Source organism: Hesperophylax consimilis, chromosome 25 (assembly GCF_061612785.1).
Source record: "Hesperophylax consimilis isolate HC1 chromosome 25, BYU_Hcon_1.0, whole genome shotgun sequence".
Taxonomy (NCBI): domain Eukaryota; kingdom Metazoa; phylum Arthropoda; class Insecta; order Trichoptera; family Limnephilidae; genus Hesperophylax; species Hesperophylax consimilis.
In genome coordinates, this window is record NC_142860.1 from 18,943,664 (window position 1) to 18,998,708 (window position 55,045).

General features: G+C 33.6%; 1 protein-coding gene across 1 annotated transcript; it reads left to right on the plus strand.

Annotated features, from left to right (window-relative positions):
* Positions 1-16,497: 16,497 nt before the first annotated feature.
* Positions 16,498-46,569, plus strand: Gyc88E (Guanylyl cyclase at 88E). The gene is made up of 15 exons (XM_089646612.1): positions 16,498-16,665; positions 20,047-20,328; positions 24,088-24,293; positions 24,924-25,047; positions 26,126-26,270; positions 32,867-32,993; positions 33,527-33,731; positions 34,665-34,811; positions 36,689-36,821; positions 37,334-37,409; positions 39,609-39,760; positions 42,118-42,366; positions 42,986-43,209; positions 44,222-44,321; positions 45,957-46,569. The coding sequence occupies exons 1-15, from the start codon at positions 16,498-16,500 to the stop codon at positions 46,241-46,243; spliced, it is 2,625 nt and encodes an 874-aa protein (XP_089502738.1). The 3' UTR covers positions 46,244-46,569.
* Positions 46,570-55,045: the final 8,476 nt, after the last annotated feature.

Sequence of the window (55,045 nt, forward strand, 5' to 3'; positions counted from 1 at the left end):
CACAAACCGTACATTGCCAGCGATCAAACATTATGTAATGCAAAACGGTAAAAGAGAATTTGAACACACTCGCGGAGTAAGAATTTGTTTTTTTTTAAGTAATGGGAATCGGTGGGAAAGTTATATCGTCAGAATTGGATTGATATCTTAAAATTGGCAACTCGATATTTTTTTACCGAATACTTTCCAAGAACAGCCTAAATAATAAAATATATGTTTTAAAAACAGCTTACGTATCGCACAAAACTCTCTTTTGGGGGAAGTTTATTAACCCCTCTCCGGTGCGGGACGGTTTTTAAAAAATGGTTTTATCAAAAAACTGTTTTAACAAATTGCGGAAATTTGTTATAAAGATCTTATAATCATTGATGGATTACGACCACGAATTCTCAGTTTCAAAATTAGAAATAAATTTACAATGTTCGATTCAATTTACCAATGTAAGGAAAAATTGCGCTTACTTTAGACACAAAAGCACGCCCACAACGGTTTTTCAGTGTTTCTAAATAAATTTACTTACATTACATTGTGATCATTTTTAACATTTTCAAAATTCGAACTGATGACGTAGGTACCAATGTGTTAAGAAATTTATCAATTTATAAAAGTATTTTTTCAAATCCGGACGAGCGATAAAGTACCTACCTATAATATATATCACAAGAAGATTATTTTTATTCTGTATTTGAAATGTGTAAAATGACTTCCCTTTGTTTATCTCTACAAATCAAGTTACAGTGTATCAAAATAAAGTAGACAAAAATGGAGGGCGCTGCGATCGTTTAAATGATTTTAAATGGCGAAATGGCATTGGCCCTGAGGGAAATTTTATGCTTTAGGGTCTCCTGTGTGGTGCTTGCAAAAAAATTCGAGATGCCTGAAGGGAAAAAAGGGTTACTTTAAAAAAGCACTAAGGTTCAAGTGAATATTTTTCATGTCAATATTAAACGGTGTTCAATTTCGCATGGTATTCAAGGGAAATTTAGTATTCGAACTTTTTATTATTTTATAATATTTTTTTTTTAAATGTACGTAGAAAATTAGGCGTTAGATAAAAATAAAAATTACGTGGAAGATGCACGCACTTACACATAAAAAATTAACTTCATAACATGTATTTTTTACTTTGAAAAAAAAAAGTTTGACCTCCAATTCCTCATCCTCAATTGAACCTTCCTACCGAGGAACTGGAGTCGAGAACTTTACCAACCTTGCCAAATGCCGATAGGGTAGGACCGACACTTATTTCGTATATTAACTGCTGTCGGAGTTTGGGTATGTGATTTCCACCAAAATTTGATAGAATGCATTGTCACCGACATCGAATCTATCTGTTATCGGGAAGTGGGTTAATTTTCACTTCCAAATTTGCATTAATTTATAACCAAAAACTAAAATGAAAATCAAATGGATGTATTTAAAAAATGTCCTTTGTGTCTTTTTCTGCCAGTCACATGTCAAACATAACCTCAAATGTATCCCATCTACAATAATTTTATGTTCTAAAATGGTGTTGACGTGTTGAAAAAAATTAATTCCATTTTTAAATTTCTATATTTTGTTGATCCACTGTAAACAACGAGTAGATACTATACATATTTATTAAGAGTATTTCTCTAGAATTTCTCAATTCGCTCTAAATTATGATGCCAGCTATAATATTATAGTTATTTACTTTGAAGACGATACAGAAACGGAATTCTGAGTATGAGGTAATGTTCTATTTGATATCATCTTTAGATCGTGTATCGAGGATGTACTTGCTCGAGTAAATATTGACTGGAACTACATGAAAAGCTTTTGGTGTGATTATGATAAATGGATATCGCTTCTTGGGTATCTAGTATGTACGAAACCCAAAATTGAGAATTATTATTTTTATTAATAGTTTCAATAATAATTTGTATTTTGATTCAAAGAAGAAGATACTCTTAGTTTAACCATGAGGAATCAATTTGAATGATTAATGCCCCGGTTTTGATATTTTAGATTTATTTAGCGTAGTATTAAAATACAGACTGAAACTGAAACCTCTCAACTGACCAAAAAACACCATGTAATATATTTATATATACTATCTGACGTGTGCTAGACTTTTTTCAACTTTCAATGAATTTAATATCCATGAATTATACATATATATATAAACCTTCCGAAATAAAATCTCTAAATGATAGTGAAAATACTATCAAACTCCGTTGCATAGTTTATAAGAACTAAGCGCACAAACAGACAGACGCGGATAGTGACTTTGTTTGATACTATTTAGAGATATCAATGTATCGTCACCATTACGAATTTACTAAAATTTTATCAGGAAACGGCCTGTAATCCTATAATTTTAGTTCATTATGATCTGGGATGTTATGGGATGTTCACAAATATTCCTAACTATTCCCGAACATTCCACACTATTCCAGAATGTTCTGGAACGTTGTGGAATGCTCTCGAATGTTATGGACTGCTCTAGAAATTTCTAGAGGGCGAAACTTCCAGCCCTTTATATCTTCAAAAGCACGCCCTTCAGTTAAAAATGGGAACCTTCAATGAGATGAAAATCTTAAATGAAAGATTCATATTATAATAAAATATAATTTACTGTATAATAATACAGCATGAAAACCAATAATATAATTTAAATAGAAATAACCCAAGGTGTGACTAACCTCGATGAAACGTTAGTAGGTTGGTCTTATTTTACTTTAAAATAATTAACATGGTGGTTTGATGTTCTGTTAAAAAAAATTGTTGATAGGAACACAATTAATTCTTGAAATTACAATTCATTACACAATTAATAAATAGGGCGCCAGTTTCATCTAATGTAGATGAAACAAAAATGTATCATTTAGATTGTAATAAAACCAATTTAAAATAAAAGATAAACTGAAGGAATTAATGTGGGAATGCATGTTGAAAAACCTCTCTAATTCCGACCGCCAATCCCGCGGAACTCTTTCTCTCGTACGTCAACCTCAAAGCATTGTCAATAGAAAACTGCTGAATCATCTTACCTCTTCTAATCAGCCAAGCTTGGAACCGCTCTCTATCAGTATTGCCATATTATATAAGGCGTCTGCCCCGATAATAAAAAAATAACGCGGTACTTGATTATTCCGTTACAAATTCTTTAAATTTATTTTGTTCTTGTTTTTAAATTTCTGCCATCTCGGAACAAGCTCAGCCTAGTGAGGTGACTTATACAAAAAGTTGTATCTATGTATAAAAATTTCTGAACAACCAAGTAGTTCCTGACCTTCCTATTAACCTTTCTACCATCTCCTTTCTTTCTCATGCCTTACCACATTAAATAACATTAAATCGCATCAAAAAAAGAATTTTTAGGCTTTAAATGTTTCAAATGAAAGTTAATTCTTTATAAAGTAAATGTGAGATTGTTTTAATATTGAAGATGTATTTTAAATATTTTCATTTGTTAAAGAAGAGAACGGAATTAACATTTGAGTTGACAAAGATATCCAACTCATTAATTATCCCACGAAATCCCAAAAAATCCCAAGGAAAGCGGAAAAACCCCACATTTACAAAATTATTGTTGAGACTTCTTTCTACTTAATTAAATGTTATTCAACAGATAAAAAAATTGTGGAAATAATTTCTTTTGTTATTATCGTTCTTATTTGAATGTGTTCTGTTTTTTTAAATTACTTAACAAAAGCAAAAGTGTTTAAAAAAGAAAATCTCCCAACGAGAAATAAAAACAGTGTAGATACTTTATAATAATAAGAGGAGTTTTCTTAAAATTATGTTTTAATATTTTCAAAATGACAGAATAGAACAAATTTCAAAACCTCCCTTAATTGAAATTAGTATACAAGGAATTTCTTAACTCCACTGACTTTCATAGTAATTTTCTGTAAATCTTATTTTTTTGTAAACTTCGATTCCCAACTGTCCGAACTCAATGGAACTACGGCACCCTAATTGGGAGAATGTTGTGAGGTTGGTATGGGAGATGATGGAGAAGTAAAGGAGAAGGTTTGGAAGTACCTACCTGTTTATTTCGTCTTGATCACTGAATAAAAATAACACCATTCCTAGAACTTCGTACGCCTTTCCCTAGTTTATATTCTGAACTAGCTAAAGTCACCGAGGTTTATTTGTGAATTTGATTTAAAAAACAACGTCACGCGCTACAGACAGATTTCTTTATATATAACATGTAGATTGTGATAAATCACTACTATCGCATTATTGTAATTCACACTTTTTATCGCATGTGTTATTTTTCATCGCGTTTAATTTTAAATAAATTTCATCAATTTTTCGTGACCCTCGACAGAATTTGAACCATAAACTTCTGGATCCAATGGCAAGAAACTAATTGATCTGCCACAGAAGTCTTCCTTGTAACTGACTTACACGATGCCAGTGTTAAGACGAAAAATAAAGACTTGCTCTGAATCAAATATTTATTCAATTTTCCTTAAACATATATTATTAACTGAGCATATCGCCCTTTTTACATTAATCCCACACAGGAGGCCCTTAGGAAAACAATGTCATCTTTGGGGATACTGTGTGTAGGGTCTTTGTAAGGAAAGGAAGGGTAGGAAGTTCTAGGAAGGAAAAGGGTATGAGGGGCGGGCAGGTTCTGGGGGTAAGTATGTCCAGGAAAAACGTATAAATCTACGCTGGGTCCAACTAAATAAGTCAAAAAGTGTCTCCCCGATCCCACCTGTAACGCAGTTGGTGGGCAGATCCATCTGGACAAACCTCACCCCATGAACCCAAGCACCCCTGCTAAGTCACCAAACACAGCGAACCACTTGGGGCGACCCATGGCAGAGTGTTGGTTATCCAATAAATGGTTCCTGACGCGGCGGGGTGCATACTCGCCTCCTCATTGATATTCCTATGTCATCTTTGGGGATGCTGTGTGGAGGGTCTTTTTGAAGAAAGGAACGAGTCGACTTGGGTCTTGAGAAGATCCATGTTGTAGGATGGAGGAAACACAGAGGCCGGCAAAACGAGTCGTAGAAACAACCCGTTCTCGTGTGAGAAATATCAACCGTATACATTTGTTTGGTGTGTTTCCCGACTATGCACCGTGCCATTGTAATACGGTAGAACAAGGACAACATACCTAACTGACGACTGTACTCTAAAGATTGTAATTGGTTTGTTAAGAGGAACGGCTGCACGGCCTTCTTAATACAAAACTTAAATTTGGATTACAGGCAAATTAAATAATTATTTATTTATTAAAAATGTAAAGCAAATATGTGCTTCTTTATTTATTAGGCAATTAAATAATTCAATATTTCACGATTTTAGAACCAACTTAAAAAATAATCTTCCCTCATCTACTATATAAATACAATAAAATATAAATTAAAAAATAAAACATATTAAAAAAGGCGTTTTTGTGTAGGAATTTAAAATTTATACATAACAAATTAGAGTTGTAACGAAAATCAGTCGTTTGAAAATTAAATTAAAACCCATAAAAATAGTTTCATAATTTTTTATTGTATTTTTTACTGTATATTTTATTATATTTGCATAATAAAAATGTAAGATATTTTTTCTTTAATAACCCATATTTTATAATTTGAAGCACAATATCACATATCCGTACTAGATTATTGTTACCCACTTTGTTTAAAAAATATTATTCAGTTTGTTTAAGTATTTTGGCCTCAAATCTAAATTATAGTTTTGTATGAAGAAAGCCGCGCAGCTGTTGCCCTTAAGATATGGTTTCTCACAAAAACGGTGCTATATAAATTATTAAATCATTTTTATAGATATTATTCGCAGATCTGCGGGACTTTAAAATCTACTCCTCTCCCTTGGCTCCCCGTACTTGCAAACATAACCCCGCCAAACATCAGGCGAGAAATTGCAACACTGAGGGAATACAAGAAGGCGCTGCAAAAAAGCGCAATACCTCTACACGAAGATGTCGTCTCCCACCCGGCATGCCGCTTGAAGTCCCGAAAGCCCTTCTGGGCGGAAGGAAAGAGGCTCCTCCGACTACCTCTCACCCCAGAAGATAGGTGGAAACTTGAGTGGCAAACGGCCAACGTGGGAAATGCACATCTCATACAGGACCCCACCGAGAGACAGCCTGGGTTCTCTCTGCCTCGCAAAACCTGGTCCGCCATCAATAGGTTAAGGTGCTTCCATAGCCGCTGTGCCCACATGATGCACAGATGGGGCCTTAAAGAGTCGGCGATGTGTGAATGTGGTGCGGTGCAGACTACCGAACATGTGGTCAACGAATGCCCGCTCCATTCATTCCCCGGCGGGATTGATGAGGTTCACATGGCGACGCCTGACGCCCTAATATGGCTCGCAGATCTAGATGTCCCCCTCTGACCCCCCACCATACGAAAGAAGAAGCAGATCTGTGAATTTATGGAGAAAATAAATAAATCTATCAAGCATTTGAATAAATAATAAATCAATAATTTCCCCACACATTCTTCTAACCTGTTTCCAATTCCAAAAAAAAATCTAAATATTTGACGGTCTTGGTTGTGAAAATATCGGGAAATTCCTAAGAATTCCAGAAAACTCGTGAAAATCTTCTCGTTCTTGTCTGAAGCAGTCCTTTCTGAGAAATTCACAAACCACTCCGAAGTTTCTAGGAATAAATTCCGAAATATTCTAACTCAAAACTATTGATTCAGAAGAAGAATTTCTGTTCAAAGAAGTAAGGAATGAGCTTAGGAATCGAAGAATAATGTTTGAGTTAAATGTTTAACTTTTAAACACACATAAGTAATAACTAATAATATCACTAGTTGTTATGTGAACAGTAGAAATGTCGTCGAAAAAATATGTACCAAAATTTCCTCTGAAATCATAAGATTTATAAGTAGGTACCTGAATACCTATTTAATTTTAAACGGTATAATAATTTATGTAACATTTTTTTTAAATCTCAAATAAGGAATTACACAATTTTTCCATAGAAACTTCAGATACCATCATAATATTTAGGGGAGTCGAAAAATGGAACCTTGATTATTGTGACGTCATATTATTGCCTAACTATATCCACCAATGAAAAACTCTGAAAGTCTATGGAATAACTGGAGGCCGTATTGGATCGTGCTTATATCATGCAAGGTAGAATTCCATCGTTTTACCTTATTTATGAATGATTCGACCTGTATCCATAATTTATTATCTTGCTGAAATAAAAATTCTTAACGTTGAGCATTTCATTTTCCTGTCGTGAGGTAATATTTTGACATTTCAAATATTTTTATTTATAATGTTTTAGGCTAATAAGCAGGCTCAAAAATGAGAATTGTACTGTCTATAGCATATCTATGGTTAAATAAAGGAACAATTTGTTTAATACAAAAAGTCCGAATATATCGATCTAGTGACTGGTTTATTTATGATAATATTGAAAACATTCGAATAAGATCCAAATAAACACGACCATTTTACAATAATTGGAATTATAATATTTACTAAGCCGTTAAAACGGACACCATATTGAAACCTCAACGGAACATACAAACAGACGATATGCAAAACGGTCGAGTTAAAACATAACTTCGCTGATTAAAAAATGAACAAAAAATGTTCTTTCATCAAGAACTTTTTGGGTATTTTAAAATTGTGTTAAAAATTTTTTTCAAATTCTCGGACTTCAAGACTTCAGTTTTTATTTTTAAAATCTTGATTAATAATACATTATTGATGTTAAAAAAATACTTTTTAAAACTAAATTTATGTCATCGGATAAATCTGTTTTATTTAAAGTTATGGTCGTAAGATAAAATCACTGCTACGTACTTTCAAGAATGAAAACATCCATATCCTGTCCTATAACCAGTTGATATATTAAAAAGGTTTTATTCAAAGAATTCTAGGTTTTGTAAGAAAACAACGAAGGAGAAATGAAGCCTATAAGCTTAGAGTCGGAGCTTTGTTCTGTATTTCAGGGAAATAATCATAAAACTTTAGGATTCTTTTCAAACAGAAACTACTGTTTTATTATTCTGTGAAGTATCTTGCCGTCATTGAAAAACTTAATTAATTCAATTTGTTCTGCAAAGACTTAGGTGCTGTTTTTGTCACAAACACTGTTGCAAAAGATGTTTGTAATACAGAAGTACTTCTATTCTATTTTAAGGTGAAGCAGACAGCGAAATGTCGGGATTGAAAATCTTATTTTTTTAAATTTAATAATTTCCTCAAGACATCCATCATAAATATCCATAGATATTCAACCTTGTATAAATATACCTACTCATAAAGGAAACATAACCTATCCTAACCTATCCTAACCTATCCTAACCTACCCTTACCTATCCTAACCTATCCTAACCTACCTTAACCTATCCTAACCTATACTAACCTTCCTAATCTATCCTAACCTATTCTAACCCACCCTTACCTATCCTAACCTATCCTAACCTACCCTAATCTATCCTAACCTATCCTAACCTACCCTTACCTATCCTTACCTACCCTTACCTATCCTAACCTATCCTAACCTATCCTAACCTTCCTAATCTATCCTAACCTATCCTAAAATATTTTTACCTATCCTTACCTATCCGAACCTATCCTAACCTATATATATATATATATATATATACATTCAAACAAGCAAGTACTATTACAGTAAAAAAAAAAAGTGAAATTTTAGTAAATTGGTTGAATAATGGCTGTCAGTTACAGATGTCATTTGGCTCTTAGCCAAAATGGGGTTATGTTTTTGGCAACAACATTAGCATAAATAATAATAATCGATAATCCGGCTTGAAGGACCAACTAATGTTTTCCTTTTCCCTAAATGATTGAATGGCATAGCTCGGTACCTTAACCGCAAAGATGACAAGAAATCCACCGTGGATTTGCTAGCAGCTCCCAGGACTTTTATGGTATTTTAAATCTTCAGACTAAAATAAATTTTATACACTTGGCAAGGAAATAATACAGCATAATATTATTTTAGCTTGTCGCTTTGTTACTTGCAAACATTATTTTTTTCGTCTGTAAAAAAGAGCGTCCCAAAGTTCGTGTCAAATGTCATAATTTTTCATTTTCGAAAGTCACAGTTATGTATTTATTTACATGATATTCTCGTAGGACCTATTTTTATTGTGAAGAATGTTTGTTTAGCTAAAAAAAATATAATAAAACTCAAGAATGTTCTCGTATTTCTTCATTATTTATTTTTTTACATAAAAATTAACATTCCCTCAATGATAGATAATATATTTTTATAGTAGGGACCTACTGTCAATTTGATAGTGCTCCCTCCCTAAACACGAGAATTTCTCAATTAGGGAGGTATTGTTACCACTAATATTATATATTATATATATTTTTTAATTATGTATTATATGTATATTGGTTAGTAAATAAAAAAAATAAAAAAATATCTAGCAGCATCTAATTCGCCAATTAACCGATCTCTTCATCCTTTAAATAATATTTTTCTTAACTCTAACATTGACATTTTTTCGGATTCACTGCCCAAATTCAAACGTGACATCATGTCAATAATATAAACTGTTCAATGCACATACATTCAGACACACACACACACAAATACTCACACATACATTACACACGTCACACACAGACCTATATACTACACAGTACGTCACCTGGTAATTAAGGAATAAACATACCATTTCGCAGACATTACAAGGAAACATATCATAGGTACCCAACATGAAGTATCTTATTCCTGTATATTGTTTCATCTCTGTAAAGCATGTACTGTTTGTGTCTATAATATAAAATAAAATAAAATAAATAAATAAAAATTTAATATATTATCTATCATTGGGAAACTAAGTAGGATAGGTATACTCGATTTCCATAAATATATAATAACCTTATCTTATACAAAAAATAAGCAAGTTATTTCTAAAGAAATAATGGCGGTCGGCATTTTAGGTGACGCCCTTAGATTTAAGTCAGTTCCTTGAATCTGTTTTTTGTCCAGAATCTCCATATTTATCTTCCCTTCCCCACTACATCCAGTCTCACAATGTACCCCTATTGGGGATGCCGTAGTCCCCCTGGCTCAACGGTTGGGAGCAGTTGCAACTCTTGTGCGATATTCACATAAAAAAAGGAATTGCTAAATTATGTTTCAGGGGTTATTTTATGTTATTACCGCATAAAATACCAGCAAAAATACGTAGAATTATTAGAACAAATTCAAAAAAAAATCTAAGTTATCTTTATATGAGAACGCATGGTAATACCCACGATTTATGCATCACATAGATTTGCTCTACTAAACTCACTACGAAAGTCTCCAATCTAGGAGAAATGGGACCCTTAAAGTAGTAACAGCTTTTAAAATCATGAACTATTACATTTTAACTATTGAAGACAATATTAGCGATTTCTAAACGAAAATCTGAAACAGAAAAATCAGAAAAGGATACGGTCACATCTAGGACTCGAACCCAGGACCCTTGTCTTGCCGGGACACCGCTCTACCACTGAGCTAATGGGACCCTATCCCCCTCGGTCACTTTTAACTGTATCATACTTCAAATAAGAACTACCAACATTGTCTTCATTTTTTACTGCACATTTTTATTGGCAACTATCTTTATGTATGATCGCAAGATTCAACCCGAACTAAAATGTAATCTAGACAGCGTCTTTTTAGATAAACCTATCTTTTTTTTTTTTTTTTTAATGTGCGATTTATTTTTCGGAATAACTTTATTGAGTAAAACCTCAAATTGTAATATTTAATTATTGAAGACAATATTAGCGATTTCTAAACGAAAATCTGAAACACAAATGTTTCAGATTTTCGTTTAGTATTGTCTTCAATAATTAAATATTACAATTTGAGGTTTTACTCAATAAAGTTATTCCGAAAAATAAAAAAAACTATTACATTGACAGCCCATACCTATTGGAATGCTATTAATTGTTTGTACCGAACAACTACCGTCAGGTTCGACGCCACGACTTGCTCTGTATTCCACACGGCAGAACGGACGTTCTGGCCCAGCATAGCATGACAAGAGTTATGGTGCTGCTAAATGATACCTCCAGCTCTCTTGACATTTTCAACATTGGCCTTGAAGATTTCAAAGGTCATTTTAGGCAAGAACTCTAAAATATCGGTTATTGTAAAATGTTTTTCGGTAAAATTTGTATCTGCCCGGAGTCAGTAGATCTATGGAATCCGCAAGTGGGGTACTAGGCTAAACGAGTTTGGAAGTGGAAGGATGGGACGTACCTGGATATTCAGATGTTAAATAAAACACAGCTAAAGGCATTTCAAGCAGCCAAATGTCTCGATGTTGAATGTTGGTCTTTCACGAGGGCGATATTGAACTATAACTACAACTATGGAACTACTATTTCTACGTATAAATTTTTGTTAATACTACTTATATTGCCTGCACGAAATGTCTAATTTGAAATACATCAAATTTATTTGCGTAACAGTGCTTAGGAAACGGACCAAGGATTTTAACCGATTGACCACGGGGTAGTCAAATTTTAGTAGATTGCTCCATAACTTAATATTGAAAACAGAGAGAACTTATACAGGGTGTCCGGGGGTAAAGTGCTCTAACTTCAGGGGATGATACTACAGGATAGATACGTTTTAAGGTAGTTTTTAGGTAAAAAAACGTTGAATTGTTTGTATGGGAAAATAAATATTCTTCTATGGAAAAAGATTTTGCATGGGAAAATAACATGGAGATTCGAAAAAATTTACTTACCTATTTTAGTTCTACCATCACGTAGAATCACCTCCTAAAGTTTACCCCCGGACACTGTATACTACGACTACCTGTGTATATTATTGTGTAAAGTTATAAAATTAATCATTTTAAAATGGTTATAGAGTGATAATTTTTTTTCTTATTAAAAATGTTTTAAAATAGTGATTATTACATGTGTTGGAAGCTGAATGTTTTAAACGATGAACTTTTGTAATTCACCGGATACTGAAATATATGTATTTCTTAATTATTGTCTTATTAGTTAGAGTTGCAAATGTATTATCTGGTTTAAATGGCGTTACAGTGAGACACGTACTGAATAACTGTTTCAACTACATTCGCAAGTTAGTGTCAAACAGGGTGTGAAAACTTGGAAGCAAAAGACAATTCAAAGTTTAATTAAGTCTAAATTTCTCAGGAATACGACTCTCGGCGATTTTGGAAATAGTTAAGTCTACACTAACTCCGCTAGATTATGTTATATTTATTTTGGGCATGCGCATCGTTAAAAATACTTCAATCTGTTTCCATCGCTTTGGGCGAAAAATTCGTCAAATTTTCTTTTACATATTATATAAAATATTAAAATCTTTTTTTTCCATTTTCCCAAAATTACGAAATATACCTACTTTTTAAAAAATTTAATATAAATCTAATTTATTAATATTATTCTTTAGGCCAATTTTTTTAACTGTCTTTTTAAAATTAAATAATGAATATTTATATTACATACAAACATATTGTACGAGTACTATAGCTGCAACAACTAGTTCTCTAGTTGTTTATGTTGTTCCATATTCAGTTTATCATGTTAAAGTTATTTCATGCTGTAAAAACATTGTGTATAATATTCGATAGCTCACTGGATATATTATTTTAAAAACATGTAAAAGCCCGACTATGCGTAAAACTAAATACAATACCAGACATTCTGGCTAAAATAGGATTATACAGGGTTTTCCAATAAGAGGTGTTATTTTGAATAGCCCGCTATTTCGGTAAATGTTACTTTTGAAGATGTCATTTTTTGACATTTGACAAGTAAAAACTACGCCATTAATAAAAATTGAACGATACGCGCTTCAACAACGCATTGAAATTATTAAAATTCACTTGAGTGAATCAAATGTAAATCATCTTAAGTGATGAGGCCCATTTCCACCTCGGTGGCTTCGTCAACAAGCAAAATTGTCGCATCTGGGGCTCGGAAAACCCAAGAGTTATTGTTGAAAAGCCTCTCTATTCTACTCTCGAGTCATTGGACCTTACTTTTTCGAAAATGAGGCTGGAGCAACAGTTACGGTGAATGGATTGCGTTATCGAGAGATGATTAATGATTTTTTTATGGCCGGAATTGGATGGTATTGATCTGGACAACGTTTACTTTCAACAAGACGGCGCTACGTGCCACACAAGCAACGAAAACATTGATCTTTTACGATTGAAAATCAAAATAACACCTCTTATTGGAAAATCCTGTATAATCCCTTCTCCTTTTTTCAATCTCATTTTCAAATAACCAGGTACATATAAATGGTGATACGTAAAGAATCAATGGAGAAAAAAATGTAGGATATGTAATGATATATTACTGCTGTAGCGAACAGAATTCTTTTGAAAAATATCCAATTGAAAAAATCCTACAAAATTCAAGGTTATATCAGAAAAAATAAGGATAAAGGCTTTTTTATTATTTCATATTGGCGGGAAATATAATGGCGTACATTGTTATGAACTTTCCGATTCATTGAAATCTAATATTGAATGTTAAAAAATATATTTTATTTTATCTTATTGTGAAGAAGTATGCTCTAAACCAGTAGGACTATCGCATCCACTTTATTAATTATTGTTATTGGATGTGTTGCGAGGCTGAAGGGAGTACGGAAGTGAAAGGGCGGGAAATATGATTTTGTTTTTAAATTATATAATTATTGAAGTGAAACTTCTTTACGCGCGTCATGCAATTTCTAGGACCGGAGTAAAACCGACTCATGACCGAAACGAAAATGCGGGTACCCCCACCACCGATTAAAGTTCATTTGATCTAGTCAAAGTTTTGAAGTAACATATAAATGCTTCTTAGCTCATCTCGACAACTGGCGTTGGTGGTGTAATGGTCAGCATAGTTGACTTCCAAGCAGTTGATCCGAGTTCGATTCTCGGCCATCGCACATTATTTTTTTGTTTTTAACGCCTTTTTCATTCAATATCTTATTTTTTAGTAGGTCAGAACATTTTTTAAAAGAAAATAATATTGCAAAATAATAAAAACACTTATCTCACTGTGATAAAACATTACTCCGCTAGAGCGCGCTTTGCGTTATTGTGTTGGATTAAAATTATTATCTAATCCGTATATTATGATAATTGTATTACATTTATTTAATTAATTTATTTATTTTGATAATATGTAATAATTTACAGAAAAAAAAATTAAAACTATCTCCCTCTGATAAAATATCCGTTCGCTAGAGCGCACTACGCGATCTTGTGTGGGATTCTATTTCTGTACATTGTACATTATTTTTAAAAATATATTATATTTTGGGTGTGATGTAGGTAACATTATAAAACATAACAAGCTCTCATATTTTCAGAACCTACATAATATAATCAATTTATGCGGCTTTGCTTACAGTTGGTGCTCAGCGTGGTTGGCTTTCAATCAGTTAAGCGAGGTTCGATTCTCGGCTGTGGCATTTTTGAAGTGAAACCTTGTTGAGGTGGGGGAGCCGCTCACGAACGTTCTCTCTCTTCTCTTCTTTCCTCTCTCTCAGACACCAGCGAACTGCGCCACGCCAAGCATCAGCTGAAACTAGAAGTTTCACTTCTGTCTTGCGTAGGCTTGACACACCCACTTTTTTTGGTTATTTCTAGATGTAGTTTTTATCTGTTAATCTAATTATTTTTAAATACTGTCAGCAATTCTTTATACCATCGGGTTTTCTGTAAAGATTCAATCTCCGTATTTTACCGTGTCAAAAATTATCTTTTTTTGAAAAGACCAGATTATAGGTTACACGACACGTGTAAGAAATGTGGATTTGTTGAGGCGTAACTGATAAATCCGGTCGCTTCTCAGATTTACCAAAATAAATCCATTTTGGATCTTAGAATTTGTAACACATTCAGATTTTCAACATTTACTCAAATACAAGAAATTTAAAATTAATATATATGCAGGAAAAATAAATTTCCAACCCCCTTTTAAGAATTGCGTTTCAAACTGAAAATATATCTTGATCTAAAAATTGCATACACAAAAAAAAACAATTTTCACTACGCCAGAGCTCAACAATCAATATTTTTTTGTAACTGCGGACAAACCAACGGAGATTAATTATGATAATTTTTAAAATAAGACACTTTTCATAAGTTTAATATGCCACAACAGTTGCTTGAGCTATTTCGACTTGTAATATTTAAAACTTTATGGTTAAGGTTGTTTTTTTTATTTTTGTTTTACTTAAACAACTGAATCGCAACAAACTTTCCTCATAATTCCATTGCAGATGACTTTCGACTTGATCGACACAGCATTTTCCCTCCTCACAAAGAGATAGCTTCTCAAATGGTTTGAAGTGGCTTATTTCTCTGTCAATTAAATTTATTTCACAAAGATTCGAGGAAAAATATTTAAAAAAAGGAATCACCTGTCGTGAAATTATTAAGAAAGAGGCTGAAGGAGAATTTTCGGAGTATTATGCCATGTTGTACTTCCTCCTTTCGCCGGCATTTCAGACAGCATTGCAGTGAGCATCATCGAGCCAGTTGTATTTGAACTCATCACTCAGTGTTTGAATTCATCAATTCATAATTCATTACTAATTGTGTTTGAACCCGTCAACTGATCATTCATCATTAATAGTGTTTGAACTCATTATTCATCTCTAATAGTGTCAGAACTTCTCAACTCACCACTCAACACTAATAGTGTTTGAACTCCTCAACTCATCACTCGTAGTGTCAGAACTCATCACTCATCACTGATAGTGTTTGAACTCGTCAACTGATCACTCATCACTAATAGTGTTTGAACTCATCATTCATCATTGATAGTGTTTGAACTCATTATTCATCTCTAATAGTGTCAGAACTTCTCAACTCACCACTCATCACTAATAGTGTTTGAACTCATCACTCATCACTAATAGCAAACTCAGAACTCCTCAACTCCCCACTCATCACTAATAGTGTTTGAACTGATCATTCATCACTAATAGTGTCAGAACTCCTCAACTCACCACTCAACACTAATAGTGTTTGAACTCATCAACTCATCACTCATCACTAATAGTGTTTGAACTCCTCAACTCGCCACTCATCACTAATAGTTTTTGAACTCATCATTCATCACTAATAGCAAACTCAGAACTCCTCAACTCCCCACTCATCACTAATAGTGTTTGAACTGATCATTCATCACTAATAGTGTCAGAACTCCTCAACTCCCCACTCAACACTAATAGTGTCAGAACTCCTCAACTCATCACTCATTACTAATAGTGTTTGAACTCATCAAACTAGATAGGTATGTGGTATGTACATTTCAATACCGTATGTGTCATTGCTTGTGGTATATCATATCTCTCCCATAGTATATTTTTTATACGAATACCGCCCAAAAGTCCCATCTGTCCGGAGCCAGTGAGATCACTGCACCTCCAATGCATCATGGAGGTGATCGATGTGTGGAGGGGAAGGAGAAAACATTACATGCATTTGTAAAGTCAAGTGAATTTCTTTTGTAATAGTTTGTAATTTGTTTGCAGGCATCAAGATGTACGGCCTGATCCTGGAAAACATGGCGGAGTTCATCCGGCAGGTGTACGGGGAGGATAGGTGGGAGGATATCCGGCGGCAGGCAGGTGTGGAGCAGCCCTCCTTCTCCGTGCACCAGGTCTTCCCTGAGAATCTCATCCCTCGCCTGGCCAAGAAGGCGCAACAGGTAGGATTACCCACGCACTTCTCCACGACGAAATTAAATACGCTTTTAATTCGCATTTGTATGGGCCTGACAATTTTATCAAATGACTTGTTATTCCGACCGAGTGTTACAAATAATCCCAGCAGAACAGCTTCTTGTAATTCAGAGAAATGATTTATTGATCGTGCCTACACAGAGAAAACTTACTGATCTAAAATAGTGCGAATTTATTAAAAATCTCTTCAAATTTTTCGCTATTCTTAAAAACGGGACTGCAGGCCCTAAAATTTTTTTTTAGGAAAAATGAATGTATTAATGCGATTAAATTTATTTATTATTACACGCCCTAATGGGCTTTTACACACTACAAAGTTTAATAGTAGAGTATCACAGTTATTATAAATTCTACAAAATTAAAACAATAAAGGAAACATAAAACAACGAAAAAAGAAAAAATATTAAATTTTTCAACAAAAGCATATAATAAAATAAGATACATTAGTAAAAATGATAAGAAGTCTCACATAAATATATATTCAAAATAAAAATAAATATATATTGCGGAAATTATAGATGTCTATTTGTGTCTCGATATATAAAAGAATTGAAATAAACAATATTTATATTGATTATTTTTTAAGATGAAATATATCTCCCAGATCAGAGTATTTATTTCCGAGACTGAAGTCTTGGAATTGGGGAATTTTGATGAGAAATAATAATTAAATAATAAATATATTTACCCGGCAAACACAGGTGCATGAACCAGTGTTCCGATATGTTCAGAAATCGAAAGTACTAACATTGTATTAGGACACGGCCTGCTGTCCCGTTTTTAAGAGGATTTTAATAAATCAGCAATACTATTTTTTCTCCATGTATCGGCTACTGCGACACACGACAGGTTAAAATGGTCGCCATCTTGAACTGGAACTGGAACCTAACAAACAAATATTGAGATAAAACAGGACCTTGCTACGCTCATTCAATTATTCAATTCAATTCAATTAGTTTATTACTTTAAAAACATTACAAAATTACATTTTATTTCGTTTTTAAGTGCATTTGTAAAATGGTATTACATAATAAGTAAGCGGTGTATAAACTATACGACGTACTGCTCCTACACAAAATTATACATGCATCAGTTGATACACCAAACATTTTATCCCAAATTAACATCAATAGGTATACCATCAAGAAAATCAACAAGGAGGATGAAAGACATTTACTATATTAAAGCCTACCACACAAATACAGGATATTTTCCCCTGTACCGCGAACATTAAGAAATTATAACATTATACATGGCTCTAATAATGAAATAGACATTTTTAATGACCAATTTAAACACTTCAAAAAAAATGTATTACCTTTAATCATATTAGGCTGATATTGTGATGAAGCCCTTTATTTAAAGAGAAGCAACATTGTACCTACCTAATCAGTGTCTCACCAGTACAGGTGTGACAATAACAAATCGTTTATGAACATATTTGTATTTACCTTTTACCCATTCTTATTTGTTATTTACTTCTGCATATTTAGCTTATTCATTTTGTTACTATTTTTGTTATTATTATGTATTTAAACATCCATGTATGTAAAATTTTGGGCACCATGCCTGTTTTATGTACTTAAATAAAAATAAATAAATACCAGCATCAATAGAGCTTGCCTTAAAGGCAGCTTCACCTTCTGCTAAATATGTCGATATCCGAATTGATTCTGTTCAACAGCAAGACTGCTCTCCCCACCTGCATGACCTGCAGGCAAGTTAGTCCTGCAGGCTGGGAGATAAACCAGTCTATGCTGTCGGTGACGGAGATAACCATCAGGAACATAGAGATTATGTTTATTTATTTTGTAAGAAACAAACAGCTTTTGTATAATATACGAGATAAATATACAAGTTAACTGAAGTCAAGCCACAGAAGTTTATAATGTTAAAGTGCATTAGAAATGAAGTTTTAGTATCTTAAAATTAATTTGGTGTTAAAGGAAGGGGAGAGGAAGAGGATAGGAGATGCTGCCGATACATTCCATACTCTCATATTAATATTCGATCGTACGCATTACTTCATATCGATATTTCTTTAGGTTATTACCAAAAATGTCAATGCTGTAAAATTTTGTATTATATTGTGCACATATACGAGGAATTTTTTCGAATGTTTGTTCTACACGCGGGTAGATAAAATAAATCAGATTGTCGGGTTGATCTAGACGGAATATGAAGATTTATTAAATTGGTACGTTCTGGTGAGTCCAGACCATTATTTAGGATTTTATAATAAGATTTGATCAAAAATTAGACGTCGTGTAATATTTGAGTACGTATAATTTGAGAAGTGTTAGGACGGGTTGTTTCGGAGAATTTGAACAATTCATCAAATTTCAACGTTCATTTACGGGTTCTGTGAAAATCCTATTCAAATTCTGTTATCATATCATTATAGGCTAGTTGCTTGACAGAACTGAAATAAAAACAGAACTTAAAAATATCTTTCACAGAACTTGAAAATTAACTTTGAAATTTGAAGAATTGTTCAAGTTCTCCGAAACAACCCGTCCTAAGTATAGTTTATAATGAATGTATTTAAAAAAAAAAAATTAATTCTTTCTATTCTTTCGATATGGGCAGAGGCGGATTTGCCCTTAGGCCTATGTAGGCCCGGGCCTAGGTCGGCCAGATATAAGGGGCGGCCAATCGTGACAAAAAAGTCACAGATGATAACAAGAAATTATGAACAACATGAATACATCCCTCCAACTGCGGTGCAAGGCGATGGGTCAAGATAGTCCGGCTGGAAAGGTCAAAAGGTCTCCCTCACCCAGTATTTCTCGATCCGGCACGCCACGCAGCAGGTGGGCAGACGTATCCGCCGCCAAGACCTGGACAAATCTCACCCCATGAACCATGAATGATAATGGCAGGAAAATTAAAACGGTTTTGACCCTAGGAACTTACTGAAAAGTTTGGATACTCCTGGTCAATATGATGGGTACTGAGAAAGGGGCGGCTACATGGTCTGGGGCCTAGGGCGGCCAAGACTGCAAATCCGCCTCTGGATATGGGCTTGGTATAAAGGAGTCCAGATCGGTGTACAGTGTTCAGTGAATATATGAGGTGTAAAGGGAATATAGAGTGTTTATGTTGTGGAAGGGTTTTGCTATGCGAATTATAAATCCCAGCATTTTATTGGCTTTGTTAATGATGTCATCAGTGTGTTGGATAAAGTTTAATTTCACACCCAGTGTTACCCCAAGGTCCCTGATATATTTTACTTCATTGATGTGTGTGCCGTTTAGTGTGTATACAAAGGATATTTTATTTTTATTACGTGTAAATGTTAATTTATTGCATTTTGCGATGTTAATAACACATTGTTTACTTTGTAGGTCCTCGGAGTAAGCGAGCGCGAGTTCATGGACCAAATGGGCGTGCACTTTGTGGGATTTGTGAGTCAGTACGGCTACGACCGCGTGCTGAGCGTGCTGGGCAGGCACATGCGCGACTTCCTCAACGGGCTGGACAACCTGCACGAGTACCTCAAGTTCTCCTACCCGAGGATGCGGGCACCGTCCTTCATATGCGAAAACGAGTCGAGGCAGGGACTTACTCTGCACTACAGAAGCAAGAGGAGGGGGTTCGTTTACTATACCATGGGGCAGATCAGGGAGGTGAGTGTGCTTAACTTTTTTCCGAGTCATATTAGGCGGCGTATAAACTGGAGAAGTTTACCGCGAATCGAGCCACGAATTATGGGAAATAACCAGAGATGTGCAAAATGGGTACCCAAAACCATTTGAAATGCAAAATGGAAATGGATCAAAACTTTTCCATTTGAAAATGCAAAATGGTTTTTAGAAAAGCATTTCAAATGCAAAATTCAAAATACCCATTTTCAAAATGCATTGAAAATGCAAAATGGTTTCTCAGGTCAAACAATCAAAATAATTATAGAATTTTTAAACAATTTTGTCATTTAATAATGGACATCAATATAGAACAAACATATTACATGATAGTAATTCCATAAAAACACTGCGACTACAGATTATGAAACCACAAAAAATTTGCGCGGGACTAATGTTGCCAACGTAAAAACATAGAAACTTCTATCTAACATTTAATATTACAGCGTCATGGACCCATGTTCAGTATTAGAATCAGTATTTTTTGTAATGGTATCACTCAATTGCTAGGGCTCCTACCAGGGAGCAACTTGACAAATGTAAATTATCTCTCATGGCGAGGTTGAGGACCAACTGATATTTGGGGCTTATGAAAAAAAGACGAGTGGAGATAGTAGGAAGAATGTTGCAAAAAAGCATTTAAAATGGAAAATGCATTGAGAAAACAATTTAAAATGCAAAATGCAAAATGGTTTTTAGAAAAGCATTTAAAATGTAAAATGGAAAATACCCATTTTGCATTTCCATTTGAAATGGATTTATTTGAAATAAAGCACATCTCTGGAAATAACACAATAGCAACATTTCGCGCTGTTTGCTCGTCTCGGTATTTTTGGCTTGGCTCGCGGTAAATTTCACCTATTTATACACAGCATAATATTTCTGGTGACCACATAACTCATCAAAATGAAATTTCAACACACCTTTAAAAAGTGATAGAAAGTCATAAAAAGGCATGAAACAAAAACTAGATTAAATAAATTACGTTGGTTAGGTTTATATGTTAGTGCTTTCTCGTCGTTTTTAATGTCTATATCACTTTTCACTATAGCCTCTGAGAAAGTCGTATAGTTGGTGTGTATTTCTGCTTCGCAATAAAATCCAAATAAATGGAATATTTTTGAAGGTATCTAAAAACTAAAAACTGTTTTTGAAAAATGATGAAATACGATTTCAAATTTATTTTTCGAAATAATAATATTTTGAAATCAAACAAAAAAAATGGCTCACTAAACTAAAATTAGTGGTAACGAAAAAAAATACACATTTTCTTAGACAAATGTATTATGCACATTATTGCCACCCTTCTTTATTGTTTGATGTAAAAATAATTGACTAAAAATTCACGTGTCAAATTGCGGTCGGAACCTAGTTGGTTTCATATAGGTGTACATTTTAATTATTCTGTGTTTAACTTGTATATTTGAATACAGAGCGCGGTGTTTTTTTGCAACGTCGGGATTTTATCACTAACATTCATTGTTAGCGCTTTTTCCCACCAACATCAGTATTTTGTCTCTTTCATTCATTGTTAGCGCTTTTTCCCACCAACATCAGTATTTTGTCTCTTTCATTCATTGTTAGCGCTTTTTCCCACCAACATCAGTATTTTGTCTCTTTCATTCATTGTTAGCGCTTTTTCCCACCAACATCAGTATTTTGTCTCTTTCATTCATTGTTAGCGCTTTTTCCCACCAACATCAGTATTTTGTCTCTTTCATTCATTGTTAGCGCTTTTTCCCAACAACATCAGTATTTTGTCTCTTTCATTCATTGTTAGCGCTTTTTCCCACCAACATCAATATTTTGTCTCTTTCATTCATTGTTAGCGCTTTTTCCCAACAACATCAGTATTTTGTCTCTTTCATTCATTGTTAGCGCTTTTTCCCACCAACATCAGTATTTTGTCACCTACATTCATTGTTAACGCTTTTTCCCACCAACATCAGTATTTTGTCACCTACATTCATTGTTAACGCTTTTTCCCACCAACATCAGTATTTTGTCACCTACATTCATTGTTAACGCTTTTTCCCACCAATATCAGTATTTTGTCACCTACATTCATTGTTAACGCTTTTTCACACCAACATCAGTATTTTGTCACCTACATTCATTGTTAACGCTTTTTCCCACCAAAATCAGTATTTTGTCACTCACATTCATTGTTAATGTGTTTTCCACGCAACATCAGTATTTTGTCACCTACATTCATTGTTAATGCTTTTTCCCACCAACATCAGTATTTTGTCACCTACATTCATTGTTAACGCTTTTTCCCACCAACATCAGTATTTTGTCACCTACATTCATTGTTAACGCTTTTTCCCACCAACATCAGTATTTTGTCACCTAAATTCATTGTTAACGCTTTTTCCCACCAACATCAGTATTTTGTCACCTACATTCATTGTTAACGCTTTTTACACCAACATCAGTATTTTGTCACCTTCATTCATTGTTAACGCTTTTTCACACCAACATCAGTATTTTTTCACTTAAATTCATTGTTAGCGCTTTTTCACACCAACATCAGTATTTTGTCACCTACATTCATTGTTAACGCTTTTTCCCACCAACATCAGTATTTTGTCACCTACATTCATTGTTAACGCTTTTTCCTAACAACATCAGTATTTTGTCACCTACATTCATTGTTAACGCTTTTTCCCACCAACATCAGTATTTTGTCACCTACATTCATTGTTAACGCTTTTTCCCACCAACATCAGTATTTTGTCACCTACATTCATTGTTAACGCTTTTTCCCACCAACATCAGTATTTTGTCACCTACATTCATTGTTAACGCTTTTTCCCACCAACATCAGTATTTCGTCACCTAAATTCATTGTTAACGCTTTTTCCCACCAACATCAGTATTTCGTCACCTACATTCATTGTTAACGCTTTTTCCCACCAACATCAGTATTTTGTCACCTACATTCATTGTTAACGCTTTTTCCCACCAACATCAGTATTTTGTCACCTACATTCATTGTTAACGCTTTTTCCCACCAAAATCAGTATTTTGTCACTCACATTCATTGTTAATGTGTTTTCCACGCAACATCAGTATTTTGTCACTTACATTCATTGTTAATGTTATTTCCCACCTCCATTAGTATTTTGTCACATACATTAACTGTTAGCGCTTTTTCCCACCAACATCAATATTTTGTCACTTATATTCATTGTTAGCTCTTTTTCCCACCAACATCAGTATTTTGTCACTTAAATTTATTTCTAACGGTTTTTCCCACTTATACAGTATTTTTCATACCCACAGTATTTTTTTATATAAAATGTTCTTTACAAACAATTTTATTTCTTTCTTCTATTTTCTTTGTTTTCCCTACTATAACTTATATCAGTTAACAGCTGTAGTATAATGCTTTTAAAAAAATGTGTAATTTTCGATAGCTCAGTAGGTATATTCTGTTCTTAAAATCCATGTAAAATCCTCATAGGCCATAAAACCAAATAAAATAAAATAAAAAACTTAAACTTTCTTCCTTTCAAAATGTGGTAAATTACTCAAAAAATGTTAAGCCTTTGTTGAACAAAAAGTCTGTTTGCGCTTGGACGCTCATGTCTCTTGCTTTCCATGCATTTTGATTTTAACTGATATTTCTTGTTTTTCCCCTGTGGTCTTTATTCTCGAATCGGTGTCCAGTTCGAGTATTGTAGTAAGGTGTCCAATGTAATGTTAAAATATATTCAACTGAATCATTTCTCTTTGAAGGTGGCGCGACACTTCTACCACAAAGAGATGCACATCGAGCTGGTGCGCGAGGAGCTATTGTTTGACACCACGCATGTCACCTTCCAGCTGACCTTTGACAACCGCGCCTTCACGCTCGCCTCGCTGGCCATGACACGCGAGGAGAAGCACCTGCCCATCAGCGCCTCCGTGCTCTTTGAGATCTTCCCTTTCTGCATTGTGTTCGGGTATGTGCCTACCAATACCGATTAATTCTATGTACGTGACTTAAACACACTATCGAAAATTAGGTACAAATATTTAAGATTAAAAATATAATTTCCATTAGAGAATGGCCGACATACTGACAGAGTAATCTTAAAATTATTCATAAACTGCACATTCATAGAGCCCGCTAATTTTATTATCTTAGGAAAAACACTTTTTAGAAGTTATGCTTCAAAATATCAAGATGAATTGTTTGTCTGCGCCTGTACATACAGAATATGAATATGAATAAATAGTTTGGTGGGTATATTTTTAAGTAAATAAATAAACAATAGAAAATAAAACTGTGACAACAATGACAACATGCTAATGATTGCATCATGCATTAATTTAACTTAACCTAATTTTGGAGTTGGTGTGAGGATTCTCGGCAATGAGGGAACGACTAAAAAACAACAGGAGTGGGCCATAAAATATGAAATAAGTATTGGCTTATAATGAATTTCCTTTCATGGTCATTAATTCATTGACACTTAGGCTTTACGTATGACCCATAAATGTTGGTTGGGGCTAGACAATTGAATGTACATTAGCTAAATAATTTTACAATTAAAAGGTTGTAATAATAAATTGAGTGTTACTATTTTCAGATCGGATATGATAGTACGTAGTATTGGAAACTCACTGATGGTAATCCTGCCCGATCTCCTGGGGAAGAAAATCACCAAGTGGTTCGATCTAGTCAGGCCCTTGATAGCTTTTAAGTTTCAAACTGTAAGTAACCCCTAAATAATTATCTTGTAGGACGGGTCTTCCAGTTGAGTTAAACCATCTTGTAGAATACCATTCTTGTGTTCCGAATGCAATTGTTTGTGTTATCAAATCCAGAGATGTGCTTTATTTCAAATAAATCCATTTCAAATGGAAATGCAAAATGGGTATTTTCCATTTTGCATTTTAAATGCTTTTCTAAAAACCATTTTGCATTTTGCATTTTAAATGCTTTTCTCAATGCATTTTCCATTTTAAATGCTTATTTGCAACATTCTTCCTACTATCTCCATTCATCTTTTTTTCACAAGCCCCAAATATCAGTCGGTCCTCAACCTTGCTATGAGAGATAATTTACATTTGTCAAGTTGCTCCCTAATTATTCCCTAGTAATTGAGTGATACCATTACAAAAAATACTGAACATGGGGCCATGACGCTGTACTATAAAATGTTAGATAGCAGTTTCTATGTTTTTACGTTGGCAACATTAGTCCCGCGCAAGTTTTTTGTGGTTTCATAATCTGTAGTCGTGGTGTTTTTGGATTTACCATCATGTAATATGTTTATTCTACATTGATGTCCATTATTAAATGACAAATTTGTTTAAAAACTCTAAAATTATTTTAATTGTTTGATCTGAGAAACCATTTTGCATTTTCAATGCATTTTGTAAATATGTTTTTTTGCATTTTGCATTTGAAGTGCTTTTCTAAAAACCATTTTGCATTTTGCATTTTCAAATGGAAAAGTTTTGACTCATTTCCATTTTGCATTTCAGATGGTTTTGGGTACCCATTTTGCACATCTCTGGTCAAATCAATGCTTGTAGGCTCATTGAAGTTATACAATTGTATCAATATGTATACTATAATACTGACGTTCCCCAGAGAAAAACTATTTTTGTGTTCCGAATACAATTGAATGTGTTTTTTTTCCTAATACATATTTGTTTTAGGGAAACTGATTCCAAGTAATGTTGGGACACCTTTATCATTGAACTGATATAGCTGGAGGCATGGGGTACCTTTAATTAAAGGATTTTTCAATATTTTATCATGAAACTAAGTGTATTATTTCAGATATTGAATAGGACAAATAATATATTTGAATTGGTGACGGTGGACGCTGTATTGACGGACGGACCAAATACCAGTAATGAAATCAAAAGCCTGACGCCAAGTGAAGGGATGGACGCTTCTCAAGAAAAGAATCTTAGACTTAAAGGTAAAAAACACGAAAATTCTTCTTACTAATTACCTACATAATCTTGAAATGAACATGATTAGTTCCCTAAGTGGATTGCATTTTCCAAGTACATATATAATTTTTTTTTTTTGTGATTTTATTGTCATATTGACTTTTATATATTATGAATTGTGGTTACTTTCTTCCTGTTCAGTTCTTTTAAAGGTGTTTTGCCTGTTTATTTAGATGGCTGAGTTTAACCTTTATTAAAAAGCAGTAAAAGTTAACCATTTAAGATGTCCTTTTGGTAGTGGTATTATGTAATTTTCATAATACATAACAGGTTACCAACTCAAAAGTCTTCCACTTTCTTGTATATGTATTCATATTTTTTGAGAAGGTTCAGGAAAAAAACGACCTTGCAGCTAGCGGCTAGTATCCTGCCAATGTGCCAATAAGAGCTTTTTTGTAACATCTATTTCTGTTACATGCGGCATGAGAAAGAGTGAAATATTAAAACTGAGCTCTCAGCTGTACCGTACTGCTATTTTATACATTACATAAATCATATACATACAAACAAATGTTTATTAATAGTACAAATATTTACAATAACTCTTAGAGCAAGCGGGAAACTGGTGAATCTGAGTATCAGAGTATTTTCAATCTAGATAATAATTTTTTTCCTCTTTTCATTTTTTTCAGCAACCTTAAAACCTTTTGTAGCCGGGTGCATTCGATGCATTTTAAAACACATTACAGCTGATATTTCATTTAATTATTTTAATTTAATACACTTAAAATAGGTCCGCTCATATGGTTTAGTATAAACATAGGTACATTTTGTATTTTAATTTACACTCAAAATTCTTATTTTATTAAATTCATCATTTTTACATTTTTCTTTGAATTTGCTAAATCTGGGTACATTATTGTGTTGTTACTTTTTTTAGCCTGATGTTTTCTTTATTTTTCTGTGTATGGATTGAGGAAGTCAAATTATATTAACCCATTTTTTTTACTTGACATAAAAAGTTACAACTTCCACCTCGAGTTACTTAAAAACGAAAGCAAATCAAAAAAATTATACTCCAAAAATGTGATGGATTTACCAGTTTCACGCTTTGGCTGCGAATGTTCGTACATTGTGTATATCACATAAACGGATTTCCGGAAACCCTCTGGATAACAGCACTGCCTTTTTACATGTGGAAACTGCTAGCATGCCTAAAACGCATGCCTGTCGCAAAGCGTGCCTTAGAAAATCTGGAGCAATCTCATTGGCTTTTTATCGATTCTTTAAAAAAAGACAATTCATAATACTAATGATTACTGCATGTATATATTTAATGAACAATTTGAGCAACAGTTTAAAAGTAGCTGTCAATTGCTCACATTTATTTTTTAAACCTTGAAAACAGATGCCATTTTCCAATGCCTTTCAGGGGAAGATAAAAATATTCATAAACCAACCAGTGAGAGAAAGAAACCGGGAGATGTTCAAATTAGGCTGAAAGGTAAACACGTCAAAAGTGAATTCACAGATGGCGTTTTATTGATGAAATACACTTTTTTTAGTAAATCACAAGTTGGAATTATGTTTTAGTATGAATTAAATGTGCCATTATACATAACCTTTTTGTAATTGTTATTATTGCTTTGTTCATTTTTTGTGGTGTATATTATTTCATGGTTCATCATTCAAACTTCAATAATTGTTTCACAGATGGCGGTAATTTGTGAATTTAATTATTTAGTTAATCGCATCAAATTAACTCCTCGGGTATTATGAGATTTAATCAGAAATATCCCCGGCTTACCTTAATTTTTAAATAGATTAAATTAAATTAAATTAATTAAATTATTTTTAATTGAATGTATATCAAAAATAAATGTTTTTGAAAGCAGATGAAAGTCTATCAAAACATAAAATATTACGAATGGACATATGCAATTAAAAATATTAAAATTGTATTTTCAAAAATGGATGAATGTTTTGTACATGCCCATTATTTTTTCATTTTTTTGTGAATACCGCACAAGAGTCCCAACTGCTTCCAAACGTCTGGAGCTAGTGAGACTATGGCATCCCCATTTAAGGAATGTTGTGAGTCAGAGGGTAGTGGGGAGGGGAAGGAGATGGGAAAGAGGTAGGTGGGGAACTACCTGACTATTTAGATCTGATCACCAAACAAGTCTAAAGCCATATCAAGCAACGTTTCAATTCTGAATGGTGGTCTTACACCATGGCGATACTGAGAGTATCTTCCAGTCTGGAACGTGCCACAAATTAGTAAACTGTAGAGTTACCACTGTGTTTGAAACTTGAAAACATATTTATTTACACTAAACTTTTATGAAGATTATTGTCATTTCACTTATTTTATTTCATAATATAAATTAATAAAAAATTCACAAAATTTTACAAATCTTGCACAAATATGCAAAATTTTATGGTCGATGACTTTTAGGGATAAATTACAATTATTTGGAAATATGGTAAACTTTTAGACGAAAATACAAAGTCCTCCAAATAATGAGTCCTTCTCAGTTTGTGCCGTAAACTAGACATAAATACCCGAGGGGTTAATGTATTCCTTTATTATTATTGTTGCTTGTTCATTATTTGTCGTACATGTATTATTATGGTTCATCTTTCAACTTCTAGAATTTTTTCGCAGAGGGCTTCATTGATGAGTTTCACTTTCAGTAGAAATTACACGTAATTAGTCTGAGTTAAACGGGTCATTATAACCTTTTGGTAAATGTTATTATAGCTTTGTTCGGTAAATGTGGTACATAGTCAATGGTTCATTATTTGGTTTCAAAATTTATTTAACAGATGGCAGTAATCGGTGATTTTCACCTTTTAGTTTCTCATCATAGTGATGCCTTTTGTCATTAGTTCATTGCTTAATTCATTATTTATGGAACATGGTTCATCTTTCGCTTGAAGAATTATTTCACAGATGATGGCATTTAATAGTAAGTGATGTAAGTAAAAAAAGTTAAAAAAAAGATATAAAGTGATGTAGTTTGTTCTCAGTCCTCCTCACTAGGTATTCCTGTTCCGAGGCGGACTGTAGGTTGTTGTATTTGTGTTGATTGATTTCCTCATCTTCTAATTTATTGGTTCCCACAAAATATAAAATCAATTAAGCAAAAAGTATTTATGTTTGTTGTCTGTGTAGGTTGCATTGGGGTTACTTCATAAATTTAATGATTTCTTCATCTTCATGTTTAGTTAGCCATAATTTGGTGTCTTTATTAAACTTTTCTATATCCATGGTGTTTTTAATTTCAATAGGAAGGGCATTATATAATTTTATAGCATGGAAATAGTGGTTCTTTTGGCCGAAAGATGTATTTAATTTTAGAATGTTTAGTAGATTTGAAGATTTCGTTCTTGTAGTGTAGGTGTGTTGTTCAGCAAGGTGTTCATATTTTTCTTTAAAATTGAGTAGTGCATTTTTTGAGTACAGTTTTATAATGCTGAAAACGTTAATTTTTTTAAAAATTTCTTTTGATGGAGTCCTTATCAGTACTTTCAGGATTATTTTTATTATCACTTTTTGTATTTTAACGAGCTCCTTCATGTGAAAGTTTGAGGCAGATCCCCATCCAATAATTCCATATTCTAAGCGTGATTGGCAAAGAGCATAGTAGACTTTATATAGATCATTTTTAGTTTGTATATTGCGTACGTTTCTAAAGTAGTACATAAGCTTTGTAAGTTTCTTTGTAATGCTATTTATGTGAGTGTCCCATCGAAGATTTTCATTGATTTCAACGCCGAGATATTTTATATTTCTGGAGTGTGTTATGTTGGGTCAGTGACATGATTGCGATAAGTTTTTTTCCTTAACAATCATGTATTTTGAGAGCATAATCCTCAGCTGGTTGTCCTCTGGCCGTTGTTGACATTTAGTGTAAGTGAGTTTTGTTTAAGCCATTTTTTGCAAAAGTACAAGCCCATGTTCATTATTAACTTTTCAGTTTGTGTTGGAGTTATTATGTACTTTTATTATAAGTTATGTGTCATTTATTGGTGGTATTCACTCCTCAGATAATCATATAAGAAATGTGCCAATTTAATGCCTTTTTTTTCCTTTATTTTTTCCCAATTTTTACATTAATTACATACAATATTATATAAATCAATACCAATAATGGGAACCCACTAAGGCGCAGCCTGTGCGTGGGTAATATATATATAAGTTATTATATTATTGTACCTAGAAATAAAAATTATAATTGCTTAGTTCATAAATTCGGAACTGGCAAAGAAAGGATGAAAGTAGATTGAATGCTTTTGAAATGAGATCCCTGAGGCGTATGTGTGGTAAAACCATGTTTGATCGTGTGAGGAATGTGGAGATCCGCAAAGAGTGCAAAGCTGATGTAAGCTTAATGACTAAGATTAAGAAAGGGAAGCTTAGATGGTTAGGGCATGTAGAGTGAATGAGCGAAGATAGGAGTGTAAGGAGGATATATGATGCAAATGCGAATGGTAGCAGAAGTCGGGGACGCCCGAGGAAGACATGGCACGATCAAGTGAATCAGATACTCGAGTCGGGCCATGTCAAGAGTCAGAATAATAGAAGAGTATGTATGAGACGATGTATGAATGTGAATGAGGCAAGAAGTGTGTGCCAAGACCGAGTTGTTTGGCGGTCCGTCCTCTCTTCCTACCCCTGCGGGGAAACGGCGTGATGGTTAGTTAGTTAGTTAGTTAGTTAGTTAGTTCATAAATTGTGATAAATGACTAATGGTTAAACTTTCGGAAAAATTCACAGATGGCATTTAAGTATTGATGACATAAAATCATTTTTTGTTTTAACTGTACTATTAAATAAATGTCAATAATTAATTTTCATTGTGTTTGTCGTTGTTCATAATTTGTTAATTGTGGTAATTAATATAAACAAACAAGCTAATTTATTTAAAATACCTTTCAAATTATTCTTTGAATGTCCGTTCACCAACTGCATGCAAGGCGGGATATCAGGAGAGGCCGGCCTTTGACCTCTCTAGCTGGACTCTATCAACCCAACCGAGGGATGAATTCATATGTCCGTCACTCCTGTTACACTGACCGCAGATTCTTACCCACCTCCTACCTTATTCCTTCTTAGAACTTCCTCTCCGTACTTTCCTCAAAAATACCTTCCACACAGCGTAGGACTATGCCCTGAAGAAAATTCTATTCTGCAGAGCCTTCTGTGGGGGAGTTTATTTAAAATATCATGTTTACTGAAATTGTTTTAGCCATAAATATGTAGATAATTATGAGCACATTATGGGTAAATTTTGAATCATTGCAAATTTCATTATCATTTTAATTTTACATATTTATCAATTAACTCATAACACTCAACCATTGTTATTTCACTATTCGAGGTTTAACAAGACTTACCCAATAGATTAATTTAACCAGCAATTCCTGATGTAATTTTTTCAAAGAAAAAATAATTTTTTCTTCTGCGGTGACTTCATGTCAAAACTTTTTTTAAATTTTTATTTTTTAATGAAAGACAACCATTCCCGGGTTACGAATAACCTGACAATAATTTAAAATCTCCTACTACCACCACAGTAAGTAGAAAATGTTGCTTGTGATGTGATTGGAATTGAACACACTATGGCTGTGTGGTACACAAACCGACAGGTCATAATAACTAACAAGAATGAATTGTACCGTGTGGTACACACCGTCCCATTCCCACAGCTTTGAACAGTAAGTGAGTAGGCCTTTACTGGTCTACAGTTTTAACCATTGGTGACATAATGTGAAGAAAAGTTTTTTGTTGATAAATTTGTCACAGGAAACGAAAATGACTATGTACTACCTTTTTTCTCCAATAAGATTGGTCTTTTTTTACATTAACTCCTCCTATGTATTTAAGTTATCTTTCGGGGTTCTATATGGAGGATCTTTTTGAGGATAGGAAGGTCTTGAAGAGACCCATGTTGTAGGAGGGAGGAAACACAGAGGCCGACCAATAAATCCAAAGTGCTGTTACTTATTAACTACTCTGGTTGAAAATCGTTTAACAAGTGCTTGTCAGCAAAAGTATCAAGTAAAGACAATCATGTAGAATCATAGACAATATATTAGAGTTATTACAGTAATACTAACACTTGAACAGCTGTTGAACTCAAGAATAATTTGGGGAAACGACCGATTCAAATGCGACAAATGACCTGTGAACCGTTTACAAATGTTGGGCGCGCGTTTGGCATGATTCCTGACTATGCACTAGTACTGAAGGGATCGATGAAGCTAGTTCTTTGAAGCATCATCCATTAAAATACCAGTAGAGTAAGGACAGCATCCCAACCTGATGTCTGTGCTGAAAAGATTGCAATTCTTTTGTTCACCCGATTCTGCAGAGTATTATGTCAAATTCAACAGTGGGGCGCACTTGCGATTTTTACAGGGTCAGCAATTGTGTACATACTACAGTCTATTGGGTATGTCTTGTTACATCTTTATATATTCTTCTGGTAGTATATTTACATTTTCATTGTAGCCTATATTGAACACAATAGCGTAGGACATAATACCACGATATATAGAGATTATAAAAGGGAAGTTACATATCAAATGAATAACTGTGTGTTTATATTTACAGGTCAGATGATATATATGGATAATTGGAGAATGATGATGTACCTGGGGACTCCAGTAATGCCGGATCTCACTTCACTTATCACAACGGGATTGTACATCAATGATTTGTCCATGCATGATTTCAGCAGGTATGTATTTATGAAGTAAAAAATTTTAAAAACGAATTCCATAAAGTTTTTTTTTCCTAAAGTGATTATCGCACAAGATTCCCAATGGGGTATCTTCACAAACTATAAATACCGTTAAAATGTGTGGAAGATTTAAAGTAGATTTTTCTGATTCTGATCATTTTACTAAAAATCTTTTTTTTTAAACGATTGCACATTCCGTAATGGTTCCAACTGACTACAACAACATCAAAGATGACACAGATACAATGTCATTGTGACATAAGAGATTTTAGTTTGGGCATATCTATCTCTTCTGATGTCAGTGATCGGCGCAATGGTTTTGTCAGAAATGTTATTATAAAACTAATTCTCACAAGATTTGCACGGCCAACATTATAAATATTATTGGAATTGATCCTCTTCCTTAAACCGACGTTTCGGACAGTCTTGCAGTGTCCATCATCAGAGAAAATGTGCAGAATTTACATTCTTCTCCAACGTAGGAACAAAGAAAAGTTACAGTGTTTCAATAATAAACTTGTATTTTTCAGGGACTTAATGTTGGCGGGAACACAACAGTCCGTAGAGCTGAAGCTGGCCCTGGACCAAGAACAGCAGAAGAGTAAGAAGCTGGAAGAATCCATGAGGAAGCTGGACGAGGAAATGAGAAGGACAGATGAGCTACTATATCAGATGATACCCAAACAAGTAGCAGACAGACTGAGAACTGGGGAAAATCCAATCGATACTTGCGAAGTAAGTTACCATTAATTTTTATGATGTATTCGTCTAACGGAATCGAAATGACAATCTAGTCTCCTTCAACAGTAGGTACAGCAATCTTCTCAACATGCCTTCCATTTATTTGCTTGATGTAATTCTAATCACAATTTGTTTAAAAGCTGAAATGGATTTAGAATCATCATTTAATAGGAACCTTTCAACTGTCAAAAAAACAAAATGATGCTGAATAGCCATTTGATGACTTTGTCACACGTGAATTTCTGCAAAACAACTGGGCTTAAATGACCAGCTTAGGCACAGGAGCTCTATCGAAGCCAGAGACAAGTTAGCCTCCTATAAGCTGGGCGTACAGTACAGGGCCTACAGATACTTTAGTAGTGCCTATACAACAATCTGCTGACCCTGTACAAATCACAAGTGCCCCCCACATTTGAATTTGGCTGCCACCTCCGGTCTCGAGCCGAAAGAAACTTTTCTGGATTTATCTGCAATTAACTGGGAAGACTTCGGTGGCTAGGTCATGTGGAGAGAATGACCGAGCATCAAGAACCAAAGTCCCTGCTGAGCTCAAGACCGATAGGGAGAAGGAGCCTGGGAAGGCCAAGGTTAAGATGGAGCGACAACGTCCTCAAAGATTTGTCTGCCTGGGAGCTTCGAAACTGGAGAGAGCTGGCGCGGGACCGAGATGAGTGGAGGAAGACTCTTGAGGAGGCCAAGACCCACCAGGGGTTGTACAGCCAAAAGTGATGATGATGATGATCTGCAATTAAATTTTGAATCTGAACCACTGACAAATAATTTTTTTTAAAATTTATATTCAATATCCTCATGGCATTTACATAATGGTTTGGTGGAAAGAAACTGCCTAGTGGAAATGAACCAATCTTTTTACTATTATGTACTAAAATGTACTTAATTACGTACATAATTTTCTTTGGTTTTCAGATGTTCGACAGTGTGTCCATTCTATTCTCCGATGTGGTAACATTCACAGAGATATGCAGCAGAATCACTCCCATGGAAGTTGTTTCGATGTTGAATGCCATGTATTCCATCTTTGATACTCTCACTGAGAGAAATAGAGTTTACAAAGTAAGAAATCCTCCATTTTACAATTTCTTTAAGAACATTTACATTTAACTACTAACCACTCTAGCGAAAGCTACCCAAATTTTGGCATCACTACTCATGCTGTTGAACCATAGCTATACAAACTTGGGTAGCTGTAGGTAGGTGATTTTTATGAATTAAAATGAATATTATTATTAACTAGTACAAGCACAGTTCCGCTGAGTTGCTACATGGTGCAGCCTACAGTTTGAATATTTCCCTGATAATAGCCAACCTCCGATAAGAGAAGGCACCAGAAGAAGGCTTTGTCTGAGTTTTAAGATCCTAATTTAGACTTTCAGCAAAAACTTATTGAAAAACATGAATTGAACAATACAATGTCTTATTTTTAACAGTTACAAGGATTTTTCAAAGTTCCACAGGTCATGCAGAAAATGATATTGCTAACATATAAAAGTTACTCTCTTTTAGCATTTTTTATGTGCGGAAAATGCAAAATGGCGTTATCATAATATCTTTTTACAATTAAAAGGATATTTTAATGGCTTAGCTACTCGAGTGATGGCATATTTACAAAATAAAATGCCTTGAACGATGGAGGTTTCTGTGTGTTCGGTTATAGATTCGACTGTGCTCATTTTATAAATCATATCTCCAAATATTAATAGCGAAACACATAAATTGCTCACTGCAATTTAAAGCTAATGAATTCAACTTTATTTCACCGTCGTAAATTGCAATAAATGAATTGAAATAAAATGACAAAAAACCGTCTACCGAAATTTAGGCAGCAATAGCCCAAAGCCTATAGTGATGAGACCTAAACATGAGTAACCATCGTTCAACCGGTTAAAATTTAATATTGTATCTACATAAATCATAATATTGAGAAAACTGAGATTTGAAAGTTTGTGAACCTTGAAACATTAGGTTTGATGTTACAAAAAAAGTATTCATTTTATATTATACTAGTAGTATTTTTATCTTTATCAATCTAATGTAAATGAAATATTTGGGCATGGACTTCCATTTAGCATAAATAGAGGTATATTTTTAGGAGATACAATATCTGTGGGTACTACAGGGTTTTCCAATAAGAGGTGTTATTTTGAATAACCCGCTATTTCGGTAGATGTTACTTTTGAAGCTGTCATTTTTTGACATTTGACAAGTAGAAACTACGCCATTAATAAAAATGGAACAATACAGGCTTCAACAACGCATTGAAATTATTATAATTCACTTGAGTGAATCAAATGCAAATCATCTTGAGTGACGAGGCCCATTTCCACCTCGGTGGCTTCGTCAACAAGCAAAATTGTCGCATCTGGGGCTCGGAAAACCCAAGAGTTATTGTTGAAAAGTGTTTGGTGCGGTTTATGGTCCGGCGGAGTCATTGGACCTTACTTTTTTGAAAATGAGGCTGGAGCAACGGTTACGGTGAATGGATTGCGGTATCGAGAGATTGATTTTTTATGGCCGGAATTGGATGGTATTGATCTGGACAACGTTTACTTTCAACAAGACGGCGCTACGTGCCATACCAGCAACGAAACCATTGATATTTTACGATTGAATATCAAAATAACACCTCTTATTGGTAAACCCAGTATTAAATGTTGCCTAGAGGATCTACAATGTATTTCAATGTGTATATATCTTTGGGATGGTAGGTTTAGGAAATGCTTATTTTTGCTCTAAGCCATCGAAAAAGCTCTATATCTCATGATAGAAGTAACACAACACGCTGAAAACAATTGCGTTCCCTCAAAAAATTCAGACTGGTAAATCTGAGCAAATTTTATGATGCCAGAGTTCACCGTTCAAAAATTATTCAACTTTTTAGTTTAGATTAAGATCAGAAGAACAGAAGTTTGACACATTGTTTATTTGTTTAGGTAGAGACCATAGGTGATGCCTATATGGTCGTAAGTGGGGCACCTGAGAAAGAAATTAATCACGCTGAGATGGTTTGCGACATGGCACTGGATATGGTTGAAGCCATTACAGACTTGAAGGACCCTTCAACAGGTATAATATTACACATAAATCATTACAATTCAGTTATGATACCGACACTGATATATGGTAAGGACGCATGGAAAAACTAGCACAGAAAGGATAAAAAAAACTGAATGCTGTGGATATGAAAATTGGTAAAAAAAAAATTTTTTCACTAATAATAATTCAAATTTTAATGGAAACAAATTATTCCATTTAGCCCAATAGCCCATCGATCTGTCTCAATTACAATCGCCTGACATCATTGATCTCGATCCCATTTGAATTTTGAACACAGTTTTGTATTGGAAATTTAAGCCTCGATTTGGCAAATATTTGGATCACTAAACACATCCACAAAGCATTTATTGTGTTCTTCTTTATTCTATATGTATATCAGAATTATCCTGAAACGAGTGTCATCAGGTAGATGAAAGAAGGAATCGGTGACAACCCAGAAATCATGACAAAAAAAAAATTCAAAATAGTTATTGCTTTTTTGCTGTTCTTAGTTGTTGTTATTTTGCATTGTCTGTTTTTAGGTTCTCATCTTCAAATTAGAGTTGGAGTTCATTCAGGGGCAGTTGTAGCAGGAATTGTTGGATTAAAAATGCCAAGGTTAGTAATTACAATTTCAATTTAAAGTAACGGTCGCAACTCCCCAGTTCCCCCGATCTAACCAAGGATTTCTGTCTTACTGAGCTATTGAGACCTGATTATTTTCTATCATTTTTGTCGATATCATAATATCTCAATTTAACCACTTGACTTGGAGTTTTGGCAAACTTAACCGAACATAAGTTTTTTTTTTGCTGTTCATTTTTTTAGTTATTATCATAGATTGAAATGTTATGGACATCACTCCACGCAAATAAATCAAAAAAAAAAAAAAAAATTAATAAAAAAAAGTCTAATACATATTATCATCGTTTCGGCCATACTACTCCTCCAGGTTAAGAATTACCAATATACTAATTTCCATATTTTTGGCTGCAAATCTGTTATCTTGTTGCGATCGTTACCTTTTTATTTTCTATGTCTTATTCTGTTTCATGATTCGTTTAGGTTTATTAATATAATCTTCTTCTTCAATGATTTTATTTAAGTTTCATTCAAATAGTTCCACAACTTCATAATTTTTATGAAAACTCTTCATGTGGGAATCTTATTTGAGGTTTTTACTATCCCTTTAGTTTTGGATTTGGCCACGCTCATTCCTCAAATCATACCTCTCAATATTAATACGGAATCATATGTGTAAGCTGTTTTTTAAAGCTAGTGAATTCACCTACAAAACACCAAAAATCCTATATTTTAAAGTATTACAAAAAAATAAATTAAATGCGTGAATTCTATATGTTACTCACTGAAAACTTGTACTAATTTGTGACAATATTTAATAGTTCTCTTTATGTGTATTGTTTATAGTCACATCCATTAAAAAATGCTATTTTTAACATGACAGAATTTGTATTATATTATACTATAAATATAGAAATTTCCATGACAGGAACATTAGTGACATATTTTGGTATTCAATAGAAGTTTAATAGAATGTTCAAAATAAAATAATTTTTAATCATAAAAATCACCTACCTACAAATTTGGGTAGCTATTGCTCGAGTTATCAAAAAAAACTGATGTGATCTCAAATTATTGCATCGTCTTTTCCACTTAAAATTAGTCTGTAAGGAATCAATATCACAAAAAAACTAGTGCTTATGTGAATGAAACCACATGTTATTATTACTAGCTGAACCCCACCATGCGTTTCTGTGGCTAAGTCTGTCTATGCAGATAGAAAAAAAAGCACACTTTGCTTTTACCTCCAACAAATGACGATGTTTTTTTCAAATAAGCATGTTTTTACCTGTCACAGGTGACATCTATATGATATAGATATATAAAAACACTTGCGTATTCGAATGCAAGGTTGTGTCAAAATTTTAAAGTAATAGGAGAAGAACTTTCGGAGATTTAAGATTTTGAACAAACAAACATTTACATTTTTATTTATTGATAAGGAGACGCACTCAGGCCATAGGTCCACTGGGCTTCCATTCTTTATCTTATTCTCTTGACAGTAAACACAATCCCTTGCAGTTCGATCTTATCAGATGTTTGGCTTTCCCCTGGTTCCACAATGTGTCTTTGCAGGTATCTGAATCTTCTCCACATCAAGGTCCTAACATTGGCACCATTGATTATTGAGTTTCTTCATCATCTCTTCATCTCCTACCGCTACTGATATTTTCCACTTCTAACAGCAGCATCTCTTGAAAAACTAATGAATACCTATAATATTTTATATAGTTTTAGTAAGTGATGAATAAATCGCCAAATGTTTATACTTGATCAAATATTCAGTAAGCATACGCCAGCTGATTCTATTTTTGTAATAACATACTTGTTATTTGCAAAACAGTAATTTTGTTAAGTGTACCGTCTTACCAAATAATGTGTTTGTGTTTATAAAAATATTACATAATCTGCCATAAGTAGTTTCCCCAGAATAGCTACTTACATTCAGAGAAATGATTTTTTTAAAGGTACGCTGACAGACAAGAGGTTAAATAACAATAATTGGCAAGATTATCTTTATTCCTCGATTCAAAACCTTCTCGTTGGAATGCCCGTTCCTTGTGGGTGACGAGTATGTCCAATCGTTCCCATAATTTCCGACAGAGATGAGAGCAGTTCCTCTGGTGGTGGTAGTGCACACCACGGGTGACAAGTTGTTTCCCTTCTTGCCGAAAGAGATGCGGAAACATGGCAATGATCAAATTTGGTGCTAACAATATTATTGGTGATTTCCAGGTATTGTCTCTTTGGCGACTCTGTTAACACTGCCTCTAGGATGGAGTCCACCTCCGAAGCCATGAAAATTCACATCTCGCAGTCCACTCGCGAGCAGCTGTCTCCCTCCTACTTCGCAGAGGAGCGGGGCGAGATCTCAGTCAAAGGAAAAGGTTCAAATCACTTTCTCCCAAACTCCAAAAGTAATGTTGATGTTTGTACTGTCTTATGGGGGTGATGGTTTTTATATTTACATCATCTTCATCACGGAGCTTCATTCCAAAAGCTCTCCACTGGCTGTGGTTCCTTAGCATTTGCCTCTCTTCCTCAATCCTATCCGTCCTGCTCCAGTCCTCTTCTTCGATTTTGTTTTTTGTCTCATTTGGTAAGTGAGTGCCTAAGGTCCTCGGTGTCAGATTCAAATGTCACGGACTCGAAACCTAGCTTGCAAAAATTTATTTTATGTGTCGTTTTATACTTAACTAGCTGGGGTACTCGGCTTCGCTCAGGGAACGTTCCAGACCATTCACAATATTCCAGAATCTTTTGTGATGTTCTGGAATGTTGTAGAATGCTCTTGAATACTCTGGAATGTTCTGGACTGTTCTAGGAATTTCTAGAGGGTGAAACATCTAGCCCTTATATCTTCAAAAGCATGCCATTCGGGTAAAAACAGGAACCTTCTTTGCGGATGGGGAATAGAGGGCTACCACACCATACAACTCCCTTGATCGTACCAGTACTCATTTCTGAGTTTTAGTGGCACGCACATTGTACACTTACTTTCATAGTATACATTGATTACATGAATTTCAGAGTGGTAGATACCTTCAGTAAATAAATACCACCGTTCAGAATCAAATTGTTGCTTGAATTGACTTTAGCCGTTTTTATATGCTATAAGTTATAAGGAAAGACATCAAGGGAATATAAATTATAAATCAATAGAAATAAATGTTTAAATGTGAATGAAGCCAGGAGTATGTCCAGAGAAAGTTATTTGACAGCCCGTCCTCTCTGCCTACCCCTGCGTGAATCGGCAATCAATTAGTTACTTTGTTGGAAAAATGTATTTTAGTATGATAGCAGAGCCGCATTTTTGCTTTTTTGGCAATCTATAGCTCAAATCTTCTCTTGATGTGCTGAATCAATATTTTCGCATTCTGCTAGCTGATTCTATGTTCATAATTCGGCCCCTTAGGGTCAAAAAAACGTATCTCATTTTTCTCTACTTTACAGGAGAGCAAGAAAACATAGTTCTCAATTAATCAGTGTTGTATACTTTTAAACAAACGAAGCATATTAATAATGTCTACTCATTTAGTTAAAGGATGGTATTTTGTGCTTGTGAACATCTTTTAAATATAAAATAGTAATTCATTTTACCATACGTAACTCAGAATCGATAAAAAATTGAGTTACGTTTTTTTGACTCTAAGGGGCCGATTGTACTAGACAACTGCCTGTTTCATGGTTACCAATACATTATATTTATTTTGTATAAAGTGTAAACAATGTAATGTAAGATTTTGGACCTCACCAATAAACGTGTTTCATACCCTATTACAACCGATAACCAACCCTTAATGTAGATTAATGGTGGTTTCTCAGCGTTACTTATTTGTATTTGTCAGCGCTCAAGCGATTAAAGAATGGATTTTGCAGTACTATCTTATGAATTTAAAAAATTTATGTATTTATTGAATGCCCGTAGCTCTTTTACAAACACAACGTCGCTCTAGTTTGTTTTTATCCAACAGACCAAAACGTAAATCGGGAGAAATAGCGCTTCAATGTTTTTTTTACTAAAAACGCATGTACTACTAAATTAGCTCATTCTAACCTTACTAAAATGATTTAAAGAGATACAAATTATTATTTTTAAGTAAAATTCGTTCCAAATGTATAAAATTACGCATAAAACACGTTTTTAATTTGGATGTAGGACAGAGTGTTGGATAAACACGCCGGAATGTTGTTTAATTTTGGTTGACTTAAGACAACTGCGTCTTTAAAACACATTAAAAACACTATTTTTTTCACTTGTATCTTTCATAATAATAAATGCTTTCTGAGAACAACTGCATACTCAATTTCGCCAAAATTTCATCTGTTGGACAAAAACGAACTAGAGCGACGACAATACATGTTGAAAATGTACAAAATGTTTTAGTTGCTAGTGTTCATGTAAATAATGAATCCTGATTAACTGTGGATATTTTCTTAATAAATAATTTCAACAACATTATGATGACGTCTAACTATAGGAGATTTAAAACACTGCCATCTACATGAAAACTAAACTTGTCTTTATTGACTATTTGTCACAATCTGTAGAGATAATTAGAACAGTCAGGAAGCCATTGTTCTCTTAGAAGTTAGTAATTATCTTATAAGCTGTTTGCCTGTAATGCCAGTTTATTCTATTTATCTCTTAAGAAGTGATTTCTATCCAAAACCACTAAAACTGTACTATCAAAAACAGACTCAAACTATCACATCATAATAAAATTGAACATTATAATTGTAGGCGCCATGAAGACATACTGGCTAACTCGCCGCGAGCACAGGACGCCTGTGTCCAAGATCCTCTCAGCCACGGCCAAGCAGGCCTGGACGGCCGAGTCCGTGCCCGCTTCCGCCGCAAGCCACGGGACACCGGGAGAGCCGGGATCCGCGCTGGCGGGAGGCGAAGAGAGGCGAGTCTACTCGCCCGTCACCTTCCAGGAGGTGGCCCGCAGGAGTGTGGCCAGCAGTCCCATTAAGATTGGCACTAGGGGTAGGTACTTTTACCTAACCTAACCTATTATTTTATCATGTTTTGTTTTCTCACTGTTCTATTTTATCCGGTTACCCTGTGTTACTAAGGGAGCAAAAGACAGGCCAGGAATGAAGTTTGCAAAATAGGCTGATTTTCTATTTTTTCTTTATTCACTTGAGCGGTTGGGTATTTACAAAATAAATTCCTTGAGAGATCCGTATAGATTTCCGGGCATTTGGTTTTGGAGTTGGCAGCGCTCATTCAAAAAAATCATATCTTCGATATTAATTTGGAAACTTATAAACTGCTTACTGTGGTTTAAGTAAAATCAATCCATTTATATTTAAATGTTTCTCCCATATTTGTAGGTTTTATAATTGCGCTGTTTGCGGAAATTTAAAAATAAATTTATATAAATGAAAAAACCTAAATTTGTGTAGCCATCGCTCCAAGCCTAGAGCGATCAGGCCTAAATATGGGTAGCCATCGTTCGATTTGAGGAAAGTTGTTAGTTCTCCAACTGTTCGTAAGCTGCCATGTCAAAAAACATAATCTGCCTAGCAAAGTTCTCAAAAATACCCTTTAATAACTGTTAAAACAGAATAAAATGAAACAAATAATATGTTTCGTTCAATAGAAAGCAGGTCCAACTCCATGGGCACAATGTACGCTTACTCCCCGGCGGAGGTGTTTGGGTCTCTGGTGTCGGAGACGGATGAGTTCCTGGACCTGCACAGCCAGTCCACTCCGGAGCGCCATTTCTCGGTGGTCGGGGGTAACGTCTACAGGCTGTCCACCGCCCCCTCTAGGACAGACGTTCAAATGAGGCACACCCTTGATTTAGAAGATGAAATGATGTCGGTAAGTAGAAAACAATATCTAAACATATAATTTGGCACAATTAAGTAAATTAAATACCTGGTCATGTCAACAGAAGAGTATGTAGGAGAAGATTTGCGGGAATGAGAAACCTTATACCGGGAACTATTCATTTGATAACCAACCCCGAGTGGCCACGTTTGGGGCACATGAAAAGGGTGCCCTGGTTCATGGGGTGAGGTTTGCCCAGGTCTTGGTGTCGAATACGTCGACCCACCAGCTGCATGGCAGGCCAAATCGGGAGAGGTCGATTCCTTTGAAGTCGAGACCCTTTGAACTCTCCAGATGGACTCTCTTGACTCAACACCTTGCACTGCAGTGGGATGGGGATGGATTCATACACCACTCCTGAACGTACTGACTCCCAGATTACCCACATTATTACCTACATTCTTTCATACCTTTTTCTTTCTCAGAACTTCCTTTCCTTCCTTTACTAAGACCCCCACACAACACCTCCAAAGATAACATAGGCCCTGAGGGAAATTATTTTCCTCAACCCCTCCTATATTAAAAAAATATCTGTTATAAATATGAATATGAATGAAACAAAGAGGGTGTGAGAAAACAGAGTTTTGCGGCCTACCCCTGTGGAGAAACGGCGGCATCGCAGGTTCCATCTTATGTCTGTTCATTTTCATAAAAAATTTAAGAATGCCACAAAAAGTGCAGCGTAAAACCATTATCATATACATCAGGAGAGCGGTGAAAAGGTTAAAATATAAAAATAAAATGTGTTTTTGTTCTAAACATTGAATTTCATTTTCAGAAAGAATTCTTGAAAGTTGAATAAAATGTTAGCTGCAAAATAGTAATTTTGAAATCTTAACGAGAAATAATATTTCCATCCTTTTCTTTAAAAACTCTTTTCTGCTTCTCTTTTTTTTAGTATTTGTTGCCAGTTTCAATTATATTTCAAGGTTATTGTTAGCATTATTCTTATTGCGGCAGTACCCACCAATATTATTATGTTCAATTGTATGTGTGATTCTAGGGAAACGTGAGAAAAATTCCTTCATACTCCGCTCCAGCTGTGATAAATAGTTTTAAGAAAACAGAGCTACATATTCCCTCTATGGAAATCACACACACAGGTAATTATAATTTATCATACAACTTAACCCGTAGTCCCACGGGTCGGAAAGCAATCGACATAAACCAAATGCTGTAAGACCCTGCGCAGAAAAGTTCCTAACTGAACTGGGCTGCATACCGTACCTTACTATAACGAACTTAATTTTCTGGATTTGTTTATGTGGATTGCTTACTGACCTGTAGGACGACGGGCTTACTGTTTTGTAACATTTTACAGACATTATGCATTACAACTTGTTTTATGATCTTATATTATTTTGTAAATGACTGCAAATGTGACATGAAACAAATTGGTCAGGAGAGAGAAAAAAACCATGACACAACATATATAAATTCTTGGACTAACTACCATATCGACTGCGTTTTGGTAAAACCCTTCAAGTCGTATTATCTGGGAATGTTAGTTTTCAGTGGTTTTACATAGAATAGTCTTCACGGCGTTTTGCGCCATTTTCCGTCGCATCGTTTCTTTCTAATAGTTTGTGGCTTGGCTCGCGGTAAATTTCTCCTATTTATACGCAGTATAACACGGTAAAATAGTTTTTGCTGATTAAAGGCATTTTTGATTCTTACTAAAAACTAAATTTATCTGCACAATTTTTGTTTTTGAAAACCATACATGACATTACTCAACCCCTTAAAATCTCTCATAATTTTTATACATAAATAGAAATGCAATATCTTCAATCAAAATTTTGAAAAAAGGGAACCTTTCATATCTATAGATTTTTAATTAGTTTTACTAATTTGAAAATATTCGTTTTTGTCTTCTACCGTAAAATTTTCATTTTGTGGCGTAAAGGGTTTTGCCAAATTAAGATAAGTATTTCTTAGTGCCCAGAGTATTAATGAAGGGAAATAATTATACAGTCAGTGGACATCTTCAATATATCACTAAACAAATACAGAAAGATTGTTACTGTGGCAGTTATGTATAATAATTACTGTATATATTTTAATATTCGTATATAAATGCCCCTTCAAAGGGCGTTAATTCAAGGGTGGCCGAAACAGTGTTACCTATTGCCATTATAATAAAAGAACATTGTAACAAATATTAGCATTCTCTGGATGAACATACTCGAATAAAATGATTACAAATTTAATTATCATATCACCTTTGGAAAAATTGTCGCACTCGTGATATTGCATGCCGAAAGACAATAAATATATATTTTTTTAAATCTTTATTATATTTGATGAACAACCTGATTTGCTTCGACTAATTTTGTTTTGCATGAATTAATGTTTTTTTCAGTTAACCTTTACATATCCTAAAGGAAAAAGGGGGACAGTAGAGTCCCCCATGTATTGTAGAGCGATCGTATCTCTTAACTTCTTGAATTGCGTAGATATTATTTAAAATCTTAAAAAATAGTGGCCAAATATATACATATTTTTAATGCAGATAGATTACCAAATAGTTTTGTAGGATTACTTAAATTAGAGAGTATATGATGTGAAAAACAACTTAGGTATCACACAAAACTCTTGTTTGGGGAAAGTGTACGCTTGTAAGTGTATCCAGTTTGGTAGGGTTAATACAATAATCCAAATTATGGGTGAAAAGCCGAATATTGTAACTATTCTAGTACTAAATCAAAATAATTCTGAACATTTTAATTTGCTTTCAGATGACGATTTCCCGATGGGCATGATGTGTCCACTAAGTTCTCTGGCTCTTGCAACAATGCCTACGTCTTCACGATCGGATTCCAACCTCGTTTCCCACACCAACTCGAAGGGCAATTCCAAAACACCAACTTCTTCTGCGTGCAAGAACAGAAACAACAAAAACCTTTCATCCAAACAACGCAAGAATAACCTGACCAATAAAGACAGTGAAAACCAATGCTGCGGCAGTTTTGGAAACCCACATTCAAAACACAAAATGAGCAGTAATTCATGTACTATGTCTTAATCTCTTTAAATGCTTTAAAATCGAGAAGAAATACTTTCTTAACGATGAAACTTATCTTAAATTATTAAAAAAAAAGGGTTTCAAATTGAAAATATTGTTAAAAATTCTTAAAACTCTCTTTCCCATCATATTGAATTCAAATAAGTAAATCTGTGTCTATTTTCTCCCTGTGAAATCACCATTGAAGTTCAATGTCGATTAAAATAATCCTTCGACAGGACAAAGAATAACAATATTCTGTGAAACAATTTATAAGTGTATGTCAACCTAATCCCTCTTTTGAATCTCCATTCACAGATGTTTTATGACCACTTATTTGAATTCAATGAATGACATACTTAGTTGATAAGCTGCAATAGAATCTCAATGTCTTTAATTATTGTTAAATATCACGGCTGTTCAAAGTTAAAATACTGAATACATTTCAGGAGAAGAAAAAGTTTTTTGAATCGGCATCCTGAATTTAGAATCTTTTATCTACATATTTATTTAATTTATTCTTGGATTTTGATTTGTAGTTCTGTGTTTCATATTGGGAAAATTGGGAAAAAATATTTATGTAAATATTACTTTGGAATCTATGGACAAAGTTAGAACATTTTTTCTGACGTTTAGATCAAAGTATAATATGCACAAAAATATAAAACAACTTTTAGTGTTGTGTTCGGTGTTTTGACTTGGACAGCATTTCATTGATAAGATAAATAACCAGAGATCGTTTATTTGTTTGACAATATCCACAACAGCACATTATTCTTTTATGTTATAACCTCCCAAAGTAGTCTCAATTGCCCAAGAAGAACGATAAGGGTAGAAGGCAAAGGGAAAGTGAAAGCAGATAGGATAGTGAAGGTGGATAAACCTGACTATCCAAATCTGGTCACCAAATATAGCTAATTACATTTTATGTTTAATTTATCATTCTGTTGATGATCACTAAAATAACATACAATAAAAATGCCAACCATTATTTTTTTTACTTGATGATGGGCATTTTAATGCACTAGTATAAAATTTGGTAAATTTACTGTTATACAGATGAAAAATATGTGCATAATACAACTGTAAATAAAACTGCGAGTTAAGGCGATACAAGAATCTAAAACCGGGGATTTGCTCGAGGCTCACATTTTAATCAATTCTGACTAATTTGTAATGATAATGTATATTTTTTTTAGATTGATCCCTATGGATGTAAGTTATTTACATTCAACATTAATAAAAACAGTACCTCACCATTAAAATATTTTATGAAAAACAGTTTGTAATTTTATAAAACATTGACTATATGTTAATTTTTAAATTAGTTTTAAAATTAGCACCAGATTTTATTTTTCTAGATGATGAATTAGATTTGCTAGGGCAAATTCAACCGTAGGTCTGTCCAATACACCAGGGCAGCGCGTAGCATATTTTTTCGCGTTGCTTCTTCACTTATTTTAGGATATTGTCCCCCCGTCTTAAGTTTTTTGCATTGCTGCATCGACATGCTATACAATCGCAATGTGCAAATCCTCTTAACCTAACCTAACCTCAACTTCCATATAAACTGTGGAGTTCCTCAGGGATTAATATTAGGACCACTACTGTTCCAAGTCTAGATGGTGAAATTTTATTTTATGCTGATGATACTGTAATTTTGAATTGGGGAAAAACTTGGATAACCTAACGCAACAGACAGAGAGTACATGCGGACCATAATTTAAAAACGAAGAGGAGAAACCTTGTAGAGTTAAATTAGGTGAGGTTAAGATAAGCGATTGTGAGCATGACGATAAAACTGCGCAAAAACTTGCAGTTTTATTTTCATTTGTACTTTGCGTGTCTTCTAACAGTCATAATACCTAAAAATAGCATAGTTTGTTGTCGGTACAAAAGTTAGTGAGAAAGAAATATTACATAGCAGATTTATTTTTGCACCAAATGGCGGTATGTGTATAGATGACTGTGTTAGAAACTAGATATTGAATTGAAGAGTAATATAGAATTATTGATTGTATAGGCAAATGGGTATTTAATTTATTTATTTGCCGGTTATTTATAATTATGTTTGTGATCATGCAATGCACTTGTGAAAATAATACTGATATTTAAAAATAATATTTATCTGTAAGGAAAATACCAAAAATGTAATCATAATTATTATTTTTACAGTGATTGAACAAAATCTATTTTATTATGCTACGTATGCGTCTGCGAGCCGAACTGAACCTCAACATATAGGAAAGAAACAAAGCAACCGCAAATGGCGCGAAACGCCGCTTGCAGTTGATTCGTTCCTTTCCCGTAATTCGTGGTACGGTTTGCAAATGTATACGTACCCTTATACTGACACATTTAATCAACTTATCTTATACAAATGTTTTTCTTATTATGTTACCATAGTACTTTTTTAACGGTTTCATAAAATTTCTGTGTCTCGGTTTAAAGTTAGGATGTTCAGTTTATGTTTGTAAGAAGACTCCTTATTCCAACAAAAAACGTGGCAGAATGTAACAAACAGAAACACATACAGTTGCTAGAATACAATGATAAAATGGTCAGCTCAGTGTAAGAATAAGATAACCCGGCCTGTCGTGTCGGTGTACAAAGCTTGTTGCTCGGGTATAGGCATGCGGCGGATTATTGAATTTGACAAATGAATACCTATGAATTATAGAGTTTGATTTGTGCTTTCAACTATTAAAAATAATGCCTATTACCGAGAGAATACTGTTATTGTTTTTTTATAAACAGTAATAAATAAAGTCAATTATTTTAGCAGATATTATTTATATAATAAAAGGTTTTATTTATTTCGACTGCTCCGAATTCAACATTGCAAAACACAATAATTGGTGTATGTAGGAGGTATATTTTATACAACATAAAATAAATACCTATTCTATATGGCTTCTTTGGGTCAACGTAGTTCAATTCGAAGCAGTCGATTGGGAAAGGAAATACATATCTTAATTCAAATACGTATTTAAAAACAAAAGAATAGTCATTAGATTTAACCAATACAAAAACATTATTTGTTTACGGTTAGCAATTTAAATATATATATGTGTTTAGATTGATGAGATTAAAAATATAATAAACCGAAATTTCAACTTATTATCAGTATTGTCATTTTTTATGACTCGTTAAAATATAAATGTCTCAAAGAGGTACAAATAATATTTATTTATTTTAAAATAGAGGTAATGTTTAATTTTGTGTTTAGATTGTTCAAAATAATATAATGTACTTAATGATATGTTTTACAGCATTTCTATATGCAGATTTATAGTTATTTTCTATGTTACTAGCCAAAAAGAGTTTTAAATATGTTACCGAGAGAGATAAATCAAATAAAATATGTCCAGAAACCAAAAATATGTTATAGAAAAAAAAGGTTAATTTATTTTTCAAATATATTTTGTTATGTAATCAAGATAAATATAATTTGAATTATGAAATATTAATGATCAATTCAACTCTGCGAATATTTAGTATATTATTTATCTTTGTTAAATGTTTTTATGATGGGTGGTATAATTTTATATTTGAAAAATGATTTGTTATTATTTATGTGTTTTTAATGTAGGTAAAAGGCCACTTGCATCAAACTTTTTAATATTTTTTTTTCGATTCAGAAAAAAACTATAATCTTATTTTCGAAACCATGGCATGGCAATTTTGAAAATTTCACTCTTCAAAATTGGAAAAATTTTTTGTAAACCGGAAAGACCGCACATTTTTTTTTATAGATGTGAAAAAAAAACAAATAGCCAAAAATTATTTTTTTTAAATTTAAAAATGTTAAGCAGAAACAGAAAAATCAGAAAAAGATTAGGTCTAGATGTGACTGTATCTTTTTCTGTTTGAAATTTTCGTTTAAGAATCGCTAATATTGTCTTCAATAATTAAATATTACGATTTGAGGTTTTACCCATGTTATACAAAAAATAAAATATTCATTGTACGTAGAAATGAAGTTATTCCAAAAAAAAATTATATTTTTCGCTGTACAGAAAAATGCAAAATGTCAAAGTCAGCGGAACTCTATGTGTTGCTTTATCAAAAAAATACAGGGTGGAATTTTATAAAAAATAAGTAAAGAAAATTGCAGTCAGGACATTTTTACACAGTTACGTCAGGAATTAAAAAAAAAAACGGATTTGTTATTTTATTATTTAAAAAACTATACGTTACCAATTTTTTTTAGTAACATTTTCGAAAACTTAGCAGAAAGATTTATCCTCACGATTAATTATTATTACACAATGATGTATATAAAATGCATGCAATTGGCTTATTACAGGAATACTACTTATTAATTTCATAAAACATTTTACCATATTTTAACATGTCACTGCAAATTCCTTACAAATACCTAAATAATAATATGAATGTATTGTGATGAGATTGGACAACAAAGCAATTGAAATAACTTGGGATATTTGATATATCATATTATGTGTACCTACCTACTAGTCAATCATATAAAACATATGTAAACTTTTTTAAATTAAATTTATGCCAAATAAGACAAACTGCAAACATCTGTAAAAGAATGTTTGATATGGCGTCATAAACGAAAAACATGTGATTCTTAATAAGTTTTTAATCAATTTTTCTTACCCTAGTTGGTTTATCGACAATCGACATATTGATCTGCTTCTAAGGAGCAAACAGGCACTTAAATCCAACAAAATTTTATGGGTGATTTGCGTTTGTGATGACAAGTGTAGACAAATTACCGATATTGTTGATAAAAACCTAAATCGTATCAATATTGAATGTTAATTCTAGGAACCCTGAAGTCGTTACAAAGTCCGTCAAAATTGAAAATCACTGTAACAAACCTATTTTCTTTTCCGTGTTCAATAGGAGGCAGTGCGGCAGTAATGCCTTGAAACACGCTCGGGTTTGTTACGCTAATTCTCTATCTAAACTCTAATACTGCCTTTTTTTGAACACGGAAAAGGAAATACGCAACCTACAAGCATCCGTATATTAAATTAAAAATTCATTTAAATACATTTTTGAATTTGTAAGGAAACAAATGAAAACCTTATATACACAATGTGTATCAGCATGTACACGAAAGACTTTAATAATTAGTTTATTCCAAATATGCTCAAAAATCGCTGGTTAAAATCTTTGTTAGGTAAACTGTTATGGATACTCATGAGTAACTGCTCAAAAAGTGACAACCGCCATTCTTGTTCTGATATATATTTTTTAAATCCTGGATGTTTATACAGGTACTTAATCAATTTAGGGTTCCCACTACCACTAGCTAAATCCTCCATCATTGCAAAACCAACATCAGTGGCTTGTGAGGAAATCAAATATTGTCAGGTTATATTGGTAACCTTAATTTTTGTCTTTCTTTATTAAAAAACAACAAGAATCTTCAGCCGTGTGCTCATCTGCGAGCTATAACCGTTACGACCGCCTGTATAACAGCCCTAGCGTACACACTAGAGACTGGAAACCGTGTCTGCAATGGTTAAGGTTACAGCTCACAGATGTGTATGCGGCTTTACGTACCTGCCATTAGATGTGCTGTTAGCGTCTATGGATATGTACGGAAAGGTGTTGATTGAACAAATAACCTCAAATATATTGAAAACTATGTTACAGGGGTCATCCTATTAGAAAGTTGATTAAATTCAGGGTAAATATTTACCTAACCGATGCACTTTTAGGCACAGATTATGGAAATTATACTTCGTTTCATCTTAATTACTAGGAGAAACAACTATTTACATGCACAAAATAGGATATTAAGTTCTTTGTTTGGGTAATTATAATGTGTGTATATGTATTTAGACTGAAACAAAACGCCACTCCATACTAAAAAAATTCAAAATGGCAGCACAAGATCGTTTTATAAGAGAAATTTTGAACATAAATAGTTGAAAGTGTAATTTTCATAATCTTTTCCTATTAAAAGTGCGGTGGTTAGGGAAACATTTACCTAATTGAGTTATTACATAGTATATTTTATACCTAAATAGGTACTCATTATTTATATTTTTTATCTTCTGCACCAAAACACTAGACTAACTATTACGTAATATTATAAATCGATGTTTTAATTGAACATGAGGCAGAAAGAGCTTTATCCCTGGACAATAGACAAAATAAAAATAAATAATAAAATATCTATCTATTAAAAACCTTTATCTATGAATAACTTTTTGAAAATCCATAGAAATAAAATTATGGTAAACCAAAGAAAAATAAATAAACAGATATACAAAAAATATCGTCATGTGACTAAAATAAATATAGTATAAAAAAAATAGTAGTCAATATGAAAAGGATTTAATAATATTATATTATAATGTATTGAAAATGTTTTTTAAAATGTTAGTTTATATTTTTAATTCAGATTGCAAAAATCATATTTATAGAAATCACAACTTATTGATATGACGTTTGGTTTTCAGTTATTACAAAATACAATGGATGTGTTCAAATCGTTGGTTTTATTTATATATTTTTAATTTCCCATGAAACAGGAATAATTTGTACACAGATTGCTGACCCTGTACAAATCCCTGTACACCTCTGGTTTACAGACAAAAACCTGAAAAAAACAAGCCAGCGCAAAAATGGACAATCTGTTTTGACTAATTCCACTATCTTGATGGATTGCAATCTTCATAAAATAGATTTCAAGTGGAAATTCTGTTTATTTTACTGGCATTTCAATGGAAGGTGCTTCGAAGAACTAGTAAATGACCGATTTAGCACCGGTGCACAGCCGAGAGACATGCTAAACGCGTGCCCAACATTGTGCACGGTTCGTATCTACGACTCTATTGTTTTCAAGAGCTTGGCAGTGGAACGATTTGTCAGCTTCTGTGTTGTCCTACTCCTATAAAATGGGTTTAATCCTTCCTTTCACCACTAACCAGTTTGTCCCTAAACGTTTCATCAAAAAGAAAAAATTTCCCAACTGGTACTCACCTCCCCTAATCAAAATCATAAACGAGAAACAAAGACTACACAAAAAATGGAAATCAAATAATAATCCAGTAGATTACATAGAGTTTTCTATCAAACGAATACAACAAAAACACTTACAGAAACATTGTTACACCCAATATATAAATTCAGTTGAGTCTAGTATTCCAACTAACAATAAAAGTCTCTGGAATTACGCTAAGAACAAAAATAGGACAAATGGCATACCACAAATCATGAACCTAAAAGACGAGTCAGGCACCGGTGCTCATCAAGTGTGCCAACTGTTCTGTAAACACTTCCAATCTACTTACGTAAGCGATGAGGGCACGGATGATCCCAGTAATATAGATAATTCTACCTGCGTTAATAATGATAACCCGATCGGGGACGTACAAATAAACAACCCATTGGTCATACTTGAATACTTGAATGAATTGGATGTTACAAAGGGTGCGGGCAGTGATGGTATCTCGCCATATTTTATCTCAAAATGTGCCAAAAATCTTGCATTTCCTTTAACTAACTTATTTAACATGTCTTTAAAAAAAGGAATATTTCCTACAAAATTCAAAGAAGCCATTATAATCCCCATCCATAAAACTGGTTTAAAAAGTAACATTGCAAACTATCGCCCAATCTCAATACTCACAGTATTTAGCTCTTAACTCTTTGAGCGTATTGTGTGAGGTCAAATTTATATAACTATTGTCCGCAGCATACAAAATCAACAACATGGTTTTTTACAAAAAAGGTCAGTAATAACAAACTTAGTCAACTTTACTGAATACTTAACAAGCAATATGGATAATGGACACCAAGTAGATGTTATCTACACAGATTACTCGAAAGCTTTCGATAAAGTTAACCACTCTATCCTCATTAAAAAATTACACCAATTAGGAATCCATGGCGACTTACTTAGGTGGCTAACTTCATATCTGCAAAAAAGACTACAGTGCGTATCAGTTGAGGGAACTAAGTCTAGTTTCTTAACTGTGCCCTCTGGCGTACCGCAGGGTTCCCATCTGGGACCATTACTGTTTAATCTATATATATTTGATATTTATAAATGTTTTTTACATGCTAACTACCTTGCATATGCAGATGACAAAAAAATATACTTAGTAATCAAATCTATCAATGACTGCATAAAACTTCAAGAAGACCTAAATCGTCTTTTTGCATACTGTAAATTAAACAAATTAATCATAAACTAAGTAAATAAATTAATTAAAATTATTAATTAAACAAATTAATCATAAACTAATCATAACTAATCTAAGTGCAACAAATTATCTTTTACGCGCAACAAAAATAAAATTTATTTTAATTATAACTTTCATGATACACATATCAATGAAATAGAATCAATCCGTGACCTTGGGGTAGTACTGGATGTAAAACAAAATTTTATCAAACACATTAACGAAGTAATCAACAAAGCCAATAAAATGTTGGGATTTATAATTCCCATATCTAAACCTTTTCGCAATATTAAAACCATGTATTCCCTTTACACCACGTATATCCGCCCCCACTTAAAATACTGCACACTAATTTGGGCACCGTTCTACCAATGCCATATTGACAGAATCAAAAGTGTGCAAAACAAATTTTTTAAACACATAAATTATAAATTTAAATTACTCTTTGCAAATAACACCGAATCCTTAAAATTTCACAACTTTACTCCACTTCAAACACGTAGATTAATATCTGATCAAATATTTTTATACAAAATTCTGAATAACGGCCTGGACTCTCCTGAACTCGTAAATTATTTAAGAATTCACATACCTACAAGGCCAACCAGACAAAACCATTTTTTTCATTTGCCCGCGTGCATAACCA

Excerpts from the sequence above, each read along its gene's own strand:
- Gyc88E (XM_089646612.1), top strand. The coding sequence starts at position 16,498 with ATGTACGGCCTGATCCTGGAAAACATGGCGGAGTTCATCCGGCAGGTG. Across the intron at positions 33,732-34,664 it reads ATCCAATCGATACTTGCGAA|ATGTTCGACAGTGTGTCCAT; the intron begins GTAAGTTACCAT and ends TTTGGTTTTCAG. Across the intron at positions 44,322-45,956 it reads TATGGAAATCACACACACAG|ATGACGATTTCCCGATGGGC; the intron begins GTAATTATAATT and ends ATTTGCTTTCAG.